At 44.6% G+C, this 72,089-nt stretch overlaps 1 protein-coding gene across 2 annotated transcripts; it reads left to right on the forward strand.

Moving 5' to 3' along the window:
* Positions 1-26,451: 26,451 nt before the first annotated feature.
* Positions 26,452-49,552, forward strand: CDC42EP3 (CDC42 effector protein 3). 2 transcript variants are annotated; one of them, XM_053201022.1, is made up of 2 exons: positions 26,452-26,476; positions 47,542-49,552. In XM_053201022.1, exon 2 carries the CDS (start codon positions 47,773-47,775, stop codon positions 48,535-48,537), a length of 765 nt encoding a protein of 254 aa, XP_053056997.1. In that variant the 5' UTR covers positions 26,452-26,476; positions 47,542-47,772; the 3' UTR covers positions 48,538-49,552. The 2 variants fall into 2 exon arrangements, with proteins under 2 accessions (XP_053056997.1, XP_026889373.1); XM_027033572.2 differs by lacking the exon at positions 26,452-26,476 and adding an exon at positions 27,035-27,173.
* Positions 49,553-72,089: the final 22,537 nt, after the last annotated feature.

A 72,089-nucleotide genomic window follows, 5' to 3' on the forward strand; every position in this document is an offset into this window, starting at 1 on the left:
TACCTTAGCAGGAATAAATCAGCAAACATACTTTTTCATGGATATAGAGTCATCATTAGCATCAGCCGAATGTGGGCTGTGTTTTTTGGTCAAGCAAGTGAAGGGGGTGGGGGGGTGGGGCGCAAGGAGTGGAGATTTCCCTGAGGTAACTAGCTAACATATGAAAGAATGCTAGAGGGATATAAAGATAGATGCGGATTTGTGTCTGAGAAAGGGGTTGTCTGAGGTAAAAGTCACTCCCTGAACTTGGAATGACCCAGAGAGACACTGGAGGCAGGGGGAGAGGGAGTCTCTTGTTCCTATCAGCTTGAGAGTTTCTTTAGAAAAAGCAAAGTGATCAAGGGAAGGGAAGAAGTAGAAGCAACCAACATTTGATAAGCTCACCTTGTTCCCGGAGGGTTTTAAAAATTCTTACAAAGATGCATATGATACGGTAAAATAAAATACATTCCAGGAAGCATTGGAAGTGAGAAAAGCAAGGTACGTGCATGAGATTTACAAGAGAGTCTCTGCAGTAAAGGTGTAAAGCCTTTTGCCAATACTTACTTACTTACTTACTTACTTTATTTATTTATTTATTTATTTATTTATTTATTTATTTATTTTTAATGTTTATTCATTTTTGAGAGACAAAGAGAGAGAGATACAGGGCACGAGGAGGGGAGGGGCAGAGAGAGGGAGACACAGAATCCAAAGCAGGTTCCAGGCTCTGAGCTGTCAGCACAGAGCCGGACGCGGGGCTCAAACCCAAAACCGTGAGACCATGACCTGAGCCGAAGTCGGATGCTCAACCGACTGAGCCACCCAGGTGCCCCTTGCCAATACTTTAGTTTGGATGTATGTAAAATATTTCATTGACTTCTGAAGAAGCCATCTACAAATTGTATGGAAAACCATCATAACTGATATCATTTATGTAAAAACTATGTATATCTGTTTATGGATTTTTTTAAGTGTGAAATGATCTAGAAGGTACATATCAAGTATGACTGTGGTTAGCTCTGAGGAGACAGGGGTGGGGTGAGAGTTGGCATGTGAAAAAAGAGGTGCTTGGCGTTTGTTTCTTTTTTTGCCTTATATGTGTCTGAACTTTTTACAGTTAGCCTACGTTCATGTATGACTTTTATAATTTAAAGAGATTAATAGTAATAAAGCCTCTAAAAAAATCCAACAATATTCACCTTAAATATTCACAGATAGTTTATTATATATGTATCCAGTCATTCACTGAGATCAAATAACAGCATGCAGAGCACTTCTCAGTATTCAGAACATTTACTTCTATTATTACACAGGAGCCACCCAAGCAGGCAGGACCAGGCAAGACAGACCCCACTTTATTATCCCCACTTGAAAAATAAAGAAACAGAGGCAGCGAGCAGGTGGGTTGAGCGGCCCTGGCCATGAACTAGTGACGAGCAGATCTTGCAGACGAACCCAGGCCTTCTGACTCCCTCCCCACGTGCTCAGTTCCTTTTCTCCTAGGTTCACAGTGTGGCTGGACGTCTTAGCATTTTAAAGCTGGAATAAGGAAAGCTCTTTTGACTGTTGCATGTGACTGCTCATAAAAATGCTTCCTTGTAAACTGTCCTGTAACTTCTGAATTATGCTACATAAATGGTTTGAGGGTTTCTCATTACTGCAGCAGAAGAAAATTTACTGCTTTCATTTAAAGCCCTAGCACCCTCAGAAGAAAAGCCGCAGTAGCCGAATATCTTTATTACATGCTTGCCCTCAGAGCTAATGTCCTGAAAAAACCCTATTGCGTGCAGACAATAGTGTTCGGGGTAAGGCATTTCTTGAATCAGAGACTTAAGATGATAAAACATACGTGGCAGCCTTATTGGTAATCTGAGCAAATCATATTTCAGTTTATTTGTCTCCTTAATACTCTTGAGGACTCACGTGCAGGAAAGTAAACCTTCTCACTCATAACTGTCGCTTCCCAGGGCGCCTGGGTGGCTGTCGGTTGAGCCTCCGACTTCGGCTCAGGTCGTGATCTTGGGGTTTGCGAGTTCTGGCCCCGCGTCGGGCTTTGTGCTGACAGCTCAGAGCCTGGAGCCTGCTTCAGATTCTGTGTCTCCCTCTCTCTCTGCCCCTCCCCCACTCACACTCTGTCTCTCTTTCTCTCTCAAAGATAAATAAACATCAAAAAATTTTTTAATAATAAAAAAAACTGTTGCCTTCCATCCTGTGACCCCACAATTCTACTATGGGGTAACTCTAAAGTCCGTTCTTGGACTCTCTGAGACTCACACAGATAGGCAGTCAAGAGCCTATAAGAACTATATTTGTTTAAGAGCATTCAAAAATGATACATTTTAGGTGCACCTGTGTGGCTCAGTCATTGAGTGCCTGACTCTTGATTTTGGCTTAGGTCATGATCCCAGGGTCGTGGGATTGAGCCCTGGGATCCATGCTCATGGGGGCTGCTTAAGATTCTCTCTCCCGGCACCCACTCACCCCACTTGGTGTATACACACACACACACACACACACACACACACACACACACACACTCCCCCCCCCCAAAAGATACATTTTATCTCTATCAGATATGAGGGTATCTTGTCATTAGGAATCTAATACATTAATTTGAAATCTTACAAAACAGACAAATGAAGAGATGATTATTCACTTCATAAAGCTGGATCTTGGGGCACCTGGGTGGCTCAATCGGTTAAGCATCTGATTTTTGCTCAGGTCATGATCTCACGGTTCATGGGTTCGAGCCCCGCTTTGGGCTCTGCGCTGACAGCTCAGAGCCTAGAGCCTGCTTCAGATTCTGTGACTCCCTCTCTCTCTGCTCCTCCCCTGCGTGTGCTCTCTCTCTGTCTCTCAAAAATAAACACTTAAAAAACATACAGAATAATTCAAATACATAACTTGTGTGGAAGTAGAATAAACCAGGCCAAAAGAGGCCAAAGGAGATCATTGGGTTTTTTGTTTATTTGTTTTTGTCTTTGTTTTTTGGGATTTTTGTTTTTTTTTGTTTTTGTTTTTTCTTTTTTTAGGAAGCTGGGGGACTTGTTATCTAGGTTTGGAAACAAGGGGAGAAGGTGGAAGGTAAGTCTGAAGTAGACAAACCAGTTCCTAAAGGCAAGGATAGGCTGGTCATTAAGAACCATTGTTTTGAAATCTAAGCTAGAAGGTAAATACTCAAGCAGAGTTATGCTGGTCATCAGTAGAAGTTGAGCAGGCCACGGGGCGGGGAGGGGGGGTTTAGAGAAATCTTGTTCCAGGTATCATGGAGCCTGCGGTTCAGGGACAGGAAATCCCCACACTGAAAGGGGACTAAAGCAAAAACACAGCCATAAAGGAACTACCTTCTAAACACATACAGCTTTTACAACTTTCAAATCACATTTGCCTGTATTGTTTCCTTTGTTTTGACCAAAAACCTCTGGGAGCTCTGATTATTTCCCATTTGATGGATGAGATTAAAGTCAGACTATTGCAGACTCTGAACGACTAGAAGAAATGATAAGATGGGAGGTCATTGTGAGAGGTTACGTGTGGGACAAAGCCACGGAGCGTTCCAGAAGATTCACCTCTTAAATTACTGATGCTGTGGTTCCTCCTACCACATTACTCCTGTGCTAAAATGTCTTTCTATTTTGGACCAGTTATCTGTTGTTGTATCTTCTAATTAGTCAAACGTGAATTGGCAATATCCGTATTAGAAACACACAGGCAAAAATCAGACGGCTTGAGAGGTCATTAGAAGTTGGAATGTATGAGGAAAATGCATGTCTGCTAGAAATTTGTTTTACTCTTGCAAATGACTGAAAACATTTCTTTTCTTTCTTTTTTTCTTTTTAATGTTTATTTATTTCGAGATAGCACCAGCGGGGGAGGTGCAGAGAGAGGTGGGGACAGAGGATCCGAAGGAGGCTTCTGGCTGACAGCGGCCAGTCTGATGCGGGGCTCGAACTCATGAACGGGAGATCACAACCTGAGCCCACAACCTGAACCAAAGTCTGACGCTCAACTGACTGAACCACCCAAGGTGCCCCTGACTGAAAACATTTCTGAGTAACAAAGCAAGAGTCGAGAGAGTTTAACTTCTGTGATTCTTAGCATTTATATGTTTTTTTAACCTCTTTATTTTTCCCCATTTTGTCTCCATTACCAATGTGGAAGAAAATTTGAAATATTCTGCTAATGAAATGAGTATCTTCTGGCTAAATTCCTGGGTGATGTATACTTTTAGATAAAATCGCATACAGAGATATAGATATATTGGAGCCATTTTTTTGCCAGTCTGGCTTCCACTCAGCACAGGGCTTATAAAGTTCATGAAGGCCATCCCCTGGAGGCCACCATCACAGACTCCACTGACACCACTGTCACATGAAGCTGAAATCACCACCACTACTAATCACCCCTGACTGGAACTCCCCAAGGCCAAACCCAAACCCTGCCCTGCCTTAAATCCCAAATTCCAGGGAGGATTTTCAAGGCCAGCTGACTCTACCAAGCCTGAAAGCTATGTCATCCTTGGTCACCAAACAAAATGCCGTGGATGCTCTCTTGACCCTCTCACACACTCATGGCACTCTAAGCCTCCTGTGTCTATCTAACCACTCTCTCTGCCTCTTGCCCTCTCTTTCAACCTTGCCCTCTGGGATTCCCAGATTCACAATAACCCAACCACCCCATGTCTTCAAACTCTTCATGGATGCTTCTCCACCTCCTGACCTTAACTGAAACTGGGCTCTCCCTTGAAGACATGGCTCTCTCAAGTAGCTTTCTCCAGTTGAAGGAGCCCCTATATCCTCTTGAATATCCCAGTGGGTATCTCCAATTCAACGAGGACAAAATTGAGCCAGTCGTCTTCCCTATATTTTCCGTTCTCTTCCCTGTGCCTCCATGACAGTGACACAAAACTTACCCAGTCACTCACGCCAGGAATCTGGGGGTCCACCTTGACTCACCTTTCTCTTTTACCTTCCACGTTCTATCACTCACCAAGCCCTGACCATTTTTCCTGCTAACCAGTTCTCTAACCCATTCTTTCTCTTGTGTTTTTATTAGTAAAATCTAGTTCAAGACCTCATCTCCTGCCTAGATGGTCATAGTCCTTTCCTGCTTTTATTTCACCCAACACCATCCTCCACCCAGCTGCCACGGGGATCTCTAACACAGAAATCACCATGTTATTCCTTTGCCTGGACTGGTCCAGTGACTCCCCGGAACCTGGTTGAGCTCCCTCTCAGGGAAAACAGGCCCTCCTTGATCTGTCCCTACTACCTCTTCGTTCTTATCTCCCCCAAATTGCTGCCTGCTGCTTTATGTATTAAGTGACTAGTCCTTCGCTGTACTCATCATGCTAAAATAATCCTGTGATTTTCTTCATGTGGTTCCCCTTGCTTCAAATGCCCTTCCTCACTCTACCCCATACTTTGCCTTGTTGTCTCTTACACACTAAGCTTTGACGGGTTTCATCTTACCCAGGAACCATTTCCTAAAGATCATGCCAGCAACCCTCCCTGTGCTCTCCCAGAATCCTCTGCCTGGTTTATATTAGCCATGTAAGTACACGTACATCTTTCCCCTGTATCTATTTTCTTGGAGGTCAAAGGCTCTGCATTTTTTACATTTTTTAATACATTTCACTTTTACATTTCCATCTGTGGGTCTAGCAAAGTGACAGGAACATATTAGGTGCTTAATAAATATTTGATGCACCAAAATAATTTCCGCTGAAAAAGGATTTGCCAAGTCCCAGTGGCCCTCGTGCATGCAGGCATTCACTTACTCATTAAACAATACAACACCTACTAAATATTTATATCCTATTTACCTAGCATTCTTGACCTCTGCTGTTTAGATATGCTATAACTTCTTGAAATGCCTCAAGTTCACTTTCACGTAGAAGCACTCTCTCATGTGAACACTCTGGCTTATGCAAAATAACTGGTCTAGGTGATCTGGGAAGAGGCAAAACTTAGATGGTCCACGTTCCCCTGAATTGACAATCGGTTCTGACTATATACATCTGCAATATTTGGCAATACATAGTTTTTAAAAAAACCTTTCAGCATATGTAAATCAACAAAACACAAACTGAATACTTACATGTCTAGAGAATCTGGAAAGAGAAAAAAACTATAAGGTCCGAACTGGGTGAATTTAATGAGAACTGGCTGCAGAAGGTAACATAGCGACAATGAATGAATTGCCAAATGGTACTATACAGAAAACACATAAACCAACATGCCTTCTGCATTATTCTCATATTATTCTTCTATTTACCAGTCATCTATAACATAATTTGCATTACAGAAACATGTTATTACAAGAAATCATATTTCTTTATTTCCAAGTGACTAGGCTGGCCTAAATAGGTAAACAATATGGGGGTGGGGGTGGGGGGAGACTGAATGAATAAATGAACAGTAGCCAAAGGTATGTGGATGAAACTGGAAAATCATGTTTCAAGATTCAGCTAGCCACTGATCATGAGATGTAATACATGAGGCCGAGACAGAAAACATAAAAAGTATCCAGGTCTTTGTTGAAGTCTACTTAAAGGCAATGAAGACCGCAAAGTGGCAAATCTGTAGGACTTTATGGAAAGAAGAATTAGCAAAATTGATAAGGGATTGGATGTTAGATGTCAACAAGATCCTATGTTTTTGTTTCGGGAACCAGGAAAAGCCAAGTGGTTCTTTTGACAGTAATGAAAACAAAGCATGGAAGGTGACTATCAGAACAAAACTATATGAGCTTCTTTAATAAACTAAATACATTGTGTAAAGACAATAAATAACATTGTCCTGCAGACAAATAAAGATGTTGGGTTCTAGAAGGGGTCTGAAATAAGAGCCATTTAAACAGTGGTGTTCATGGGGCACCTGGCTGGCTCAGTGGGTTAAGAAGCTGACTCTTGATTTCTGTTCAGGTCATGATCTCACAGTCATGAGATCAAGGTCCATGTCAGTCTCCGTGCTGGATGTGGAGCCTGCTGAAGATTCTCTCTCTCTCTCTCTCTCTCTCTCTCTCTCCACCCTATCCCTCCCCCACTGATGCTTTATCCCTCAAAAAAAAAATCTTTAAAAACAGTGGCCATTGTGGGTGCTAGAGGTGAGGGAAAGCCCCCCGAAGCAATGAATCAGCATCTCAGATACGGCATCTGGGACTGGATTAGGTCCAGGCCCCCTACCCAACAAGAAGCGGAGATTTTGACAGGGCTGAACTCCTGGGTGCAGATAAATGACTCCCTTTTCAAAGGCTAGGAATAGATGGAGCAAAATCCAAACAGAAATTTAAGTCAGTGTTTCAAATGTGATACAATTAAGGCAAAATTCCCAGCCTTCCCCCTCCCCAGGTCTCCTGCCTAATTATATGATATGGTTGGAAGCATTGCCAAAACCTCGTTCTAATTCTGCAGTGACAACACCAACTCAGGCTCTGTTTCCTCTTCCCACACCCCAAACTGTTAACTCTTACTTCTTCAGCTATCCTTTCTCTCTTTTTTTTTTTAATTTTTTTAACGTTTATTTTATTTTTGAGACAGAGAGAGGCAGACCATGAGCAGGGGAGGGGCAGAGAGAGAGGGAGACACAGAATCCGAAGCAGGCTCCAGGCTCTGAGCTGTCAGCACAGAGCCTGACACAGGGCTCGAACTAACAGACTGTGAGATCATGACCTGAGCTGAAGTCGGACACTCAACCGACTGAGCCACCCAGGAGCCCCACCACCAGATTATTTTAATGTAAGTTTAATTAATAGGAAGCAACACGACAAGTAGTATTCACAAATGGCAAATAGAAATGGCAATTCCTAGTCCTACCCAAATCCTACATCTTTATCGATGAGTTTTTCCATTTCACCTCAGGGACCAATGAGGTAGAACAATTTCCTGACGTGGCTTCTCCACTGGCTTCAGTTAGGGTTCCTCTGGTGGATCCCTCCTGGAACCCAGTTTCTCTATTCATCTTCAACTCTTCTAGAATACACGTACAGTATTTCTGAGAAATCCTCAGTTGCATATGCGCTCAGCTATCTGAAATCCTGAGAAATCTGCTCTTTCAACATCTTAATGGAAAGAGGTAGAAAAGCCTCCATTTTTTGGTTTGTGTAATCCCAGTGGACGCTGCCCCCATTAAAGGTCTCACCTGCTCTTGAAACAGTCCTGCATCATGGTTTCCAGCTACACCTTGAGTCTCCAGATACTCGTTGCCTGTTCACCACTTAAATCTCTGAACTCTCTAGAACTCTGATGCCATTACAGTGACCTCAGCAGAAGGTTACATTTCCCTCTACAATGACATTGCTTAATTCACCCCATTCCATTAACAACACAAGGCTGTTGGATTTGACCAAAGGGTTGGAGATGGAGATAATTATAATTTTTTATACTAAAAATGACCATAGGTGGGGTGCCTGGGTAGCTCAGTCAGTTACATGTCTGACTCCTGATTTCAGCTCAGGTCATGATCTCATGGTACCTTGAGTTCGAGCCTGGCATTGCTGGGCTGTCAGCACAGAGCCTACTAGGGATTCTTTCTCTCCTCTCTCTGTCCCTCCCCTGCTTGCTCTCTCTCTCTCTCAAAATAAATAAATAAACTTTTTTTTTAAATGACCATAGGGCAACTGGGTGGTTCAATTGGTTAAGCATCCAGCTCTTGATCTTGGGTTCCCTGATGCCTAGCCTTGGTCCCCTGTCCATCCCTAGAAATAGAGAAAGAATATTCTTAAATCCATCATGTTGCAAACCTTTATGTTCCTCTATGAAAATGTAACCCTCTACTTTAGAAGGCCAGTCTCATCCTAAGGGATGATCCTCCACCCCCAATAAGGGCAATCCAGGAGACATCATAGCCACAGCGGTATCTCCACCCAAAGGTTGAGTTGTTCATTGTGGAACAACACTTTAGACCTCCAGCCAAACAATGTACACACTCGTCTCTGGCAGAACAAATGTAGTCAAAATCAATTTTTAAGAGAGAAACATTGAGGCACCTGAGTGGCCCAGCTGGTTAAGCATTCGACTCTTGATCTTGGCTGGGGTCACGGTCTCACGATTCATGAGATCAATTTTCTCTGCCCCTCCCCCTCTCTTTCTTTTTCTCTCTTTCAAAATAAGTAAATAAACATTTTTTTTTAAAAGAGAAAGATGGAAAGAGAAACATTTCCCTAAAGGCAACATGATCTGAACAGCTTGGCCCAAGTCACAAAGGAGATGGCATTTTTACATTATTGACAAAGAGATATCAATCCCTTGTTCCCATTCTCCTGCTTCCAGATCTTTCCCAGGCTTTTCCCTTTGTAAACCAACCAACCAACCAACCAACCAACCAACCAAGGAGCCCATGACAGCATCTTTGAGAATAACAGGACCATCAACTTAATCGCTACTCCATAGATTTTCTTTACCTTGGACCAAACCCTATTCTAGTCAAGATTTCCTCTCATGCTGGTGTTGGAAATAGGGCAATGACTAACACAGAGGCGCGTAGTCCACCAAAGCCATCTGCTTTCTATCTACAGGATTGCTTTTTCCTATTTTACTGGTATGGAGTTAACATTTAGCTTCTCTGCAAGGCTCTTTGCCATCAGTCCTCAGACCTCATGTCCTTCCCGGGTTGTACCCAGTCCCCCGTCAGTGACAACTCATGGCTAATCTGGCAGCCCACTAATGATGCCTAGTTAGAGTTAAGTTACATGAGCTTTGTCAGTATAGCTTCTTCTTTAAAACATTTCTCTAAAACTGAGCTTGTGTTAACCAAAGCCATTCAAAACCATCTTCAGCCTGAGCACCTTCTGTTTCTCACATAAATCCCTAACCTTCTAAATCCACATTCTGAGTCCTTTTATTAGTTCCCATTTCTGGGTCAGATTTTACTTCTCATCCTCACATAACTCTGATTTCTTCCAGCTCCTCTGCTCACATCTTTTTTTTTTTTTTCCAGAATTTCTCTTTTCCTGCCCTTTCTCTCTTCCACATCTGCACATTTTTTTCAAGCTGCCTGACCGCTCTAGAATACCTTCTCACTTCTCACCAGCTCTCTCAGCTATTAAAATTCAGGAAATTTTCCAACCACGCCAGAGCCAATAGTGACAGAATTACTCCTGCTGTCAGTAGATAGTTCTACAGGGCTCAAAATAAACATGACTTGATTAATCCGGGCTTTGTTGATCATGTTGCAATGGCATAATATATGCATTACTTCAGCTACCTTATGAACTAGAAATGTACCCCAGCTGCATTACTAATGAAACAGACTTTGTGGGATAACCCAAGAATCTAACCACCATTTATAATATTATCTGTTTGGGGAAATGAGGCCTCCATTCTAAATAACCACAAATGAATTTTTGGAATGTGACTGGTCCGCACCTGACATTTGTAAACATTGTGGCAATTTCCCTTCCACATGCAAGCTTCATCTGATCCAGAGAGCAGCACCTTTTCTGTTTTAAAGACCTAGATAGGCCGAGAAACAAATGCATTGGTGCAACCAGAGGAAGCCCACTTGCTGAGAATAACAATAAAACATTTATTTGTGTATATTTTCACCTTCTTATCACATCTAATTTTCACAACAACTCATAAGATTTTAAGAGCAAATGGCATAGACTTGGGCAAAGAGCAAAGTATTTAGAAATGGGGATTACATTAAGGTCTGACCCTACTATGTATTAGACATCTCATTGGCCAAGTCACTTAATCTGTGTGAGCCTCAGTTTCCCTAACAATAAAGCAATAAAGGCGGGAACAACAACAATATCCCGCCTAACAAATTTCCTGGTTCCTCAGAAGGCATGGGGACTCGGGCGACCACAGAAATTCCAACAAGCAGGTAGGACACGGCAGCCAAGGGAATTAAGCAATGTCCAGACGTGATGTAGGCAGACATAAATAGCAGGATGTCCTCACTGGTGATCAAAGCCTGGTGAGCAAAATTGAGTGTGTGGTATTCACCATCCCAGTATTTCATGGAGGTCTTTACCAAAGCCAGGTTAAATCCCTTGGGAAGAGCACTCAGCATTCAAAATTATAGGAAGAGAGACTAGAAACCCAGAATAAGAATCCAAAGGAAACCCAGTTCTATGAAATGCGGGGGACAGAGGACACTTGGAAACAGGTGGCAGAGGATCGTGACACCCTCAAGTGGCTTAACCATGATTCAAGACAAATAAGGAATTCTTGTGATCATGTCTGAGACCCCCAGGCCCAGCAACAAAAACCTTGGCACATGGCATGGGAGCTCACACATTATCAGGGCAAGGTAGAGGTTATAGGAATGTGCATTGAGCTGGCAGAGGAAAAAACATTTTCCAGTAGAATTAAGGTTGACCGATCAGGTAGCTCAGTCAATTGAGGTTCTGTGTGCTCAGCTGGGCACTCAGTCCCAGAGCAGGTGAATCCACCTTAGTGGATTCTTGTGGCCACAGGCCTCTTCTCTGCTCCTGTCAGCTCTACCCTATAAACGCCGCGTTCCAGGACACCATGGTAGTGAGGTAGATTGGCACCACAGCAGATGCTCCACAGGTTTCAGGTGAGTGCATGGACAGAGGCTTGAAGACTGAATACAAGTTAAAGTCATGCACGACAAGTGGGGATTCAGACGCAGTAGCTTTTTGTGCAAAGAATAGCCTGTACTTTTTCTCTCATGCAAAGGAGTTTTAAGGACGGTGTCTCATCCCTCGTAATTAAGCCTACAGAGTCCTTAGTCCTCTGCTTTCAGAACTTTGGAAGAGAGAAGGCAGCCCTCTGACGGCACTTTAAGAGCTGTGTAGAAAAAGACAAGCAAGCATCAAAGACCTCACCAAAAGACGAGAAGTAAATTGTCAACAAATCTCAGAGTTTCTATTCGAGGCCAGTCAGAAGTAAGAAAGAAACAAACAAAAAATTTGTTAGGCAGAGAGAGTTAATCACTGAGTTAATACTTTAATGTCCATTTGAAAGTGTGATTTATCAGTCCTGATAGATCTCCTCTGCAATGCATTCAAGGAGGAGTGCAATATAGGATAGAATCCAAGGTGTCATGGTCTCAGCTTAGTGGCGATTATGTGAGGAATGTGGATGTCTGGTGAGGTCTGCCCTTGAGCCCTGCAGGATCAGAACCTGTGTGTGAGCCTCCAGGAGCCCCGTCTTGGGGAGAGGCATGTGGACCTGTGCTTCCCCGGCACTCATCCCCAGCAAAGGGACCTTCGCATTTCCTAATTAGGTTATATTCAGTGTTCATAGGCTGGTGATGGATGAGATACTGAAGTGTAATCACAACTGATATTATTCATGTCCCAGGAATGTGCAGCCGAGGCTGCTCTGGTAGCTCCAGCAGAAAACAATGCTACAGTCGACAAGTAGCCTTTTTTATAGTCCAGAGTCTGGTTTGCATGTGTTCCTCTGTTGGGTCATGACTGCAGAACAGGTATCGACAGAAGGCACACAAACATGTTGTAAGTTCCATTCCCAGGTTGTTTGAGCCTCATTAAGTCACATAAAGACTGGCATAGCCTGCCTTTAGAATGTCCAGAAATGGGGCCACTGGGGCAGCCTCTGCATCTGCCTTGAGACACTTGGTTGCCTAGAGGTCCAAGTAAGCACAGAAAGGGTAATTAACTTCATCAGTAGGTGCTGTGCCAGGCATTGTGCTAAAGTAAAAGAGGAAGATAAGCTGCCTGCTCTGAAATGGTTAGCGGTCAGGTGGAAAAGCCAGACATAACATGCCAGTAACTCCAGGAGCCCCACTCCCCCGTCCACAGTTTCACTTTCCGGTCTTAGTTACTCTCGGTTAACCCCACATCAGATATTGGGATGCATGTGGCTCAAGGTAGAAACAAGCTGACTTATCAGTGAAAGATGCTGATGGTACTCAAATCAAAGCCACATGCTTACAAATATTTAGTAGGCTTACACCAATCCACTCAAATGCACTCTTATAACTAACACTGCTTTGCTAATTACAACTGATCCGTTCTTTAATTCACAAATACATATTGAGCCTTACTGTGTGCCAGGTACTGTTCTTGCACATTCAATGCAACTCAGTAATATCAGAGAGGGATAAATCCTGAATGGCTCCCGGAAGCAGAGGAAGATTAATTATCACTAAAGGGAGGAGGGATACCAAAGACGAGTTTTGAAGAATGAGTAAGTGTATAAGGGGAGAGGAGGAATCATTCAAGAGATAAGAAACGAGACAGAGCCACAGGCAAGGAGCTATAATAACAGAGTCCAGCCAATAGGACCAGAAAGCATTTGACAGAGGCAGGGAGCCTTGAAGCTATGGTGTTGATAGTCAGATAGAGGGTAGAGGGAAGGGCATTCCCGAAAGAAACAGCAGCACTGCCCAGAGAGATGAAGGTCCATAGTGATTTTGAATACAAGTAACTCAGTGTGTTTAGAACCTGGGGATGGTTTAGAAGATGGGGTTGGAGAAGAAGGCAAGGACCAGGGCATGACGGAAGGGGTTTTTTTTAGCCATCTAAGTACTCTGTATTTTATCTTTATGGCTACTAGAAGCCACCTGAAGTGGTTCAATCTATTTGACTTGGTGACTAATTGGATGTGGAGAGAAGGTACAGATGAAAGATCCAGGTTAAACATGAATAAACCAGAAATATAACTTGAAACAGAAATAAAGAGCCTTACGTGATCCCACAGGTTTAACTAGGCAGGAGGAAAAAATGGAATAATTCTCCTCTCTATTCAATAATACTGTTTTCCGGTGATCAGTGTCTACCTTGTTTCATTATTTATGCAAAATTATCTCCTCTCTTGGATTATCTGTTCCTTCAGGGAAGACCAGAGAGATTCATGTCTAACTCACCTTGGTGTTATTCACACTTTCTGGCATGGGCCTTATACATACTAACCATTCTCTAAATGTGTGTCGAATGAACAGAAGACACAGAATTTGTGTCTGGGAAGGGCGGGGGAGAGGCGGTTCCAGGGTTAGTACTTAAAGAAGAGAAAGTCCTTCAACTACTTGCTGTGCAGAGAGGTTAATTTCTCTCATTCTGCACTTCTTTCAGACAGTTATGGCCACTGGAGACCTTCAAAGACTTCAGAGTGTCCCAGCTGCCCATCTTAGAAATGATGCGCACTAGAGTCACTCAAGTCTATATAATTTCTAGAAGATTCCAAAGACTGCCAAACATACACCTGCCAGTGCAAGGCAAAAGTGAGCAGGAGTTTCATGTCAAAATGTTAAGATATCTGTAGGGGCGCCTGGGTGGCTCAGTCAGTTAAACATCCGACCCTTGATTTCGGCTCAGGTCATGATCTCACAGGTTGTGAGATGGATCCCTGCCATCAGGCTCCATGCTGATTGTGGAGCTGCTTGCGATTCTGTCTCTCCCTCTCTCTCTCTCTCTCTCTCTCTCAAAATAAATAAACATTAAAAAAAAATTTTTTTAAAGATAGCCATTCACCTATTTATTGATACCTAAGCGTTCATGTTCACCAGGATTCTCTAAAGACATTCATTTCTAAGCTGTGTTTCAAAGCCAGCAGTATCTCGTATACTAAAGGTATATAGAGTATATAATATAGAGTATAGGTAAATGTGAAGTTTACTTTTGTCATGGAGCTTTTATATTTTCATTTCAGTAATGCAAATCAATCGTGCGATGATCAACTCTTATCAACAGTAAGGAAAATATAGAGTTCTATAAATCCCTGTTTTTCGGTGATCACTATCCACCTGGTTTCATTATTTATGCAAATGTTATCTCCTCTGTTGGATTATCTGTACCTTGAGGAAAGACCAATTTTTTCTGATTTCTTCCAAGTTTCTGAAAGACTTTCGGCTCTTTATAATGAGTTAAAATTTATTTATTTTATTATTTCAAAAGTTAAATTTCCAAACTCGAAGTTAAAGAACAATGAGCTAGAGATGGAAACCACCTTTAAGCAAAATGATTAAGTCCAGATCCTCCTACTAGAACTTTTTAAAAAATAAACCTTTTAATTTTTTTTAATTTTTTTAATGTTTATTTTTGAGACAGAGAGAGACAGAGCATGACTGGGGGAGGGTCAGAGAGAAGGAGACACAGAATCCAAAGCAGGCTCCAGGCTCTGAGCTGTCAGCACAGAGCCCAACATGGGGCTCGAACTCATGGAGTGTGAGATCATGATCTGAGCCAAAGTCGGACGCTTAACCGACTGAGCCACCCAGGTTCCCCAAACCTTTTAATTTTAAAATAGTTGTAGACTTACAGAGAAATTGCAAATACAGAGAATTCCCATATACCATTTCCCTGTTAATGTCTTACATAAATATGGTACATTTGGGACAGTTAATGAACCAATATTGATATGTTATCTTTAACTAAAGTCTGAATAATACACTTTATTCAGGTTTCTTTACTTTTTACCAATTTTCGTTTCTTTGTTTGTTCTAGGATGGCATCCCACAGAACATTGCCTTTAGTTGTTGTGTCTCCTTAAGCTCTTCGTACAATTGCTAAGTCTTTCCTTGCTTTTGACTTTGACATTTTTGAGAAACACTTACTGGTCAGGTATTTTGTAGAATATCCTTCAGTTAGGAATCGTCTGATGTTTTTCTCATAATTTGACTCTGGCTATGATTTTTGGGGAGGAAGACCACAGAGGAAAAGCACCCTCCTCATCCTGTAATGTCAAGGTTGCATACCATCAACTTGATATACGATTGTTGATGTTGACTTTGATCTCCCGGCTGACGCAGTGTTTTGTCAGATTTCTACGTTGTAAAGCCACTTCCGCCACCCCCAAACACACACCCTGGCATACTGTATTCTTTGAAAGGAAGTCACTATATACAGTCCACAATTAAGGAGTGGGGAATTACATTCTACCTCATTGACCGAAAAATATTTACAGAAATTATTTGGAATTCTTCTGCAGGGGAAATCTGTCTATTATCCCCCATTTATTTATCTATTCAATAATTCATTCATTTATTTTTTTAATAATTTTTTTAATGTTTACTTATTTTTGAGAGAGAAACAGAGACAGAGACAGAGAGACAGAGCGCCAACAGGGGAGGGGCAGAGAGAGAGGGAGACACAGAATCCGAAGCAGGCTCCAGGTTCCAAGCTGTCATCACAGAGCCCAACGCGGGGCTCAAACCCACGAACCATGAGATCATGACCTGAGCCGAAGTTGATGCTTACCAACTGAGCCACCCAGGCGCCCCTTCAATCATTTATTTCTATCAGTATGGATTCCTGGATATTTATTTGACTCTTTGGGCTAAAACCCAATACTACTTTATTTTATTGCCCAAATTGGCTTTGGCCGTTGAGATGAGAGCTCTTTCAGTTGGCTCCTGTGTCCCTTAAAACACTCAAGTCATTGTGGGTTCCACTGTATACTGCCTTACTTTCTAGAACTACTAGATGCCCCAGGCTTATCTTGTATGTTTCCTGCTTCTGTCCTAGAATCAGGCATGTCTCCAAGAAGCCCCGGTTCTTTCATTGGAGAATGGTGTTGGAGATCATGATCTGGGTGTGCTGGAAGCTACTGGGGTATTGTTGCTTCTAGACCCTCTTAGCTGACAGAATATGTGCGTGTGTGTGTTTAACACATGTATATACACATAACCTATAAGTATTTCTATAGGTAACTCTCTGTACCCATATTAAGCTAAATAATGGTCACACTGATATCTCCAACTGTAACCCAGTACCACATGGATCATTCTAGCCTTCTTCCCTCGCTCATCTACATCCTTTCCTACAATGAGAAACTTGGTTCCTACCATCAGCTATCCATTACCTAACTGTTCAATTCCAGTGTACTGTATTTACATCATTGTTAGCCCATAACTTCATAGGAAATAATTTTATAAACTAGAGTGTTTATGTACAATCCCTTTTGTCTTTTTTTACAAACTCCATTTATTTCCAAATTTACTTAGGTCAGCACTTTCCCCACACCCTCTTCAGTGATTGTTCATGCATTTATAACACAGTTACATTCTTTTGTCATATTTTACATTCCATCCTGGGATCCTATAACCTCCTAAATGATTTTTAAATTTGCATAATTAAGGTTCACCCTGTGTGCTGAAAAGTCTTGACATGAATAAAAAGGCATGCTTAATACACTCCATCTTGCGGTGTCTTTATTGTTGGTTCTATTTTCATCCGCACTGCCTGAGACTCTCCTCCCCCTCAACCTCCCTGGTTCCTGAGGACTGAGCAGTGTAAGCCTCTCCGGATGCTTGGGGCAACCTTTCCCTCTTCAAATCCTGGTAGACGAGGCTGCTTCTGGCACTGACGATCCCTGCACACCTGTTTTGTACTTCATGCTTTGCAAGGCATGTCAAGTGCACCTGTTGTGTGGTTCCATGTGACCCTGGAGGTGGGAGATTCCTCTTTCCCTTTCACTGCCATTTAACACGTCTCAAATCTTTCCATTTGCTCGAGAATCTAAACATTTACAGATCTCCCTTATCCATATGTTATCTTCTATGTCCCTCTTTCTTTTCCCAGATTTATGTGCTATTGTTTATCCTAGGCCACTCCCGGTGCTTTATTCACTCGACACATGTTTGTTGCACACAGACTTGGCGACAGGAATTGTGCCAGATCCCACAGATACAGGACAATCTTCCTACCCGTGGGGTAGGAAGAACAGATCCGAACGTATTTTTTGAGGTTTGAGAATGTGCCAGTCACATTCACGAGAGCTGTTTCACTTAATCTTCATACCCACTCTCAAGATGTATTCTAGGTAACCTCCCCGCCCACCCACCCTTCTTACGGATAAAGAACTAAGGCTTAGAGAGCATAAGCCTTGGCCCCAAGGTCACACAGCTAGCTAATGGACATCTGGGGTCTGCACCCAGGTGTCTGACTCCAGAGCATACACTTTTTACCTCGATGCCATGGCCCTCCCAGAGACATAATTTAGAGCCCATTCTAATTTGTGCAGGGATGAGCCTCTGTCTTCAAATAGAAGCAAAATTATTTAGAAACAACAAAACAAACAAACAAAAAACTTTTCTAAACTAGGAGTCTCTGCCAGTAACTGGACAACCTTGAGAAAATCACTCACTTTCTCTCAGCTTCCATTTCCTCTGCTGTAAAATGGGAGGGCAGGACTAGCGACTGTATAAGGTCCCATTATGCTCCGCTGTTCTTTTAATCGACTAGACGCGTCTACAGCGCCATGTTGGAGAGCCGTTTGCTTTGGGGTTGAAACAAACCAGAGAAGGAAAGCCAGGTAAGACAAAATGTTCACCCGGTGATAAGAAACATCTCAAAATCTTCTTGGCTGGTGTTTCTGTCCCAGTGTGTCTTTCAGTGTTGCTGACTCTGTATTGAAACCATGGTGTGCTGGCCCCAGGAGTAAACAGAAGCAAGCCATTGCATTTGTCCGCACCCATAGAATGACTAAGACTGCTCTAGAAAATAAAGGAAATAACTCAACAAATATATATATTTGTATTTAAAAAATTTTTTTTAATGTTTATTTATTTTTGAGAGAGAGAGAGACAGACAGAGCATGAGCAAGGGCAGGACAGAGACAGAGGGAGACACAGAATCTGAAGCAAGCTCCACGCTATGAGCTGTCCGCGCAAAGCCTGAGGCGGTGCTCGAACCCACAAGCTGTGAGATCATGACCTGAGCTGAAGTCAGACACTTGACCGACTGAGCCACCCAGGCGCCCCTCAACAAATATATTCTTTAATTAAATTGAATTTTCTGCACAACCCTCACACATTTGTAAATCTGTGTCTGACTTCCATCTTCGGGTTTTCCATAAACTCTGCTTTCTTTTACAACTAAATCTTTAGCCTGACAAGGAATAATAAAGCAATTAAGGAAGAGAATGGTGTCCCTGACTTGGTCTTTCCTCTATCTTAATCCTAATTTTTAGGTATTTCAAGACAGCGTGAAACTCAGTGTAGGCAGCTCACTTCCCGAGCAATGGCAGAAAACTTTGATTAGCCACAATGCTGTGCTAAAGGACTAGGATTCTAGTTCATTGGTTCTATGGCTCCTGAGAGTATCCTTCCCCCCAAGTCTGCCCTCCTTGGAAGAAAGCACAACACTCTCTAAGGATGGCAGTGCTCATCCATTGTTGCAGTGACCTGGGCATTAGCTTCTGGGGCCCATTGCTACAGGAATAAGTGTTAGAATCCACTGTAAGTGCTGCTGCTGGGAGAGGACAAATGTCCAGAGGAGCTGAGGCTCTAGGCCTCAGTCCCTTGTAGTTGGTTAGAAGGAAGGATGATAAGGAATGAGGAAGAGAGGGTCAGAGGAGGCCAGAGATAAACCTCAGATCCTTCACCATCATGGAACTCACAAACCAAGTTTGGATCCTCAACTGACATCCTCTGTGGAGGCCATTTACTGGGTCATAAAGATCTGGGCCTGGTACAGGTGCATTCAGTCCACATGAAAAGCCCAATGATCGCCCTATACGCTTGTTTTAGATACTCTCTCCTCCATCAGGCCATCCTAGTCGCCCTAACCAGAAGCAATCTCTTCACTGACTGATTATCTCGCCATGGTTTCACCTGTGCTTCTGGGAGCCCAGAAGAGTCAGGAGGAAGTTTCAAGAAACTCCTTGGGGCCCCCAGGTGGCTTGGTCGGTTAAGTGTCCTACTTGGACTCAGGTCATGATCTCATAGCTTATGAGTTTGAAACCTGCATCGGGCTCTGTGCTGACAGCTCAGAGCCTGGAGCCTGGTTCATATTCTGTGTCTCCCTCTCTCTCTGCCCCTCTCCCACTCATGCTCTGTCATTAAAAAAAATTTAAAAAGAAATAAAAAAAAGAAAGAAAGAAAAGGAACTCCTTGATGAGCGTGTGGAAAGCCCAGAGGGGAAGGGCTTCAGAATAGCTGCATTTTCATCTATCACAGACATCGGGGCCCTGCTTACAATGTCATTTTAAAAGTCCACAGATGTATAGTGAAATACCAATATTATATCAAATATCAAAACCACAAATGTATAGTGAAATTCCAATATTATATCAAATATCAAACCCACAAATGTATAGTGAAATATTACTGGGCCATCCATCCCAGATAACCCAGATGATCTCAACTGAGATGCATGTTGTCCTTGTCAGAGAACACATCAGGGTATGTGTCCTCACTTAGCATTTGGAGAATATCATGGGGTTGATGACATTTATCATATACTGCCTATATTAGAGTTACTTGTGCACTTGTGTTATCACCTCTATGAATTTTAAGCTGCTTAAGTGTAGGAAGCATTTTCTCCTTTGCATCCTTTAGACTACCTGTCCCAGTGCCTTACCCTCTGGTGGTCGACAAATATAAGTTGAATGAGAATAAGAATGTCAGATCACATTCACTAGCAAGCTGACTTATGGAATGAACGTGCTAAATTCTTATCTCTGCTTTCTAGACAGACACACGGACAGAAGCAACTTGAAGATAGGACTTGACAAACCAAAAAGGAAGTCTTAGACCCCTGTAGGAGAACAGAGATTTTAATATTGTGCCACAAAGGAGACACCTACCTTAGAGGAAGCTCAGCACTTGGTATTCGTTTGTGTGAATCTCAGTGTTTCTGGGCTAAGGGACAAAGCATGGCCTGGGGTCACCGAGTATTGACTCTTACATGGGTGCCTAATTTGCATCACATGTCCTTCCACTCAGACAAGTCACCTGACCACAGTCAGGGGCACCGAGATGTCCCTGGAGGATTAAGACGAAGTCCTTTGGAATACAGTTTCCACATTCAGTCAAGCAGGTTTGAAAGATGAGAGAAAATATAGGTCAGCCCGAGAGGAGCGCCAGCATTACTGGCCTGATTCCTTGGCACAGAGCGGGTGCCTAATAAGTATGTGTTGAATGTGTGAAATGGCCCTCCTCCCCTCCTGCTCCAACCTGTTCAGTCAGTAGACAGCTCAAAGCACTCTCAGGGCCACACGCGTGCCTATCTCTTATCTTTCTTGAGGAAAATACCACAACCATTGTTTCTGGAGACTTGATGACACAGGCTAAGGAGGGCATCCCCTGAGGAGAGGGGAGAGGTGTCCTGGGAGTCTGGTACACCAGCAGGGTGAGCTGCAGCACAAGACCTCAGTCCTGAGCCCAAGTGACCTTGGGGTCCTAAGAATAGGAGGCTATTGGCAGATCTGGTTTTCAAACAGCCCTGTGGAACATTCTCTGTGAAGCAAATGTAAGGACAGTTCCAGCGGTCCCCTCAATGCGCATTTCCTGGGCTTCTTTGTGAGAGTCCAAATTCAGTGACCTGTAGCCAACCCCTCGGAAGATGGTCTGTCCTTTGTGCACAGGGACTTCTAACCCCGGGCAACACAAGACAGGCAGAGGCTGAAGACAACATGTTCCTGTCAGGTAGGAGCGTGTTTTGTGCGTGTGTGGGGAAGAGTGCATGTCATTCCATGTGTGTGTGTGGGGATCGCGTCAGGGAGCAGGAGAAATGGGGGGTGCAATTGTGAACCTCTCTCCTCCCCTGTCTCTTTTCATCTTGTCTCTCACTAACCCAGAACATCAACTGAAATGATCAATTTCATTTCCTGCTCATCTTACAATCACTGAAATAAATAGCCCTGTAGTGTTCACTTTGGCAGGTAGAAATCGGACGAACAAAGAAACCTTGACAATACAGTAGTCTGGACTTGCCGGCAGATATACAAACGAAGAAGCTGCAGAGAAAGAATTAGTAGAGATTGAAATCTTTATGAATCCAGTTATCACTATCTGCATGACCTTGCATGAATCACAGACGTTCCTCTAACTCACTCACGAAGGTAGTGTTTTATTCAACAAATAGTCATTGTGTGCCATGTATCTGTATTAAGCACTGAGGAATCATTCATTCATTCATTCATTCATTCATTCAACAAATACCTAGTAAGTGCCTACTAGGAGCCAAGCACTAATCAGGTTGTTGGGATGCAGCAGTGAATAAAATGGGTAAACTTTCTCCTTTCTCGGAGGGGACGTTAGAGTGATTGATGCAGGGTGGAGGAGATAATCAACAAATAAATACACAATATGTTGAGTGATAAGCGCCATGAAGAATAAAGGCAGTAAAGACATTAAAAGGCCATGAGTGATGTTTTATATAGAGGGTCCCAGAAGGACTCTGGGGAGCTACATTTGAGCAGAGGCCAGAAAAAAGCTAAGGTGGGAGACATACAGGTATCTGGAGAAAGACAACATTACAAAGAGTACAATAGGAATGACTCATTACACACAAAAGACTTTTAAATTGCCCTAAATCCCTTCTGGAAGGAGAGGCAAAGTGTAAATCAATCATCAGGGCTTTACCTACCCAACATGGACCAACAACCTAAGAGGAGAAAGAAATGAAACGAATGCAAAGGGTTCTGCAAAGCAAAGAAGGCTATCTAAATATAAGGTAAGGCCATTTACTAGTCACTGGTTTCCAGGCAACAATCAAATATGCATCTGTACTTGAAGGCCTTATCCACAAATAAAACTGGTGCTGTCTGAGTTCAAAAACTAATTCAAATGCTAAGAGAGTCCCAGGATTTGGCAGTGTCTGTGACTGACTGTCTAACCTGCACAGAACTACATGCTAGGCCTGCAGTCTACATGAACTTGCAGTCTCACAGTATACCAGTTCCTGCTGCCTTTGATTAGGTGACATAGACGTGACCTGCAGGTCTTTATTTACAAGGAAATCGCTGGCTCGAAAATTCCTTAGCTTTCGCCAATTATTCGACCAAATTCATTAGCATGGGTTAGCTCTATTTCCAGGACTGCTGAAATTTTAATTGAGAAGCAAGGAGGGGAATCCGCAGCTACAAGGGCATTCACGTTCAGAATTTTCTAACCTTCCAGCTTCTCTTACATTTTGCCTTACATCTAACGTAGGGGGATAATCGGGAACATACATGCACAAATTCAATCTGAATGTGGCATTTTGGAGGAAAACCCCAGTTGGGTACACAAGAGTGTGTTTCGGCTTCGCTAGAAGAGAAGTAGTTATGCATTATACATGGGCTATAAAGACATTTTTTGGTAAGCCTTACTTTTAAATGTTTGAATTTTAGAACTTAAAATGTTCCATGTGTTTAGTAGTTCTTGTTCAGCTACACTAAAGAAAAGTGGTCAAAAATTCAGTCTCAGCATATGTGTGGTGTTATTTCAGGAATGTTTAATATATTATTATTTCTGGAGCTATGGAGTTTGTGAACACGGCTTTTACGTTCATTACTGGCTGTAGCCAAGGGGTCATTTATTGAGTACCTACTGTGCACGAGGTCCCGTTTTACGTAGGAAAGATACAAGAGCAAATAAAGCCCACACATCAGAGGGAACAGGCCACAGATGAATCTATAAATAAATATAATGTAATGTCAGGTAATGAAGAAATCCTTCTTGCTTTAAGCCCAGGATGGAGATGTGGGTGGGGCTACTGTTTTCGAGAAAACGCCTCTCCCCTGAAGTCCCATTTGAATAAAGACCTTAATGGATCCTTTGGTTATCTGGGGAAGAAGTGTCCAAGCAGATGGAGTGCCCCAGGCACTGCTGGAGTTCCTGGAAAAGCCTGAAGGCCATGTGCAGCGAGAGGGATAGCTAGTAATCGGAAATGAGGTCTTACAGGAAACCATATGTCATAGGGTTCCTGGTGTCCCCGAAGTGAAAGGGCCATCGAGCCCAGTTTCATTTTCTGGAGGTTCAAACAATGAGAATGCATTGCAACGGAGAGCCTGCTACCAAACTACAATCTCATGAAGTTTCACTTTACTCCAGATAAAAATGGGATATTTGGTGTTTTATCTCCTGGGCCCATTCACCTAGGCATTTCTCCTCCCTGAAATGTCCTTCTTGACTCCTCTCCCTATGTAATTTCTCCCATATTCCAAAGTGTAATTTAAGCTCTGCCTCCCATTAAGGATGTCCCCCTAACTGGGGATGCTCTGGCTGACCGAGAGTGGCTCTTCTGGCTCTGCGACTGGAGGCTTTTCCAGGACTTCCTCACCACCTGCAGACTGGTGTTCAGGGGAACTCTGGAGTGGCAAGTTGAAGCACTGGTGTGGATAGTTCTGTGTGTCTTTCAGGCAAGGGTATTCCTAAGTACCATGAGATTGTAAAATGAACCCCTGACTTTAAAAGATTGAGAACCACTGCCCTTGACCAGTGCTTCTCCAACATCGTATGTGCACACGAAGCATCTACATTGCATTGAAATGAAGATGACAGTTCAGTAGCCCTGGAGTGAGGCTTGGTGCTGCTGGTCCCACGGCCACGCTTGGCGGCACGATGCTAGAATAGTCCCCGCCAGCGCTGGCGTGCACACACTGGCATGTTGCTCTGCCCCTTAAGTACACTGCAGGTTTCTGGACAGCAAGGGTGCTGCTGACACTTCTTGGCTCTTTTCCTACAGTTGGGGCTCATAGAAAAATATGCACTGTCAGGCCGGCCAGATGCTTGCTCTACAGACATTAGTGTGTTCATTGAACCCGAAAGAATATCTTCTCTATGTCCACTTCCTTCGTGTCACTTAGGCTTCCAAGGTTACCACCAGGTTTTCAAGGCTCAACTTTTCCGTAATACGGAGCAGAATCCCAGAACCCCTAAAATCTTCCTCGGACAAACCTTTTCTTCCCCCATAAATGAAATAAAGATCCAACAAACCTCAGAGCCTTCAGAGTTAGTACATGAAATATTCTCACTTGGAAGGACAATTCACTGTATATATATATACATATATACACATATACATGTACATATACATATACATGTATACACACACACACACACACACACACACACACACACACAGACACACACGGGCATTCTCCCTGAGGACCTTCAGTATCAAGAAGATGGTCAGTACAGATAAATAATGTGGAGCATCAAAGAGACCAGGATAAATCAAATCAGCACCACTGGCTCTTGAAGGGGTAGGTTCTGGATAAACTGTTTACAGCCCAGAAGGGAAGTCTCACAAAGGGCAGAAAGGGAACATTTCTAGAAGGTGAGGAATGGTGTAGGAAAACAAAAATGGGTTTTTGGGATAAAATAGCTACCCGAAACAACCTGCCACCCTCCATTTGCACAAGCTGTAAAAGAGGTTATTTACTTAGTCATGTGGACAAAGTGTTTTTAACAGCAGCTAACTATAGAGCAAATGAAAAAAAAAAAACTTTTTTACACGTAAGACATGGGTGAAGAATGTCTTCGTGTGTGCAAAAGAAATTTTTCATGTGGTATTTAATAAATATATACACATATTATTTGTACTTATAAAAATACCACATGCAATGAAAGCTATGCATAAATATTTGTAAAAATCCCTTTATCTAAGTAGGCCAGTAACATTTAACATTTTTCAATAAATCCATACATAAAGTATATACATTAGTGCCAAATGGAACATATATTTTGAAATATGAACCCCAAGTAAAAGTCTTAGGAATCTGGAGTAAAATCCAGGTATCTGCCAAAGGAAACTTTGGAGGAGTTGTCATTTGAAGAAGAGAAACAACGCAGGGTCCCTTATCTCCCTGGACTGTTTTGCTGGTCAGATTTCTAACATCACTTCAGCTGAGCTTTGTATTTGACTTCCAGCCTCACGGCCATTTGACCTGTCAACTATTATTTTCTTTGAGGGTTTTACCACTCCACCCAAGACCTTTGCTTTCCAGAGCAGTTGCGTCCGTTTCCTTTTCACTTCACCTTAACGTCAGCCCTGGTTTACCACGCCGGCTTAAAGTGCATCCTCTAAGGTTTCAGACCCGGGGGGCTTCGCCGTGAGGACCTGAAGCTGACAGCGCTCTGGAAAGTCAAGGTCCTCTGCAGGGTATCTGCTTTGTGCCAGGATTTCCGTCCAACCTGAGCGTCCCAGGGCCCCGGCCAGGCCCGGAGCGCCCGATACGCCCCCCCTGCCCCGGGTTCCAGCCGCCTCCCCAGGCCGACCGTGCGGGCTGGGACCTCACAGCCGGAAAACGCCGCCCTTTCCTGTCGCCTACTCATTAACCCAGGCGGAGGACTCAAGAAGGAAGAGACGGAGACGGATTAAGAAAATTAATTAACCCGGTCCAAGCTGGGCCTCCGGGCGGAGGGGCGGGGCGTGCCGCGGCGGTCGTCGGAATGACCGGCGGGCGCAGGTGCCTCCAAGGGCGGAATTTTAGGCTCCCGGGCCGGCAGCTGCGCCACTTGCGCCTCGTCGCGCGTCGGGGGCAGCCGCCACCCGCCTGTTCCAGCCTCAGGCAAGTCTCTTTAGGGACCCCGCGGGAGAGGAAACACCTCCCCCTGGACTGGAAAAACCTGCAGCGTCGGCTGTTCGCGTGCCCACTTGCTCAGCCCGCAGCCCCGGGCGTCTCCAGTGCGCCAAATCCACTCTCCGGGTTTTGGCAGCAGCTCCAAAGGGAGCGAGCTGGAAACTGACAAAACAAGACCTTTCCCCCGAGCCAGGGCTACGAGTGGCTGGGGGACCCGCGGCCGGGGAGGGTCGGCGCGGTCAGGTGGCCCCGCTTTCCCGAGAGTCACCCGCCCGCTACACCCTAGCTTCGCCGGGCTAGATCGGCTTGTTGGGACGAGGAGAGGTGGGCGCAAGAGGTTTAGTGCAGGTGTCCAGGGTGCGGGCGGAGTCCCTTTGTCCTCGGGCACCCAGGCGCTAGCACCCGGGGGAGGGGGGGAGTCCCTCTTTGAGGGAGCTCGCGCTAGCTTCCCGCGACCTCTCTTTGTGCCGAGGGAGCCCTACGCAGCTCCTCGTAGGGACGCCGCATCCCTAAGGGTGGCGCCCGGGTGGTAACAATGGGCGCCCATTGTACTCCCGGGGCCCGCAGGCGCTGCCGCTGCTGACCCCCTCCCGCTCCTCCGGGCCCCGGCGCAGGTACAGCAGCGGCGTGGGTCTTTCGGGGCCGCGCGCACCCTCCGCCCCGCCCCGGCCCGCCCCCTGCGCCGCCGGCCCCGCCCCGCGCGGCCCCGCCCTTCACAGGTTCAGGCTCAGCGTCCGGCAGCCGCGGGCTTAGTCCGGCTCGCATCTTCCTACACCGCTGAGGCCGGAGTCTGTCGGGAGCGCAGCGGCGGGGCGGGGCGGGGCGGGAGCGGGGGCCGAGCCTGGAGACCCGCGGCCTCCGGCGCCTTTACGCCCACTCGGAGTGGATAGTGCTGTGAGGTGCCTCGCGGGCCGCCTCGGCTGGATCTGCGGGTAACGGGCTGGGACTGCGTGTGCCCTCGGGAGGCGTCTGTGCGGGGCGTCCCGCCCAGGGGCAGCGGCTGGGATCGTCTGGGTTGCCGGTGAGTTGCTGCCTGCCCAGGGCTCCTTCCTCTCTGCCTGTGAGTCTGTGGGACCCGCGGTCGTGGCCGCTTCCGGCGTGCGCGGGGTGCTAGGCTTGGAAACGCACAGGGAGCGGGGATACGGAGAGCATCGCCTTACCAGCTGGGGTCCAAGGGACCAAAGGGGACGTAAAGCAGACGGGGAGGGGTTCGGGTGGCACGATCGAGACGCAGAGCTCCACCATTTGTGCCCACCACTTTTCAGGGTGGGGCTGCACGGCTGCACTGCACCCTCCGAGCTATTTTGACAGCCATTCTGGGCGCGTATTCCATTTTTCCATCTCAGAACAAGCTGCACATGGCTACCGCCCCCCCTCCCATCGTGGAATGGCACCAGGGCCGCACAAGGGTTCCCCGTGCAGATCTTCGATGGCACTATCCGCCGGGTACCCTCTCACTTGACAGGGGGCATTGTGGCTGGAGCTCCAACCTGCAGATCTGGCAGTTTAATTATTGTTGTTGTTGTTGTTGTTATTATTATTATTATTACTATTATTTGACGGTGGTTCTGAATGGCTGAAGCGTTTTCAAGATTTTTTTTCCACCTTGGAACTGTCTTGACACAGACAAGTATCAGACACGTGAGGACGAATGGATCTGGCCAGTAATTTTTTTGTTATGAATTATTGTACTCCATCCCCCTCTCGACTTCGAGAGGCATGTGTTTCATCTTATAAATAGAAAGTAGCATATTTTTTGGCAGGACCTCCTTTATACTGTACAGTCTAGGAGAGGTCAGTTTAAAAATAAATATGCACTTGAATGTTGAATTGCCGAGAGCCAAGCTGTGGCTGGGACAAGCTGCGTGGACAGCAGCATCAAAGCCCGGAGCGCAGCTGTGTTGAAAAGAGTAAAAGCCCCAGAGCGCAGCCCAGGCTGACAGTCAAGTAATTACATTTTGTTTAAAAAAAAAAAAAAAAAAAAAAAAGTGAGTGAATTAAAATGAGGGCGGGAATAGGAATGTCAGGAGAGTACTGCAACATGAATCTTTGCAGCCCTGATGTATTTGGGGGAGTCGCTGCTTATGTGTGCTGAGGGTGTAGGGGGTTCTGGAGAGGGAGGTGCTTGGAAGGGGGAGGGAATTGATGAATGTGTTAGGGAGACAAAGATTTCCTCCCCACCCCCAACTTGTAGGCCTCACAATATTCCAGAGTTTCTTAGGGGTGCTGCTTTTTAAACAGAACAAGAAATTTGGAGTGCAGCAGATGTCCGTGTTTGAATAGCAAAGCCAGTCTTGCAGACTTCCCCTTAAGATCACAAGGAGACAAAAGGCTTACCATGAAGTCTGATGATGGGGTATCCCTAAGGCTATCTAAAAGGCTCCTATAACATTCTAACTTAGAAAAGATCGTTTTTGTATCTGAAAATCAAGAAATGCAACGTCTCTTCTTTTCTGGACAGTTCTAGAGGTCTTCTCTCTGATACCACCTGTAATTTGCGCGAGCCCTTCTGGGCAGTTAAATAAGCTAGACAGTACGTGTGTGCCACAAACCCTTTTCAGAATAGATTTAAACACTCAAGAGATACGTCGGGGCAGGTTTGAAGTGCCTCGCATGGTCACACCTGGCATAAATAACCGACTATTTGGATAGTCAAGGGATGGTTGAAAGTTCTTCATTAAGTCTCCCAAAGAATGTAGATTTCCCAATCATACTCACTGAACACAACGCTGAATACCAGCCTCTGGGCCCGAAGATAAGAACTTTACAGAAATTTGGAAGTGTTTCTGGATCCATGGCAGTTTCTGTTTTCCAGTGGTATCATCTGCAAGAGATTTACATTATGAATTCCATGATTGGAACGTGGTGCTGTGACAGCAGCTACAGACATGAAATAAGATGAGCCCCCCCCCTCCTTCCAAATCTGAGCAGTGAAATTCTGTTCTCTGTCTGAATGTAACATGTAAAGACCGCTAAAGTAAGGAGAGTTGCACTTTTTTTTAATTGTAAATTTAAATGTGCAAGAGGAATAAATACAAAGCCATGGGCTCACATGAGCTGGTTTGTGTCTCTCCAGCTTTTCCTTTAATGTGGTGTTTTGTTTTTTATGTCCAACGTGTTCACAAAAGCTGCCCTTTTTCTCTTCTGACGTTCATGGTATTCAACAGCAATGGGGATAAGGTAGTTTTAACCTATATCACCCACAGATTCTTACCAGCCTATAAATTTTTCACAAGCTCTGTGCCCAGTAGCCATTGCATGTATCCAGTGGGTGAAGTGCAATACCTAACCTGAAGAAACCCTCCAGAAAGACGGTTTTGATGTTTTCTTTTTAATTATTAAAATTCTTATTTGCAGTCTAATTTCGCTTAGGCCTGGCCTAATTTGTTTCTAACCAGACTCCTGTAGACCCGACTATTCATTGAATAAGAACCTCAATCTATTTTTAAATACAGTATGTTTGCCAGAGAACAAGGATAGTCATTTGAAACTAGTAGATTGAGCCAGCTACAAAATCTCCTTTACCAAGTGCTGGAGCCCAAGAATTCTGCTAAAACATCATGCTGTTCAGGACTTTGGATGATAAAGGCACTTCCTACATGGAGCCTGTCCGAAATGCCAAGCAGTCTTCTCAGCCCTTCACCCTGGTTAACTCATTTATTTCTAGTAATCATTCTATGAAGGAGGAACTGTTAATATCCCCATTTTATGGGTGTGGAAGCTGGGGACAGACCTGTTCTATACGTGCCCCAAATTACACCAAAAGGAACATACCTAAATATGCATATACAGTTTAACAACCCAGTGTGTGCATGTAGGAGTGGCTAATCTTGCTTGCATGTCAGCACCTCTTAAGGGCAAGGAGATGGGGGGGGAAACCCTGAGGTTAAGAAACCTCTCTGAGTCAGGCTGCCTGAGCTCATAGCCTAGCTCTGGCTCTTAATACTTGTGTAATTGGGCAAATTACTTAGCCTGTGTGCTTCAGCTTACCAATTATACAATGGGGATAATAATATTACTCAGAGGATGAAATGAATTTAAAAAAGAAAAAAACAGTAATTCACTCAGAACAGTGCCTGATCCAGAGTAAGTACAATAAAAGGTTGATGCTTCCTTGTTGCTTTTATTTTTTTCCCAGGTGCTTAATAAATACTCTCTTATTTAATATTCATAACTACTCTTTAACATAGAGAGTATTGTTTCAAGATGAGAACACGGCTTCAGAAAGGTTTAGTAACTTGGCCAAGGCCACACAGCTAAGTAGCGGAATCAGGTCTGGATTCAAGTCTATTTGACCTTGTACTAAATACCACACCCCCACCACCTGGGAGGAGTGGCAGTAAGGCTATTAAATCTGACTCTTCTGAGGGGTTTTGGCCTCCAGCAGAGAATTCATTTCATAGTACTCTATATTCAAAGGAAAATGGTAGTAATTGCCAGCCTTTGGGGATACCGGGTGAATTATTTCATTTTTGAAGATAGTTTAATCTCACAGGTATGGCCATAGTCTTCTCCTGTGGGGGATCCAGAATCAAACCGCTAGAGTTAACGTGAGCATTTAATTTATACCATAAATGAAGAGATTTGCTATTGCTATGTGAAAATGTAGGACTCAGGAAGGAGGAAAGAAAAAAAGGCCCTGCAACATCTAGGTGCCAGGAACTTCTGGGACCAAGGATGGAGTAGAGCTTAGAGAGGACCACAACTCTGCGTTGATGTTCAGGAGAACCAGGGGCTGCAGTGTTCCATAAGCAGTCTGGATGGTCCCGTCCTTCAGGCCAGTGTCCGCACCCAACGGTGCCTGGCCCTTCAGTCCCTGGCACCCAATGGACATTAATACCTATTTCATAATGACACTGCTTCGGGAGGAGCTAAGCAAGAGGCAGGAGCCGCCAATAAACTGGGCAGGAAGGTTCTGTCCTTGGTGGAAGGCGGGCCTCCTTATAGTTCTGCACCTGCCCCAGACCCTGCCAGATAAGCTTCTGGTGGGACAGACAGAGTAAGGAAGCCTTTGAAACCTAAGAGAGGTACCCTGGATCAGCCTGCCTGGCCTCTACTGCCTTGGACTTGTGGGATTGTGGTTAGGAGGGGACCCAGACCGAAGTAGGGGTTCTGGAAAGCATGGCCCAAAGTAACTTACATTGCCTCAAAACCAAGAGCAATAGCCTTCAAGCTGTCGGCTTCCATTTGGAATCTTCCCTTCTCCTGCCCCCACCCTTTAATGGTTACAAAACAAAACAGCACCCCACAAACCAAAATAATATAAGTAGCCAAATAGTTATGTAGCGATAGTAGGGTATTTTTCTTTCCTAAAAAAAAAAAAAAAGCCTTGCTTGGCCTTGATATATTTCCTCAGTGCCAAGTTCACCAGTGTCTCATGATGAGGGGCCGAGTTCGACAGTACCTCATTTCATTTTTAAAATGAAAACCCATAGTTTTAAAATATGAATCATGATACTGATATTTTAAAAGTTTACTGTTTCTGAATAGCCAGGCGAACTGAGGCATTTGAAAGCTGAAATTAGTAGTATTTGATTAATCCTTATTGCTGGCTAAAGTCATGAATGAATAGTAGAAGCCTTGAATCTCAAATATGAAATTGAAAGAACCTGATTTTCAGGGGCTTGGCTTTTGTTTGCATGTTTGAAAAAGTCACTATTCGTCTTCTAGCCTTTGATTCTTTGTTAAGCCATGTTGCAGTGATAACACATCTGCAGTTAGCTAGCATAACACCACCTAACTTGCACCCTGAGATGTGAATGGCATCAGAAAAGGATTCTTTGGGAAACTGGTTTGACTAAGGTCCCTTTCTGCAGGACTTCTCAGAGCATTTAATATGTCACTGTGTTCGTAGAGTCTCCACGGGGAGACAGTGTCCAGAGTCTCAAATCATTAGCCCACAGAGCAACCGGCAGGAGTGGTCTGGCAGGCAACCCACTCTGGGAAGCAGCAAGCCAGAGGCTGAAGCCATCCACTGCAGTCTGCCCTACAGAGCTGAAGGATCCCAAGGACATTTTAGAGAGTCAAAGGATTAGAGCCACAAGAACGCACCAGGAGATGTGAGCACACCTGTCATTCTGCTGTTTGATAAAATTAATACAAAACTAATGGAAACAGTCACAGAGGTGCTGGAGTCGAGAAAACAGATTCTGGTCTTGGCTCTGACCCAGGCGTAAACTGACTCCAGGGTCTCTGTCTCATAGATGAGGCGCTTGGTGCTAGGTGGTTTCAGATAACCTCTAGCCGTAGAACCCAGTGAGCTGGAATCAGTGAGACCTATCAGCCTACCAGTCTTACTACTAATAATGTGAAAACCCTGGGTTGAAAAACAGACCAGTGCAGCTCTGTGGCAAAGCAGTCTGAGCCACCATGGAAGGCAGAGAACTTCAAAGTCAGGCCTCTGTTTAGACAGCTTCCACATTTGGGAATCTGTCATGTTCTGGTGACAACTTGAAGGTCATATCTGTGGACACATCATTGCCAATGATAAATCACTGTGTGTTTAGTTGAAAAAGACCTGTTCCAATGCATTATAGGCCGCACCCATTTCCTCAACAAGGCATTTTTGGTTTAATGTGGCTTTGCCATTTCAGAATGCATTTGATTTCTTTTCCTTTTGTTTCTTTTTTTCACTTTATTTATTTATTTATTTATTTATTTATTTATTTTGCCAAGGGTCAGTTCAGACGTATAACATTGATTTTAACACAGCTGGAGACGAGGCTGTAAGCCCTTGGCTGGCCAGCTGTGTCACAAGGCAAACCCCTGCGCTTCTCTGGGTAGACTCTGCCCCCTCGTCTGTGAAGCAGTGGAAGGGGAGGGACGGGGGCACAGAAGAAGCAGACGTTTTCCAAGCTCTCTTCTGCCTGTAGACTGCTGTCATTCTATCACTCTTCCCTCGCTTGTACCTGAGGCATTTCCACAGTGTCTTGTACTTGGTGTTGTAACACTTACTGTTTGAATGATCATCTTTTGACCCTTGCGGCTACCTAGTTAGACTGCCGGCTCCTTGAAAGTAGGGACTGAATCTAGCTTATGTCATCTTTCGTCTCTTTTACAAACAGGACCTGATGGGAAAGCAGACGGTCTAGTCCTAGCCTGTTCTATGGTTCTGCCTGTGGCACAGTCTTCTCCCAGTGTTGTCAAGCCAGAAGTCATTTGCGCTTAACAGCTTATTCAAATCCTTCGGTAGTAGGGGTGCCTGGCTGGCTCAGCCTGCTTCAGATTCTCTCTCTCTGCCCCTCCCCACTTGTGCACGCTCATTCTCTTTCTCTCCTTCTCAAAAATAAATAAACATAAAAAAAAAAAGAAATCGAATCCTGCGGTAGTAAAGTTACTCCTTCCTGGGCTACAGAACCTTCACATTCAAAGGGAGGCGCCATCATCCTTCGATTCTGACAGTCATGATCACCCAGGATTCTCTGAGAAGGAAGCCGCCACCAGAACCTCCTCTGAGTCTCCTCTGGGGAGTTGCAGCCTGTTCTGAAGCTTCCTCCTGCCCGGGTGCCACTGCGGGGGCTCTGCCACCCGGGCAGTGCCCGTGTCAGCCTGGTACTGGGCAGAGTAAGGGTCATTGTGCTTCCTCCTGCTTGCCTGCATCTCTCCGGCCGTGACCGTGTGAACCGTGGACTTCCTGATCCTGGTGGACGTATTGATCATTGGCTTCTGTCTTGTTCCTTATCCAGCTCTAGTTTCTTGGAATATTTAATAACAATTGCCTCTTCTACTGATTTGTCAGCTCATTGCCTAACAGAACTCGGTCAAGCACGTTACACGTGTGTTGTCTCCTCCTAAGAAACACTATTCCTATCTCCACTCCGCAGAGGAGCAAAGTGAGGCACCCAGAGAAAATTACGGGCCTGCTTTGTACCCTCAATTTGGTACCGGGAAGGATGGGAAAAGATGATGAACATTTAATAGGCTGGTAACAAGTATTTTGGTTTTTTTTGTTTTTTTAAATTTTTTTTTAACGTTTATTTATTTTTGAGACAGAGACAGAGCATGAACGGGGGAGGGGCAGAAAGAGAGGGAGACAGAGAATCGGAAGCAGGCTCCAGGCTCTGAGCCATCAGCCCAGAGCCCAACGCGGGGCTCGAACTCGCGGACCGCGATATCGTGACCTGAGCTGAAGTCGGACGCTTAACCGACTGAGCCACCCAGGCGCCCCAAGTATTTTGATCTATTAACTTCATTAAAAAGTGTCGTTTTTTTCCCCTTAAAAATTCCCTGGAAACTAGATGTTTCTGCAGATGTAGAATCACAGACCCTAACATTTCACAGATGGAAGGGTCCTTAATTTTGGCCCTGCTCTCATTCTGACAGGATAAAACCAAGGCCCTAAGAGTTGGGTGACAGAAAGCATGAGTCCTCTTTCGGACTTTTTTTTTTTTTTTTTTCCTAGCTAAAGCAAAGAAAGAAAATCTTAATGTAAACCCAGTATATTAAATAACAGATTTTGGAAGAGGAGGAAGGAAATGGGTAGGGATGTTGGCCCTACTTTTCTGTCTCCCTTCCCTTCGCCAGTGACCCGCAGGTGCCTCCCTTGAACTCTGGGAGTTCCAGGGAACACAGTGTGAGGAATCTCTATCGTAAAATGCTTTGTCTGTAATACCTAGGATAAATCTTAACAACTCTGTGGTGATGTCATCTCTGTGCAGCTCACAGGCACCTGCCACAGACTGCTACTTTAAGTTAGCGTCGCCTAGAGGAGATCTACCCTAACTCCCTCCCTTCCCTGCTGGAATCCCGACAGCATCGCAGACTCAGCAGGAAAGCCTCTCCTCTTCTTCGGACTGATTAATTCAAGTTGTTCTAGACTTCTTCCTCAGACCCAGCCCCACCTGGCCTCACCATGAACTCTAATCACATGCCTCCTTCTTTCCTTGGGACTCTACAGATGCCCTCTCACCTGACAGCTCGCCAAATACTTAAAGAAAATAACTAGAGGCCCTGAAATTTTTCTTCATCTGACCAATAACGGTTGACGATAATTTTCCCAGCTCATGGAAGTCTCATTTGTCCTCAAGCCTGGGAGAATTGCACCTGGAGAGAAAGGGGGCCTGTACATTTGTAGGAGAAGCTAGCCCCGTGCCAGAGGAAGGAATTATCCTGAGTCAGCTGGAGGTGGCAGTTCCTTCCACTTGTGCAGACTGTTCACAGGGTGGACACGAACCATTTTTTTGATGACAACTACAGCATTTAAGGAGAAAATGAAAGTGGTTATTTTGGCAGTTAGAGTGGTTCCCCTCCTTCATGTTGAGTTTCAGCAGACGTTCTGGTTTTTCATTTGGTGTCAAGATGATACTTTGCGTTTGCATAGCACTCAGCTCTTATAATCACCTTTAAGAGAAGTGGGTTGGGGGTAATTATCTCCATTTACATGGAAGGTAACTGGCACATATGTGTGTGTCTGGAGTTCTCCAAGGAGCCTGCAAGCCTGGTTCAAAGTTTTAGCTTCTCCCCTAAGGCCTAGAACCTCAGTGAGGGCTCTATTGTTTTGTTTGCCAAAGGGTTCATTCATTTGATACGCGTTTTTCTCAAGTACCTGCTCTGTGCTAGTCCCACATTGATATTCAAAACAACCCTTTTCTGTAGAATGTCCATTATAGTTTCTTGAGGTTTCTTTGTACCTCTTGGGCCAAATAATCCAAATTTCCCCCTTAACTCACTTCCTTTTGAAAGGAAAGGTCAGGAGAGGGAGCTCATTGTTTCTCCCAGGGCCTCATTGTTTAAGATTGACTTAAATATAACTAGTGGGTCTGCATTCAGGGGAATGTATTGTCAATTTATTCTTGAGTCTTGCCTGTCTCTCTGAGATGCTATTTGCACATTGCAGTCAAGGATTGACATCCTTTCCCTTTCAAATAGCACGATAACAAATATTCTCTGCCTTAATCCCAAAGATCTGTAAGAGCCTATAGAATTACTGTGGCTTGCATTGATAGGCTGTAAAATTCTTACCCAGCATGGATAGAGAAAGGTTAAAATGCCTTACAGATGGAAAAATGAAAGAAAGCTTTTGCCACAAGAGGCCACAGCTCCTTTGTTAAAAGATTTCATTTATTTTTTCCTGTAGGAGTCATAGAAAGACTCTAAAGACTCTATCTTGGATTTTCAATAAGGAGGGCAGGATTGAAGGGGAAGCAAGACAAGCCAGTCTCTTTCAGACTTTCTCATTTGTCCCTTCATTCAACAAACATTTATTCAGTGCCAGCTGTGAATTAAATATAGTTGTCTCTCCCCAAAAGAAGGCAACCTAATGGGAGACACAAGCAGTGACTGCAGCATAGCGTGATAATTGGTGGCTTTGAAGTATAAACAAGGTACAATAGGGGCACCTGGGTGGCTCAGTTGGTTAAGCATCTGACTCTTGATTTCAGCTCAGGTCATGATCCTACAGTTGGTGAGTTCAAGCCCCATGTCAGGCTCTGCGCTGACAGCACAGAGCCTGCTTGGTATTCTCTGTCTCCCTCTCTCTCTCTGCCCCTCCCCTGCTCGTGCTCTCTTGCTCTCTCAAAATAAACATTTAGAAAAAAAAATAAACAAGGAACAGACGAGGCTCAGTTTAAGAGGCTTTGGGGGAGCTGGTGGGAACTATTAGCCACAGGGGTAGGCAGGACCCAAATGGCTTATTCTGTGTCCAGGTTACAAGGGTGGGCGTGCTATCGAAGACTGAGAGTGACCAGGTTACTCGGGCATTGTCGTCGGCTCACTCAAGATGAGGTTGGAGGCAGGGAGACCAATGGGGGGCAAATGCGCTTGTGCAGGAGAGAGATCTTGAGGGATTAAAAAAAAAAAAAAAAAAAAAAAAGGCTGAGGCAGTGGCATTGATGAGAGGAGACAGCTCTGGGCCTTGTTACGGAGAATGAGGCAGGGAGACTTTGTGGGGGACTCCCTGCCATTTACCGAGAGAGGAAAGTACAGAAGGCCTGTGCTAGGTCAGGGAAGGGGGAAAGAAAGATGGCACGTTTGTGTGGGGCGAGTTGAACAGGAAGTCCCTGGGGGAAGCCAAGTGAAGTCTCAAAGACAGGGGGAGAAAAGACCAATGCTGTCTGTGAAGGAGCAGTGTTTTTTTAGTGTGTTATTTGTTTTAATTTCCAATCCGTTGTATACTGATACTAGAGTGCAAAGTGAGTACCTTGGGCCCACACCTAGCTCCCATGCAAGCCAAACGACACAAACTTGTCACTGTCCTGTCCAAGAAGAAGCCACTCATCATGGGCTTGATTGTTATGGCAATGTCAAAAGGTTTCTAGTAGCTTCCTTTTGATTTTTTCACTTCTCTTGTCACTAGAGGAGACAGTTGAGGCCACGTGTGGGGGTGTGATTGCAGGGGGATTGTGAAAGGTTGGGGGAGGGACAATAACCATCCAACCCTGTGGAAATGCCATATCTAAGGCAGGGGCTCAAACTTTTTCTGTAAAGGGTCAGTTAGTATTTTAGACCGAGAGGCCCACATAGTCTGTTACAACTACTCAACTCTGACCTTGTCATGTGAAAGCATCTCTCCCAGGGTTTCCCAATGCCAACACTACTGAGAATTGGAGCCAGATAATTCATTGTTGTGGGGGGCTATCCTGTGCATTGCAGAATGTTCAGCATCATCCATGGCTCCTCTCACTAAATGCCAGTGACACCACCATCCCCAGTCCTGAGAATCAAAAACATCTACAGGCATTGCCAAATGTGGGGGTGTGAAGTCACCCTCAGTTAAGAACTACTGAGTTGTAGACAACATATAAGTGAATGGGCATAGATGTGTTCTAATAAAACTTTATTTACACAAACAGGCCAAGGTCTGGATCTGGCCCACTGACTATAATTTATCAATAATAGCTCTTACTCATAGCACCTTTGCCCACCTTATTTTTATGGAGCTTACCACCTATCTGGAGATATCAGGCATAACATCACAAAACAGAAAAATAACAAATGCAGGCTCTTCAGGAGTCCTAAGAAAGCCTCTGCCAATGCAGTACTGAGCCTGGATTATGTGAGGTGAGTTGGAGAATTTCTCTGGGAAGGAAGTGACTAAAGCAGGTCTTGGAGGATGTTATGAGTAAGGGTCGATGGTAAGCAGGTGGGAGGACAGTCCATGTAAGGAACACAGGGTTCTTCGTTTCAGAAAGTTAGGGGGGAAGTGAAGTGTCACTAGTGAGGGAAGGGAGCCATTGTCCCCGGTGAAAGCTGTGTGGTTGTTGTCAATGGCCCCATGCACGTGCTTCCTGTGGGAAACAATTAACAACAGTGAACACTCTTTTCTAAGAACAGGATGTTTGTTTTTCTCCTTGAGACTTGGGGGCTTTCTTACGGCAAAATTTTCATCTTTAGGCTTTTCTTTCGCATAAAGTCAAATTCCTTTTGAGATCCTCTTTGAGAAAATTCTTTTGGTTGTTGTCTAGGACCATTTTATTGATTCTTGCTTCCCAGCAAGGTTAAGTTATGATCTCTGCCTCTCATTGATGTTGAGACCACAGTGTATCACTTCTTCGTGCTGTCACAACTCAAGGCAGGTAGCCTGCAGAGGACATTCCATTCTGAACTCACTTACATGCAAGTCCTCACGTTAGCCAACCAGCAGCAATTAAAGAGCCCAGACTGTGAAGTCGAGCTGTGGCAGAAATCCTAGCTCCTCCATATTTTGGCTGGTTGACCTAAGAGTTGGGCTTAATCTAAGATCGCTTCCTGAGAGGTGTTTTCTAACACCTACCTGGCCCGCAGCAAACACTCAGATGTTTGCCATTAATATAAGTGTGAATTCCTTAGAGAAGCAGGCATTTCAAACTTGCTGCTTCCTTGAGGAGCCCCTGCAGACTTGGACTGGGGGGTGGAACCTGGGAGCAAACCAGTTCCTCTCTCATGATGGAAGGTGTAGCAGGGGTTATGGATTTAAACACTTCTTAACTTGATGTTCACTGTGTGCCACGTGTAGTGGGAGGCAAACAGGACCCAGTGCGTGTCCATAGAAGAGCTCTCGGCCCAGTCTGAGGGGACATTCATTCATTCACTGGATAAATATTTGTGTACAGATATTTACGTACAAATGACACGGGAGAGCCTGTCTTGGAAGTGGGTGGAGAATGGGATGGCCACTGCCAGCTTCTACATATACCCAGTGCTGGTATGATTGGAGATGCCATGATTCAGCCCATCCAGTGAGAATGAATGGTTATCGAGGACCCCAGCAGGTTGGGAGAATAACATGGAAGGCCCCCTATCTGTCTTTTCACCCCATTAGGGAAATAGAGCATTCAAGGGGCCTAACCTTTGGGGTCAAGTTCTCTTTCTGTATTGATACTGTCCCCACAACTTTACAGATCAGGTGGGATCCATTAGTTATGGAAGCATGCAAGCAGTTCACATATCCACCAAACTCTAGAGTGCCTGCCTTGGTCCTCCTGACTAGCCCTGAGTCTGTGCCCCATGTAAAACTAGTCACGATAGGGGCGCCTGGGTGGCTCAGGCGGTTGGGCGTCCGACTTCGGCTCAGGTCATGATCTCACAGGTCATGAGTTCGAGCCCCGCATGGGGCTTTGTGCTGATGGCTCAGTCTGGAGCCTGCTTCGGATTCTGTGTCTCCCTCTCTCTCTGCCCCTCCCCCACTCACGCTCTGTCTCTCTCTGCCTCTCAAAAATAAACATAAAAAAATTAAAAAAAAAAAAACTAGTCATGATAAATGAGTCGGCATTTCAAGAGAACCTGTCCTCGTCCTCTTCCTGCCTTGCTACAGCTGCTGGGGATCGATGTCCCTATTGAGTCCTCCCCAGTAACTGATTTTAAGAGGGAGAATAGGTGTGCCTTCAAAAGTGCAGACTCTCGAGGTGGATGTGCTGTCCTCCAGTTTTGCTTCTAAAAAAATCTTTCAACTGGCACAATTAGAGCCCATAAATGTGAGGTGTGTACACAAATGAGCAGTGAGTCCCCCATATGGTATTTGTGGGTTGCTACAAAGCAGGTCGTAAAAGAAAAATAAATGCAAGCTGTAGCTGAATCATAAACGGAGAAGTCCATTTATAGGTAAGTGAAGGTGAGATGTATCACCCTTTCTGAGTGGGTCCATAAAATGCAGTCTGTTCAGTCTGGCTGTAAGTTCATGTGCATGAAAGCTAGGCAGCTGGGGGCTGAGCGAATGGAGTTTCGCTGTCTTGTCACATATAGCTATGTCCTCAGTTTGGATGATGTAGGAGAGGTTAAGAATCTAAAAATAGAAAAGGCATCTTATCTTTTTAGGGGTAGAGTAAATAGACCAAAAATATGAAAAGCATCTCTTCAGGATGCTGTTTATCGGGTGTTCTCTGGTTACATTTTTTTTCCCTCTCAGATTTTGATTGAAGTTCAGTGTGGAATTTCAAATACTATGATTTTTTTTTTCCTGTGAATTTCAAATTCTTTGGAACTTGAGTAAAAACACAACCATCTTCAAATGGAAAGTCTTCTAGGTAAGGTCTGTGAGCGTTTTCATAGGCGAATGTGACAGGAGGCCATGGGGAAATTGGCAGCGATCATACTCCCCAGTAGGAGACTCAGAAGGAGCAGAGACAAAACACACATCATGCACCACTGAGGAGGCTTGGGACCAGGGCTGCTCCCTGTGACAGCCTCAGACCTTGATCACCGTCCCCATCCCACAGCCACCCTTTCCATCTTTGAGACACCCGGGGTCTCCCTTGGAGACCTTCTCCCTTGGAGAAGCCAGTGTCCCTGTAGCTGCTTCTCAGCTTCTCTAGGGCCTCAGAGAATCAGTTAATCCCTTTTCTATTAAAGTTTAAATGACTCCTTGAGATTCCTAAAGATTTGTTTTCCCTAGCTCTGAGTTTTCTTTCAGTCGCTCCCCTCTTTCAGCTTCTCACATGTCACGACCAAGTTCTTTGTCTCCCAGTTGGGACTCCTCAGAACATGTAGGAACATGTTCCAGGTAGCCTTTATCCCTTCCAAAGTGTGGAGTCCAGGATCAAATACAGTTTTTCAGGGCTTATCGCTGTGGAGAGAAATACCTCGAAGATGGCTGGGGGGGTGGAGAGGTTCTTGACTGAGTCAACATCCTCCTTCCCTGGGACTGATGGTTCAGATTTGAAGGAGGAACATGTCACATTTTTGCTTGGGGCCCAGGTGGTGCGGCAGTGCTGTGTCTGGATGTTAGGAAAAAGGGAGGCAAAGTGAAAAGTGATGAGAAGGTAGGATGTCCTTGGAGGATGTGACAACCAAGCAAGAAAGGGGAAGTCCGGTACATGCTCACTTCCCGAAAGTAGAAGAAAGGAAAAGCCTGGAGGTCCCTCAGGATGATGTCCCCACCCCCCACCTGCCCCTGTCTTTATACATGTGTGTTTTAAATTAACGTCGCAACCTATTTTGCAGGATGCAAGCACGTGTTTGCTCTCTTTCTCCACTAAGAATTACTCTAAAAATAATTAGTAGACCAACCAAACATTCCTTTCTTAAAATAAATGGAATTTAAAGAATCTAAACCTCTGTTCTTTTCGGATGAATTGCCAGTCCTGTCAGCTCTTAAGTGATTCAAGAACTGATTTTTTTGTGTGTCACTTCTTAAGAACCCCCTGTTCCCCGCCCTGCTGGCCACTGCCCTGCTTCGGTCTTTTTGGCATCATTCTGTTTACCAAAAGGATGGTAAGGAAATGAATCAAAGGGCTGCTTTAGTTTTTTCTTCATTGAATTATTATCGTAGCAGTGATGATTTCTCTTATTAACACTGTCACTCATGCTTCATTCAGTCACCAGAAAATGGAATTGGCCAGCTTGGTGCAGGAAGGATGGCCCCGATACTCTGCCATTCTTATCAAAACCATGACTTTAACTTCCCCTTGAGTCCTTCTGTGTCCTGGAACGCTTGAGCTTCTCCCAGATTCCTGTAAGTGGGGGCCTGTGCATTTGCAGCTGGACCCATGTCCCCGCATCTGCCAGACAGTCTCTCTCACCTTGATAGAGGGTGACAAGCAGCTGACTGGGATGTTGACCCCCTTTGTTGGCAAATCTAACCTCTCCTCAGTGCCCCAGGACTGGGACCTTTGTTTTCTAAGGGATCTAATTTCCCAGATAAATATGCTCTCCAGTGTCATCGAAGGGGGGAAAGAGCAGCAAACAGTGATCCAAGAAGAGAGAGAAAAGGATTAGCCCTCATGGAGAGTTCAGATTTCAGGGTCGAGAGGAGGGTTTCTGCGAAAAGGCCTATACATGGGAAGATTTCTGTCTGTCTTCCTCTCTTTTTCTTGTCTTCCTGCCTTCTTACTCTCTGACTTTCTGTCTTTGGATTTGAGGAAGATAGAACAGGGGAATCATGGCAACACAAGAAAGCAGGAAGGCCAGGAGAGCCGAGTGTGGGCGGGCAGCATCCTTTGGGTGGTTCAGTACTAAGTGTTTATGATGGATGGTAGAGTCTTGACTGATAGTAAAAGGCTAACAATTCTCTTCATTTGACCTGTCGAACACCCAGAGGGCTGCCACCGATTCTGGTTGTGTAGCTCATATCCTCTCCCCACTCCATCCTACGGCAAGTAATCCCACTTCCTTCTGGGCAGAGGGCAAAGCCTCTTGGGTGTTGCCTGATTCAGGCTCTCCCACTGGGATTCATCCTCCCTCTGCCTCCTGCCTCATCTGTCAGCTGCCAGCAGCCTCTTGGAGCCCAGGTCTCCTTTTCTGCAAGCAGTGAGCCAGGGACAGGATTTCGTGTTGAGTGTTAGGGACCATCCCGTTCTAGAGCATGGCCCGTGTCACTAGCCACCACCTGAACAGGAGCTGCACGCCCAAGCCCCAGTGCCTCCTCTTGTCTGTGCTTCCCTCCACGTGGACACTTATGCCTCTTGCCTTTTCTCATGTCTTTGTGACTAAAAACCCTTCTCTTAGGAGATCTTTTCCATTCTGCAAAGTAACACCCGTGCTGCCTCTTCCGTGAGTCCCTGCAGGAAGAGGCGATCTGTCCCTTGGCCATGCTCCGGTGAGACAAGGTCAGCCCTCTTCTGAGGTCTTCATATACCCACAGGCCACCACCCTACATTTTGGCTTTTGAACACAACCACCACAGACATGTTTACATTATGATCCAGTAACAGGTTGAGTAGACTTTTCAGGACCTTTGTATAAAATTCGCTCCGAGGTGCAGCCTGAAGCTTAAGCAGCCCTTTCTTTTCTTTTTTTTTTTTTTTAAATAGCTAATGGCTAATTCATTCAGGTGGTTCGAAAACCCAAAATCATGCAAGGATATACTGTGAGAAGTTTCTCTCCCACCCTTGCCCTATCCTGTCCATCCCTCCCTGTGGGCAGTCACCATGATTAGTTTCTTGTGTGTGCTCCCAGAGATATTTTACAGACACACAAGCCAATGTAAGTGTATCGATATACTTCTGCACCTGTCTTTTTTTCCCTGTAAAGATAGATATCTTTGAGCTCTTTCTGTATCAGCGAAGAACTGTTGAATCCTTCGTAAGACCTGTATGATATTCATTTGTAATTGATGATACCTTAATTTATTTAACCGGTCCTTTATCGGTGGACAATTAGGTTGTTTCCAACTCCAGACTGTTGTATCCTCCTGGATTTGATAATCTTGTACATGTATTATTTCCCCTGTGTGCAAGGTGGGTAAATCTCTGTAAGTGGAATTCTGGTGTCAAAGGCAACCAGCTTCCAATGAGGTGGGATCTGTTTCGTGCTTTCACCATCGGTATATGCAGGGCCTGACCCCACCCTTATCAGCCCAGTGTGTTATCACATATTTGTATCTTAAAGAGGCTTTGGGATGCACCTCCTTCATAATTTGGGAGCTAACTGAATTTCCAGCGAGTGTGATTATTAAGAGACAGGACCTTAAACTCTGGAGCCTGGCGACTTGGCTTAGTGCCTTCATAGCCACGTAGCCTTGGCAGAGGGGACTCAAGACTCATTGTCTGGACCTCAGTGCATCATTTATAAAATGGGGATATTAACAGTAGCAGCCTGATGGTTCTTGTGGGTGAGCTGGTACATATCCAAGGTTGGCACAGTGCCCAGAACATAGAGATGCTCTCAGTAATATTTAGTGTTGATGGTTCCCGGGAGCATGCACATACCCTCCCCGGGACCAGCTCTTTTGTTAACAGCTAAGAAACTGTGCCCATTAGATTTCTGCATTAGCAATGACAGAGAAGGTGCGGAAAGAATAGTCAGGCCAGGAAGGGAAAGGGACATTGATGTATGTTGGCTGATAAGCCAGGGAGCCCAGGATATCCAAAAAGGAGAGGAGGAAGCAGCCAGTGTAAGAAATCCTCATTATTAGATCAAGCATGGTTGCCCCTGAGCTGAAAAAGAAAGATAAGATAAAGGGATGGGATTAGAGCTCTGTTTCTCCAACATTACGTTGCAAATAGCAGCTCACCAAAAGTTAAAAAGACATTTTTGTCCAAAATTCCTTAAAAAAAAAAAAAAAAAAAAAAACTTCCAATGTATGGGAGCTCAGAGCACTGGTACATAGTAGAAATTCAATACAAATTGTTTGCAAAGCTCTAGAAGCCTACATCCCTGTCACACAATAAACACTATGTAAATATTTATAGAAAGAAAAATGTATCTTCTCTTCCGCTCCAGGCTCACTGCCTGCAGCTTATCTAACCTTCACTCACCAAGCCTTTTCTTCCTTTTTTTCTATTTTTTGTCCCTTCCTTCCCACCTTTGTGTCTGTGACTCTGATGTAAAACCCAGCTTCTACCAGTCTGAGCTGGCCTATGGCGAAGGGCCTGCAGTGCCTGTGGCCGTGGCTGTGGCCGTGGCCTGCAGGGACTGAGGGCAGAGCGTTCTTCCCCTGAGCCTTCCGGGTGCAAATGTTTCCTCTCCCTTCTCTCCCCAGCGCAGCCAGGCGCTGTTCAAGTGAAGGGCGATTGTGAGTGATCCGGTCAGCAGGGCAGGGAACTGTTCTCTGGCTGCATCCTTGTGGCATTTTTCCTTTTCTGCCTGATTTGAAGTGCCCTGCCCCTGTTTCTGGCCTCGCGTAAGCCTGGCTCCACCAGCTGACCACGGGCAGCCCTCACTTGCCCCTGAGTTGGCGGTGGACATGCTGTATCTTTCCCTGGCAGCTGTGCTCCTGGCCGTGTGTGCCATGGACACCGCTCCGGTGGGCAGCTGTCCCTCGGGGCTGCCTCCCACCTCCTGGGGGCCCGGTGCCCTGGCGGCTCCTGCAGGCCACCATCTGCCACGCTGTGCCCAGAGGTGCAGGAAGACAACGCCAGCTACCCCTGAGTGGCAGGGGCCCCAGGCTGTCGTGCACTTACGGAGGGAGGGAGTCCTGCCATTGGGATCCAAGGCTTTGGAGTTGTGACATTTGCTACTGCCCCCAGACCCAAATTAGCGTCAAAGCCGAGAGAACATCCGGACCCACCAGCCTGGCTTCTTAGGCGCATCTCCATTAGTAACAGTGTTTCCATGCGATCCTAACCTCAAGTGGGAAACAGAACCAGGGGGTGCCTCTGTGTGGCCACAGCAGCAGCACTTTGGGGAGGTTTGAACCAGGTCCTTACTTGGGACAAAAGGGAGAGATGCTGAGTGTGAGGTCCTAGGTGGCAGCTTCAAGGTCGGCTCACTTGAGGTGCAAACCCTCTTGTGCTGCGTGGACCACCTTCCCACGCACGAAGCCAGGGCGGGGGGGGGGCCTCTCCAGCTTATCATCGGTCCCTGCCTTGTCCAGTCTGGGTGCAAGCCACTTCCCAAATGGAGCCTGTTGGTGCCTTGCCACTGGGTGCCAGAGCACGGTTTTTTCCACCTGCCACGGGGAAATGAACTCAAAATGTTTATGCGTACAGCCTCCAGCTGCTACAAAGCAAATGTGGCTGGCTCTCTTCAAGCCACCATCCAACTCAGCTCTTGGATATTTATTTATTTATTTGCTCCTCTGCCAGTGGGGAGGAGAGCCCGATGGGAGAGGTCTCAGCAGAGCATTTCAGGAATTCCCGCAGTGGGAAAGGTTTTTAACTTCTTCATGTCAGCTGATGGGACCGAAGAGTCAGAGGATTTATTTTTAAGAGATGAAGAGTTTCTCATCTGTAAGATGAGAACCCAGAGCCCCACACCTCCTGGCTTAGCACTTCTCATTGTGTTAAGTTTCATGTGCAGGGAGGGTGTGTGCATTTTCTATGCTGGTAACACACTACCAGAAACTTAGTGGCTTACAACACCACCTAAGTTATTGTCCCACAGTTTCTGTCAGTTGGGAGCCCAGGCAGGGCTTAGCTCCAGGGTCTCATCAGGCTGGGAGACAGATGCCAGGGGGCTTTGCTCTCATCAGAGGCTCAACCGGGGTGGGGGGGATCTACTTCCGGTTCCCTCAGGTTGTTGGCAGAATTCATCTCCATGGGCCCTCCCTCAGCACAGCGGCTTACTTTTTCAAAGCCAGTGAAAGGCACCTTTCTCCAGTCAGCTAAGATGGACTCTTTTACCATGTAACCTAACCACGGGGTGACATCCCATCACCTTTGCCACATTCTGTAGTTTAGAAGCAAGTCCCAGGTTGTGCCCACACAGGTGTTAGTACCAGGAGGCACATCATGGGGGTTACCTTGGGGTGCCACCTACCACAGGGAGAGGACACAAACTGTATCAGGAAGTGTTCCAAAAGTATTTCTAAGACCCAGCCAGTTGTAGATGATCACACTGCTTTTGTTTGAAAAGAATCAGTTTTGTTCTTTTCCTTCTATCTCAGAATGTCTCCAAGACCTGAAAGCCTCGACAGCCCAGTTTTCTGTGCCACACCTCGATCCCAGCTTTGGCTCTGTCATGAGCTGACTGTATGTTCTTGACAAAGGGTGATTTATTTTGTGACTCCTGAATCCCTATTTTCTCATTTGTGTGACTGGATTTTGCTAAGATTTTGTTGGCCACTGGCACATAATAGCCGCTGTCACTTAGTAAATGGTATTTCCAACCCCTTTCCTTATAGGACTATTTGCTGCATTGCATGAGTTTTATTTAGATACAGAACTCAGCAACAAAATATTATCAAACAAAAGGGAAAACATTTTAAAGCAAATCTACTTTGTATCTAAGGAGCTGAAATCACTCTGGTCATGTGCTGACAGCAATTCTTATAATAGAGAAAAATCTAAAAATCTTAGGCATGTGCAGAAAATTGTGTCCATGACCATGTTTAGAAAGTACTGATGTCATAGGTATGAGTTTTTTTCATCTCTTTCTTTCCTCTTTTTTTTCCCCCCAGAAATAAGACCAAGATTAGTAGACCCTTAGTAAAAGACCCTAAGATTAAAGTTCTTATCCTACTTGATGGAGGGAAAAAATAGAGTTTGGCTTTAGATGGGAACTGGTCCTGCCCTTATTCACAGGCTCTTGAGAAAGAGGCAGGCCCAGTGAACCCTAAAGGGTCAGCTGACTATAACCTGCTTTGGTTTCCTTTCCAGGTTTCTCCCCGCTGTGGGATGGGTTGGATGATGTAACTGGCTCTCCAGGACGCCCCACTTGGCTGTGACTTCAGGAAGGCCTTTCAACCCAGTCTCATTTCAGAGCCACTCTAGAAGCTCCTTGAGAAAAATGATGTGACAGATCCTATCAGAAAGGATATTCGGAGCTTAACATCAGCGAAGAAAGTGGCCCTTTTCCCTTTTGCAAAGTAGACCTTCTCCAACTCCAAAATGCCCGCCAAGACCCCAATTTACCTGAAAGCTGCCAATAACAAGAAAGGAAAGAAATTTAAACTGAGGGACATCCTGTCCCCCGACATGATTAGTCCTCCTCTGGGAGACTTTCGCCACACCATTCACATCGGCAAAGAGGGCCAGCACGACGTCTTTGGAGATATTTCTTTCCTCCAGGGGAACTATGAGCTTTTGCCTGGAAACCAGGAGAAGGCCCGCATGGGCCAGCTGCCCGGGCATGGCGAGTTCTTCCGGGCCAACAGCACGTCCGACTCCATGTTCACAGAAACGCCCTCCCCGGTGCTCAAAAACGCCATCTCCCTCCCGACCATCGGAGGCTCCCAGGCGCTCATGCTGCCCTTACTGTCACCGGTGACGTTTAATTCCAAGCAGGAGTCCTTCGGGCCGGCCAAGCTGCCCCGGCTTAGCTGTGAGCCCGTCGTGGAGGAGAAGGCCCCGGAGAAGAGCAGTCTGTTGGAGAATGGGACAGGCCACCAGGGAGACGTGTCATGGGGCTCCAGTGGGTCCGCGTCGCAGTCCAGCCAGGGCAGGGACAGCCACTCCTCCAGCCTCTCCGAACAGTACCCCGACTGGCCGGCCGAGGACATGTATGACCAGCCTGCCCCGTGCGAGCTCGTCAAAGACAAGACTAAATCAGAGGAGTCCCTCTCCGATCTCACGGGGTCCCTCCTCTCCCTGCAGCTCGATCTGGGGCCCTCGTTTTTGGATGAGGTGCTGAATGTCATGGATAAAAATAAGTAACAGACACCACCAGCTCTTGTCCTCGGGGGTAAAAGGTATCTTCAAAAAATAAGAACTAAACCAACCACAGTCGGAGAGAAGAGCTTCACTGGCTATGTTTGCCACTGTGTGATAGGTTTTCTAAAATAATGTTCCTACAAAGTATTTTTTGTACCTGTTATGCCCTGTTTTCAAAAACAAAACAATAACAACAAAAACTGTCCTGGCGAAAAGGAAGTGAGTCAGTCAGAACCCATTTTTTTTCGGTGGGTATTGCTGACGTTCAGCTCACGTTTTTTTGTTTCCAGACACGTTAAGAAATCTGGCCCGGCCAAGATTGGCACTAGCTCGAAGGGCTGCACAAGTCACATTAAAGAACTTCACAGTACTCTAGCATTTCCTGGGCAAGAAGAAGTCAAAGTTTATTTAACACCTAAGCCTTTTTTCTAGACTCTTTTCTATATTACATCATTTGGGCTCGCCATAGCAAATTCTTCAGTGTTAAAACTATTCTCTGTTTTCACATTTGAACAACTTTATGGGTTTGGGGGATTTTCTTGTAGCTCTTATATATCCCTATATATTATATCTATATCGCGAAATTTTGACTGTCCGCTACATGTTGGTAAGACACAAGCAAAGTATTACTGTAACTAAGTTATTTTTAAAGTTAAAATATATTTTTATGTGCCTTTGGCTTTTTATTGCAGAGTCTACATTTTATAGATATCACATCAAATGTTGTCATTTGACTTGTTTCCATTTGGGGTCCCATTGTAAGCTGTGTATGTATATGTTTGGAAAAGTGTATTCATATTTAGCTTTATCTCTTTTTCTTCATCTGTTAATCATACTTTTCACAGCAACGAACAATGGATTGTAAAGTATAAAGGCACAGGTTACTCAAGATGCTTCTGCAGAGACTGTGGGCTACACCATATAATGTTATTTGGAAATATAGGTATTTTAGTACAGTACATACTTGCATTACATAGGTACTTCATGCAACACAATAAAGAATAAATGTTAAAATGAAGTTGCTTGTTTATAGTAATAAATAAAAACATAAGAGAATAATAATATTTTCCTTAAGTCCAGGACCAGAAAAATTGCTTCTCTGAAGTATATGTGAGCCTTTAAAATAAGGTATGAGGTGATTTCCATCCACTCTGCAATTTTGATTATTTCCCAAAGCTTTGAGATTCCAGAAACAGCACCCCTCAATTTTAGGAGAAATGAGCGAGATCAGAATTTTTAAAAATATTTTGGGGACAGTGTAAGTCGGGGAGGAGCAGAGTGGGACAGAGGATCCAAGGCAGGCTCTGCACTGACAGGCTGACAGCAGCAGGTCTCGCGGGGGGCTCGAACTCACAAACCACGAGATCATGACCTGAGCTGAAGTCAGACGCTCAACCCACGGAGCCACCCAGGGGCCCCTCAGAACTTTTTAGGTCAATCGATGCCAGCTTCTCAAAATTCATTTCTGTGCATCTCTTACTTTAACACACTATGGCAAACTCTTGTAACCCCAATCCCATCCTTGTTGGACAGATGTTTCCTTGCTGCAGGTGCCATATAAACAAGATTAAGGAGGCTAAAAAGAGGGCAGTAGAGAACACTCCTCTCTCTCCCCCCACCCCCACACCAAGGAGGAGAGATGCCTGAGGATGTCAGTTAAGGAACGGGAACAGGAAATGTACACAGCGATTCCTGCCCTGCTGTCAGCACCCTCCTCCCCCTTCAAAGTCAAACACTTGCACATCATAACTTTCATTTCTCCTTGAACTGTATCCTGAAATGACTTCCTCTCTCAGACATTTCAATGATTGTCCCACCTGGTTTGGAGCTGTTGCAATTCTATCATCCGATCATCTAAAATAACCTCTGAACTTCAGGTGAAACACGGGACAACTAACCACATAGAAGAGGAAACCAGTTTCCTTGGAGCACCGAGTCCCTGCCTTAATTTCCCAGCTGTATTTCTATCCCACGATTGTCCGGTGTTCTTCTTCGGTTCAACCAGACCCTTTTAACGCTTTCCCTGTCTTAATTATTGGTCACATTTATTCTCATGTTACTCTTCATCTGCAGCATGACCTCAAGGAAAAGGTTAAACTACTAGATAAAATGATAATGTTTGTGCATTCCCTCTGCTACAGTATTGTTTGCGAGAATCTAAGCAATGATGTGTCCTTGCAGGCATTTAACTATTATACTTTCTCTGGGTCTTTTCCCATACAGTCTCCCAGTAGATTAGGTATAATTGAGAGGGTACAAATGTGCCTCTATGGGAGAAGAAACAGCTACATCTGCCTTATGGTTTGATTAAGGCATTTCTCCCTTGGCAGCCCTTCTGATACCTGGTTCCTTCTCCAGAGAGCAGGTACAGAGCTGCTGGTGGCTTTTCTGCAAAAAGGCACTTTCCACTTGCTGAGAGCCGAATTGATGTTCTTGGTCTATGAACATTCTCCCACTTTTAACCTTATTTATCAAGATGCACTTTATTTGCAGACTCAGAATGGCGAGCAACCTGTGACCCAACAACCAGGAAAGAGACCATGTAGCTTGTCTAAGTTGAGACCCTTCGTGTGTAGGCAAGGTTCTCATAGGTAATCTTTTCCCTGGACGATGAGACCTAACAAAGGACATGGATATATTACTTCTGCCTCAAATTATTTGCTTAAAAAAAAATGGAAACATCAGGGTACTTAGCTCTTTGCAAATATAAACAGACAAAAGGAAAAGTATACATTACATGAGGGCTATTCCCCTCCTAGTATGAAGCCTGGTGAGACTGAATCATTTTACTGTGAAACCTAAAACAAGTCAACATGATGGTTTCTCTCCAATAAGAATTTCTCCTTTGGAAATCGTTACCAACCTAGTCCCTGATTTAGCAATTCTAATAAATAAAATCTTCAGACTTTAGAATTCGCTTACCAGACTAATATGAATGACTGACTAAAGTTTTTTTGGACAAGTCAATAAGCCATATATATAACTAGGTTATTGGCTGCAACCCTGTGTCTCCACCCATACTATTGGGCTAGATCCAGCAAGATAAAAGAAATTTCCAGATGCTAAATGATAAACTAGGATTGAGTCAGATGGGTAACCTTCTGGTTTACTTAGCCGTATGGTACACTTGGGAATGTCACAATACTCAAAACTATGTTCACACATTAACTTATGTGTGGTTAAGCAATACAATTATTTTCTTTTCAAAAAAATTTTTAATGTTTTTATTTATTTTTGAGACAGAGACAGAGCATGAGCAGAGGAGGGGCAGAGAGAGAGGGAGACACAGAACCTGAAGCAGGCTCCAGGCTCCGAGCTGTCAGCACAGAGCCTGACGCGGGGCTCCAACTCACAGACTGTGAGATCATGACCTGAGCTGAAGTTGGACGCTCAACCGACTGAGCCACCCAGGCGCCCCTACAATACAATTATTTTCTAAAGAAGAAGATGATCTCCCTGCTTGCTTGATTGATCGACATGTTGGTTTCATCTGATGATATCTGGAACGTTGCATGCTTCATTGGGATAACACACCATTTCATCCAGCCAGTCTTCCATCTGAGAATGTTTAATTCTTAACCTTATTCTTAGAGCAGATGATTATTCAGAAGTAGGCCTAACCATTTCTTACTTGAGTTGCCAGGGAGTCATCATTCTGTGGTAAAATGCTGCAAAGAAAGTCATGTGGAAGAACCTTGCTTGTTCTGTGAGGAGATGTATAGCACAATGAAGTCTGTTTTACTACAGTAGTCCTCCTTATCTGTGGTTTTGCTCTCCAAAGTTTCAGTTACCCATGGCCATTGGGTCTGGAAGCAGATTATCCTCCTAATGACCAATCACCAGAAGGTCAATAGTAGCCTAATGCTGTGTCACGATGTCTACTCACTTTACTTCATCTTACTATGCAGGTATTTCATCAACTCTCACAGGAAGGGGGAGTACAGTACAATAAGCTATTTTGAGAAACCATTTACATAATTTATTACAGTATATTATTATAATGGTTCTATTTTATTATTGTTAATCTTGCTGTGTCTAATTTAGAAACAAAACTTTAAGGACGTATGGGAAAACAGTATATATAGTGTTTGGTGCTATCTGTGGTTTTAGGCATCCACTGGGGGGACCGAAACATATCTCCTGTAGATAAGAAGGGACTATTGTACCATGCTGCCTTTAATTGTCTTTCATTTTTACTTAAAAGAAAAAATATCTGATAGTGAATTCACTTCCATTGGCTTCCACGGGAGGTCAATAATCTTTGTCCTTTGAAGGTCAGCCAAATTTCCCTCATGGAAAGCAGATTGACATTAGTGATAGATACATAAAAACATCTGCCCAAATCAAAGCCACTTTGCCAAATACATTTAATATTCCAGAGTGTTCGTGTGCAGACAGAGATGCCTGCCATATATCAAAGTCAGGAAGGCTGAATAGGTGAAGTGGGTATTATGCTTACCATAAAACAATTATTGGAGTAAGTCATAAGACATATGTGTGATTCATTGCCAAAAGATGGTTGGGAAAAATGAGCTCTGAGTTCTGGGGAGGGAAAGATGTGGACGGCTTTATGGGAGAGGAGGAGAACCCAAATAGATTTTTTTCAGGAGAGGGGGAATTCTCAGGAGGAAGATCATAAGCAAACAAAAGGATGCACTATAAGCTATAAGGGTTTCTCCTCAAAACAGTCCAGGAACAGGGATTGAACTAGAAAATGCTCAGTTCCAGGCCTGAAAGATTTGGGCCCATGCCTGAGAAGGTTCTCCCAGGGGAGTAAGAAGACTTCGGAATCTGGGTTGCTGAACAGGTGGCTCCCAGGGTTAGAAATGTATATACAATAAGCCACCATCTTGAGAAAGCTCATGTCCAGTTAACGGTGCCTGTGCTATAACCTGAAAGCCAGACTGGGGACACTTCAACTGTGGGACCATTGGGTGTTCAGGGAAAGTCATTTATGCTGATGGAAGAAGCAAGAGGGGCTAAGTATCTCCTGAAACAGCACCAGATGAAACAAGTTCTTATTACAGTCCCTGGACTGAACTTACTTGGGCAGCTGTCCCACCACAGAACCTCGAGGTTGCTTCTTCAAGCCCCCTCTCAACCATCTTTTCCTGGCTGGGTTACAATTTCTGATTGAACATCCCCAAGATTAAGGGATAAAGCTCCTCAGGAAATGGAGAGAGAAGTCCAAGTGTCATTAAAGAATCTTGGCTGGGAGGAAAAGCAGCTCAGTGGAGGAGAAGCAAACAGCCCCTGACGTTCTCTCAAATTCCTTGAAGTCCAAACTCACAAAAGTGAGACTCAGAAAGAGGCAGAAATTCTGGACTTCCATCCAGCCAGACTCAGGACCTGCCCGAGGGCTTGCCTCTTCCCACGGGTGACTTCTGGGCTGCCCACCCCTCAGGGAAGACCAAATTCACTCATTGGATTAGCCCTTTCCCTGCAAGGTACGTCAGGAAAACAGTCATGTCAGCACAGCACAAAGTCCCCAACGTTTACACCACAAATAACCACCAGTGAGAAGTGGGAAGATCCTTGCATTACGTTTGGGTTTTGAACAAAGACGCCCTTGAGGTACTGTTTCCATGGATAATTCCATCTTTAATTTGAGTCACAAGAAATGTGAATTAAAACCCCCAAAGGATGTTGTCCCCATACCCATGCCCAGAGTTGTTTGTAAATGAAATCGGCAGAAGTTGAGTGACCTCAGAAAGACAACCCTGCTCAAAACAATTTCTCCTTTATATAGCTGTCCCCAGGGCCAGAAAATCTGCCATTGGAAATGGGTTCTTTTGGATACGGCATTATGCTAGGCATGGAGTCCCCTTAGAATACTCCCTGGAGTATCAGCATCTTAAAGCCATCAACAAGGGGATGTGGACTAGCTTATCAGATGTCTACTCTAGAAACACAAGCCTCTAGCAAATGGACTAGGGTATGGGAGATACAGAGAGTCAGAGAAACTGGGAGAAGCATAAAAGAGTGAGTTCGCTTAATGTAGAATTTTGCCTGGAACCCAAAAAAGAAGGGGTGGGGAGACAGACTTTTCCAAGATCCTGTCACCAAATGTGGCCTTCACCAGAAGAGATCATAAAGGTTGGTTGGCTGGTTTCCCTGGTGCCAGAGGAGTAAATGCAAGCATTGCAAGTCAATCTAATTTTGAATCAACACAAATTAGGTAGTACAGGAAGAATTTAAAGGAAAGCTTTCAGTGATTAACATGGTTCATTAATGCCTTGATACCAAATGTTGATATTTCTGAATCACTGTCTGCTCTTCCCTTCTTTCCCCGAGACAAGGCATCTTAGTGACATGGCTTCCTTAAGGAGACTATGACTTTCTCCTAAAGTCTCCTTTGTAACTTTATAATAGTTTTTCTGCATTCTGAGGTAAACCATTAGCAGTGCTCCACAAACACATGAAACTTTGAAAAGCCTGAAACAACATTAAAATTACATATTGAATTTTTCGGAGTAAGCAGTAATGTTTAAACTTATCTTTGTAAAGCAAGCAGAGGCATTGTTAAAAACAGGATGAGAAAATCGCTAATTATCTTCTAACCCCTACTCCCACTGCATGAAAATGAAATTGGGATGGGACTGGACACAAGAAAGAAAACATTTACAGTGTCCTGGACTCAGATTTTTTTTTTTTACTATAAATGGCCAGAAGGAAGAGCAGACAAACACAAGCTTAGATATTAGATTAGCATCCAATAAAGTTCTCCCGTCTTCATAGCGGACCATGGGTCCTGTGACCAAATAAAGCACTGTTTGTGAAGATTCACTCTGCAGTAACCCCTTTCTTGGGGAAAAAAAAAAAAGTGGTGGCTTCACTATTGATTAAAATTGCTAATTTTCAACACAGTTGGCTCTCTGGACTTCATAAGCACATTGAAAATTGATCTGGTGTTTTAAGTAATTGAGAGGGAAAATTGTGTCATGATGGGAGAACAGAGAGGAGGGGCAGACCCTGTGGTCTAAGGCTGGGGGGGAAGCAGGGTCTCCCTCCTGAAGACCCCAGGTTCAGAGATGGCTCGAACCAGAGGTAACCAAAGTAATACAAGTTAAATAGCCCACCCTTCTAACTAGCCATGAAATAGGAATGCAGAGAAGGCTCCTACCTTCCGGCCCCTGATCATGTAAGCATTTCCTCTCCCAGGAGACTCCCAGCCCCCAGCTCTCAGCCCTCCCTTCAGATCCTATGAGAAAGCCATGGGAGAGGACAGAGCCACCTGTCTGGAAGATGATTTGCAGAGTGTGATCTCACCTGGAAATGCCCCAGAAAGACATGTTTGGGGCTCTTGCCCTTCCAACAAGGGATCCTCTCATAGATTGACTCCCCTATTAAAACACCAAATGATAGCATATGAACAATACACCTAGGGTGGGCTGAATAATGGCCAATGAAGATATCAGGTCCTAAACCCTGGAACCTGAAAATGTTACCTTATTTGGAAAAAGGATCTTTCCAGGCATGATTAAATCAAGGGTCTTGAGATGGGGAGTTCTCCTGGATGGTGAACTATCCAGGTGGTCCCTAACTGCAATCACAATTGTCCTTATAAGAAAGAGATGAAAATTTGACATGCAGAAGAGGAGAAAACAATGTAACTACAGAGACAGAGATTGGAGTGATGTGGCCACAAGTAAGAGAATGCTGTAGGCACCAAAATCTGGAAGAAGCAAGGAACAGATTTTCCCTCAGAGCTTGAAGCTTCTGGAGGGAGTGTGATCCTGTTGACAGCTTGATTTCAGCCCAGGGATACTAATTTCTGACTTCTGGCCTCTAGAACTGTGAGAGAATAAATTTCTGTTCTTTATGCCACCAAGTTTGTAGTAATTTGTTAAGGCAGCAGAGGAAACTGATGTAATACTCAAGCACTGGAATCAATGGAGAAAAATGGAGTAATGTTAAGGTCAAAGAATGCTATGGACTGAATTGTGTTCCCCTTAAATTCATATGTTGAAGCCTTGACCCCTGTGTGACTGTATTTGGATATAGGAGGTAATTAAGGTTAAATGAGGCCATAAGGGTGAACTCTAGCCTGCTAGGATTGGTGGATTTAGAAGAGGATGAGAGAAAGATCTCCCCACCCGCACTACACCCCTGTCTCCACACACATACCCAGGGCAAAGGCCATGCGAAGACACAGCGAGAAAGTGCCATCTGCAAACCAGAGAGAGGCTCAGGACAAAATAGCCCCACAGGCGCCCTGATCTTGGACTTCCAGCCTCCAGAATGGTGAGAAGATTAATTTCTGTTGTTTGCAGCACCCAGTCTGTGGCATTTTATTATGGTGGTCCAAGCAAGCCAATACAGAGAGTCAACAAAGAAGACCCCCTTTAAGAGTGTTCTTTAAGGAGACAAGGCCAGGGTGGCCCCATCTCCCTGGGCCTCAGTGTCTACTGTAAGATGGGGGATAAGAGCACTCTGCAGTGCTCTGGCTGGTGGCGAGCAAGGGGAGAATATTCCAGGCAGGAGATCAGCAGGAGTAAAGTCTAGCCCTGCATTACCATTTCCAGAAAGCATCCCCCTACAAATGCACGAGAGAAAGCTGCTTTCATGTGCCACATGTTCAGACAGGGTAGCACAGTGTCTAATCAGACGCAGGTGTGATGCCTTGGCCCATGGGGGCCAAGTCGGCTACCTTCAGGAGGGTCACTGTCACTCACAATTCATTGTTGCTGTGTAATATAAGTCAAGCGTGTGCTTGGTGGGCAGATTTGGGGGAGATGGAGAGAAATAAAGGATTTAAAACACGTTTTGAGGCTTGTTTCCAGCCCCAGACAGGATTTGATGTGGGCAGGGGTCAGATTATTCCTGTCATCCAGATAACAGCAAAAGGGAAGCAGAGAAGACCTCAGAGGGGCGCTAGGTTGTTGATAGGAACATATTCCTCAGTAGCTCTTTGCCTAAGAAGTGGTCCCACACAGATGCAGGCAAATTTAAATAGGCCTTCCAAGTCTGCAGAGATCAAATCTAGGAAGAAGCCAGAGAGCTCACTGAAACCCAGGCGTGATGTGAGGGGATCGCAAATATCCTCCAGGAAGCTGACTGGCAAAGCCACAGCTGGTGTGCTGGAGGTGGAGGAAATGGAGGCGGTTGAAGGATGCCCTGGGGAAATGAAAGAGCTGTTACAGCCGAGGCAAGCCCCGCCTACCACCACAGGTGCTGTGGGTTCAATGCCTCAGCACCCTGGTAACGCATGGACACCCCACAGTGGCACTGATGTTTGCCAATGACCAGAAGATTACAACTGCCAGAGCAGAAAAACCGATAGCAACTGAATGCCTAGAAGACCACACCCTACACGGCCCCTTGTCTTTCCATGGTCATGAGTTGAGCACTTACCCCAGACCATGAGCTCTCTGCCTGCTCCACTGCACATACCCCCCTGAACCTCTCCTGTAAAACTCTAGTGACCATCTTGTAGGTGGAGAGGTTGGTGGTTAAAGATTGCACCTGCCACCTCCCGGGGCTGCTGGCACCTGAAATAAATCTCTCCCTTTCTCTCTTCCAAACCCTCATCTCTTGAGTTATTGTCTTCTCTTGTGACAGAGTTTATCCAAGTTTGTTAGGCAACAGTGTTGGCGAGCCCAGACGGGAGCTGAGCTTCCTCTGTGTCCAGCCCTCTCAGAATTCCCCAGGAGGAGCAGGTGGCCCCGGCAGTCAGGGCTCACACGTTTGTTTCCTGAGTTAGTGTCTGGGATAGATCGGTCGTAACACTGTCACTACTGTGCACCCAGGGGTCATCCTCATCCTTATCTGTGTCCCTCTGCTTGTGGCAAAGCTTCAACTACCAGCTACTTATTGATGACTCCAGCTCTGTATTTCCTGCCCAGGCTCAACTCTTGGACTTCATACCTGAGCACCCAGCTGAACACTGCAAAGCTCTGCTTGTTTGTCCTGCAGGAACCCTGAATTTACCGTATTCCAAACTCAGCTCACCATCACCAACAATATGCTTCCCTCCCCTTTCCCCATCCTAGTGAATGACAATCACCAGCCCACCAGCTGCTCAAGACAAAAATGTGGGAGTTGACTCCTCCTTCCCTACAACCTTCTCCTTCACCCCCTTGATATTTCTTACATCCAACCTCTTTTCTCCATTCCCACCGGCACTAACTTTGATCAATTCCTCATCATCCCTTGCTTCTATTACAGCAACAACTTCCTAACTATTACCCTATCTTCACAATGACCCCTGCCCATGTTTTTGTATTATTTTGCTGGTGGCGAGTTTTTCAATATTTCAATATTTAAAAGTTATTTTAGGGGCGACTGGGTGGCTCATTTGGTTGAATGTCCCGACTTTGGCTCAGGTCTTGATCTTACAGTTTGTAAGTTTAAGCCCCACATCGGGCTGTCTGCTGTCAGTGCAGGGTCTGCTTTGGATCCTCTGTCCCCCCTATCTCTATCCCTCCCCCTGCTCATGCTCTCTCTCTCAAAAATAAATATTAAAAAAAAAAGATTAAAAATATTTTAGTTTTCTCCAAATGAATATCTAATCCTATAAAGTTCCAAGTTAACAACCTTCAGAGATTCTCTCTTACTGTAAAAGCCTAAACTCCTAAGCAGGCATGTAAGGCCCTCCATGAACTCATTGTGTTAGTGGCAGAACCTGGACATAAAACCCAAATTTCATGAATCAAGTCTAACGCTTACCCCCCTTCCCAACACCCTAGTCCATATCCAAGGAGGTAAAAATTGGATCTACACTGTTCAGGGTTACGTTTGGAAGGTAAACATCCTTGCTTCTGGGTGGGTACTTCATTTAGAACTTCTTCCTTTAAAGTTCAACTTTCTTAAAATTTAGATCATGTCTCTCTCCTCCCTTCCTAGCTGTTGTTGGGATAAATGGGTCTAGGGTCTCCTTACGACTATAGAGCATCATTGTATTTCTTCCCTCTCTTAAAAAGCCATGCAGGAACTAGGTCAAGTCCAGGAGAAAGGAGCCAGGTATGTCCTCTCACCTGCTTCTGGTCTTGAGCTTAGAGGAGGCAGGGGGTCCTTACATGTCACCCAAGGCTTATCCTAGGAGCGGGGGGCCAGGATAGGCACCCACATAAAGTGTGAGGGCTAAAGCCCTAGCTGGTAACAGCATGTCCCTTCCCTGGGGACTGGTAACAAGGAATAGGACAGGATTTGAGGTTTTAGGGCCTTGCCTACTTCTCTTTGTAGGTGTCACTAATGAACCTCATTTACACCCCTGGCTTCCGTCACATGGACTATTGCTGACCTCCCCACATACCCAACTTTTCAGCCTCTATGTCTTGGCAGGCACTCTTCTTCCATTCCCAAACCACTGACACCTTCTCTGGGATGCCCGCATGAGAAACTGATGGTCAGCTGCTCTCTCCTTTTTGGCCCATCACACTTTGCTCAAGCCTCTCTTCTGTGGGTCTTCCACGGCATTAGAGCTAGGTCTATCCTCATGATGAGATGACACCATTGTCAGACCTGACCCCGGCCAGGCACAGGAGCTGTTGTTCAATGAAGGAAACATTGAGGAAAAGAACAACTAAATGGATAAAAAGTAGACCCGAAAATTAATGCTCGCCAAAGAATTTTTTTTTATTAATCCACAAGATATACAGTCCACCAGAAGTTAAGACTCCTCAGGAGCCTTAACTACATGAGAGCCATGTCATAAATGCTGAAAAATAATTTTTGAGAAAAACAAAGGTATGAGACATGTCTCTAATGTATTCAAAGGAGAATCTAATAGGACTGAAATTTTTAAATATATATATATATATATATATATATATATATATATATATATATACACACACACACACACACACTTAAAAATGTTTCCATGGATCTGGTTGGTTTTTCCATATTTATACAGTATTGTTATCTACCTTATAAAAGAATATAGCCCTATAGAAATTTATTATTGCTTGCTATAATAAGAGAGAGCCATTACAGCAAGCTTTTAAAATGTTGTTGGTTTAAAGAAGGACAAGAATGTGATTCGGAGCCTGTGGGCACTTACAATCCTGAGCAAGCCTAAACAAACATTTTTAATCAGTGCTAGTGCTTTATGAAATTTTTAATCTGCCACTTAAGAGACACTAATGTGCAAGTTGGCAAAAAAGAAAAAAAAAAGCTGTCACCTTTCTCATACATTATCTAAATGTGCTAAAGCAAATGCATTTCAAGTGCCCTTCCCTGCTGATGCATGAACACATAATAGGACAGAAAGTCAGCAGCAACTGATTTTATGTCCTAATTGGTGGCATCGGCTGTTTCTAGGACAGCCAGACAGTGCCAGGAATAAAGACGTATAAATTATCTGTAATAACAAAGAGGAACAGCATGTAAAAATGGATTGTATTATCTCCTGGTAGAAAGCATGATTTGGATCTTAGGCTATCCAAATATTTTTAAATGCCATAAAATGTGATTTTAGTTCAATAGCTTTCTCTAGTGAAAATGTAGACGCACAGCCATGAATTACACAGAGCATCCCTTATCTCATCCAACACTGCAGCTGTCACAAGTCACAGGACACTTGATCCACAGGCAAGTAAAGATTTAAAGAGCCAAGTTCTAACCACAGACTGGAGCTCACAACAGGCCATCTAAAAGAATTCCCACTTGTGTGCCATCCTGGCATCTTGGCATTCTTCACATGCTATGTAAGACCTCACTGTCCTGATGCTAGATCTGAGAATGGGGGGGAGCAATCCTGGACTCTCTGACTGTACCAAATGCAAGCCCCTTGAATTCATGAGTCTCATAGTTCCTAAAGCAAGAACAAATCCCACGGAAATGTGCTGCCTACACATCAAAGCATTATGTTCATTAGTTGTGTGTGTGCCTGCGTGATGTGGCGTGTGTGGGTACAGTGTGTGTGTGCGTGCGCGGGCGTGGGACAGAGAGAAAGAAAATGGCTGACAGATGATCAAAGAGACAGAGAGAAAGGGTGGCAAATTGTCTGCTTGAAAAGAAGTCAAGGGGTACACAGTATTACAAAGCCTAGGTTGATTTTTGCAAAGGAGACAAGAAAGAGCAACCTAAATGAGCAGGAAACATGTGGGAAAGCACAAACCTGAAAAGATACAGGAGAAGCCACAAATGAAATCTAGAGTGACTCATTTGGAAACAAAAGGTCACCCCAAGCAGGATGGTCCCTAGAGTACATGCTCCAGGCAAATATTTTTTTTGCAGGACCTCTGTCTATACAAACAATTTGATTTTTTTTTAATGTTTATTTATTTATTTTGAGAGAAAGAGAGCATGTGCATGTAAGCAGGGGAGGCACAGAGAGGGAGAGAGAGAATCCCAACTGGGGGCTCGATTACACAAAGAGCCATGAGATCATGACCTCAGCAGAAATCAAGAATCGGATGACTGAGCCACCCAGGCACCCCTGATTTTTAAAATGTTTTACAAATTGGTGGACCCATGTGAGGTATAAGGATTTATCGATAGAGATTTAGAATCATGGGTAGATTAATATTGATATTTGTTTCTTATCCAGTCAGCATATGTGAAGATTATTCATATTGCCTTCCCTTCCTGTGCAGGTGCCAGAATCATCTATTTGTGTTTTTTATCGTTAGATGTGCTAATTTCACCTTTCCTACTGGGAGGAAAGGGTAATGACATTGTTATCATTCACGCTATGGTTCTTCAGAATACGTTTATATTGAAACTACATAGATCTTCTTGCCTCTGCATTTCCCTAATACCCTTTATTTCATGCTGATTTGTCATCATTCAGGATGCCACATCCATCCTGACACTCATAAATCCCAGTTTCCAGTGACTCTCAAAGGCTCTTACTGGCTTTGCGAATGATGACCACAAAGGCAGTCTTACCCAGAGTGTGGCGGTAAATGGGAATGCTAATTACTTTCTCAGCATGTGAAATTCACTGTTTGAAATTTTACAGAGTAAGCATGGAATGGCACATTTTTCTAACCTTATCTTCTCTTGAACTCCTCTGAGTAATCGCTGAACTCCGAGACTGTGATTTCTTTCAATGCTAACAACACTTCTGCCTTCTACCACCAGTTGTGGTGGTGGGGGGGGGGGGCTATGAGTAGTCAAAGAAAAGTGGTCCCATTTGTGCAAAGAATGTCTGTCTCTCACCAAAATGGCTTAAACTGGATGTCAGAGTCAACACATGATTGGTGCCTCGAGAGGGCATCAGTCACAAGGGTCTCCTGGCTTGAAAGCTGTTGGAAGAGAATGACATAGCCACCTCTGGAGGACCGCTCAGGGTGGGGACTTGACAATCCTGGCATCTATGATGAGAGATGAGCAGGATGAAGGACGCATGATGCCACAGTTAGTGTCCTGGAGTGCTACAGACCACAGGCTGCTCTATCTTGGAACATGGAGGGGTAAGAGCTGACACATGGACCCAACGTGTGCCAGCCCAAATGTTGGCAGTGTGCCATGGGTACCCAAGATTCCTGAACTTGTGTCTCCTACCTGAGAGTCATCAAAATCAGTATGTCTACACTTGTACGGTAGCTCAAGTTCATGAAGTCTCATCAAAGAGAGACGGGGTCGGGGGGGGGGGGCGCCTGGGTGGCTCAGTCAGTTGAGCGTCTGACTTCAGCTCAGGTTATGATCTCATGGTTCGTGGGTTCGAACTCCGTGTCAGACTCTATGCTGACAGCTCAGAGCCTGCAGCCTGCTTCAGATTCTGTGTCTCCCTCTCTCTCTGCCCACCCCCCTCAAGTAAATAAACATTAAAAAAAAATTAAAAAGAGAGAGAGAGAGACTAGGCTATCCTGGGAACACTCACTTGTCAGACCACCCTTCTGGAATCAGGGCTAGGCCAGGAGGCCCCAGAATGATCCCATATATATGAATCCTGAAGCACTTTGGGGGCATCTGGTTGGTTCCACATGGTGAATGGGGAATAGAGATCAAAGAATACCCCAAAGGGGAGAAATGGGGACCAGAATCCACAAAGATATTGATCCTAAGGTCCTGCCCAGATAACACAGCCATCCTAGTTGTTCCCAGGTACCTGAGAGGAACTTTGAAAATGTTGAGGAAGGCATCCAAAGCACGGAGGTCCTGAGGTACAGGGCCTAGAACAGACATATTGGGGTCCAAGGGCTATGCCGCTACCAAAGATGACCAGCGACATCTATTAACAATTGGAAGAGTTCTGGAGAAATCTAAGATACAGGGCGGTTAAGCAAAATGTCCAGTATGCAGCTTCTAAGTGGTGGAGTCTCAGTGGAACCCAGTCTGTCTCTAGGATCTGTGTTCTCTGCTACAGAAATATCTAAAAAGATTATAGACTTGATATTCAGACATACTTGGTTTTGACTCACTACGCTGACAATACCAGTGTGTGACTTTGGGGTCAAATAGGGATAATGGTATTTACTGCATAGGATTGTGTTGCAAGGGTCAGCTAACTTGTTCTATAAAGAACAAGATTATAAATTCCTTAGGCAGTCCATACACTCTCTGCTGAAACTGCTTGTTCTCTAGCACGAAAGTAGCCAGAGACAATGCATAAGTAAATGGCATTGCTCTGTCTCAGTAAAACTCCATACAAACAGACAGTGGGCTGGACTTAGCCCACAGGGCTTAGTCTGCCAACGACTTGCTCTGAGTATTAATTCAGATACTGCCAATAAAAGTTTTATAAAAGTTATCCACACTTAATAAACATTCAATAAATATTAACTGTTATTATTATACCAACAAAATGTCTACATTCGAAACTTGTTAGTGTAAGATTCTCGTTATGTCTGCCACCTTTTTTTTTTGGCTCATTATTTTACAGTTACATTATATATACTTGAGGGAAAATAATAGGTGACTTTATATTTAATTATCTGAATTCTTCCTCTACGATTATTTTTTAAAAGTTTTCAGACTTCTTTCACTCCTGAAAACTGCATTGTCTTTGAAATGTGTGAGTCAAAATGTGTGAGCCAAATGTGATTTCATTTATATGTGGAATCTAAAAAACAAAATAAACAAACAAACAAATTAAAAAACCAGACTTTTAAATGCAGAGAACAAATTGTTGGTTGCCAGAGGTGGGGGGGTTGGGTGAAATAGGTAAAGTGGATTAAAAGGCACAAAATTCCAGTTGTAAAATAAATGTCACAGAGATGAAAAGTACAACACAGGAAATATAGTCCATAATACTGTAATAACATTGCATGGTGACAGATGGTGACTACACCTATCATGTGAACACTGACTAATGTATAGAGTTGTCAAATTACTCTGTTGTATACATGAAACTAATATAACATTGTGTCCTAACTATACTCGACAATTATAAACAATGAGCTGGAATCTCTTGAGTGTGGCTTGATTACGTATTTAAAATAAAAATTTGTCATCCATTCATATTTTGATTTCAGTATATAAAATAATGAAAATTTTAGGTGCCACAAATCAAATTTTCCCTTGAAACCTACAACTCACAAACACATGTAATGTACAACAAAACAAAATGACAACCTACTAAGTGGAAGAAGATATTTGCACATGATATGTCAGATAAGGGGCTAATATCCAAAATATATAAAGAACTTCCACAACTGAACACCAAAAAACCCACAAAGAATCCAATTAAAAATAGGCAGAGGACCTGAGTAGACATTTTTTCAAAGACCTACAGTTGGCCAACAGATGCATGAAAAGATGCTCAACATCAAGAACCAGAGAAATGCAAATCAAAACCACAATGAGACATCACACTACACCTGTTAGAATGGCTAAAATCAAAAAGAGAAGAAATAACAAGTGTTGGAAAGGATGTGGAGAAAATTGAATCCCTGTGCACTGTTGTTGGAAATGTAAATTGGTCCAGCCACTGTGGAAAACAGTATAGAGGGTCCTCAAATAATTAAAAATAGAAATACCATGTGATCCAATAATGGTACTTTCTATCGGGTACTTACCCAAAGAAAACAAAACACTAATTCAAAAAGATATATGCACTCCTATGTTACTGCAGCATTATGTACAATAGCCAAGATATGGAAACAAACTAAGTGTCCATTGATAGACAAATGGATGAGGAAGATGCGGTATACACACACACACACACACACACACACACACACACACACACTGGAATATTATGCAGCCATTCAAAAGGGATGAGATCACGCCTTTCAGACAACATGGAGAGACATAGAGGGTATTATGCCTAACTAAAATAAGTCAGACGGAGAAAGACAAATACTGTATAATTTCACTCACAAGTGCAATCTAAACACCACCACCAAGAACAACAAATGTATGAACAGAAAGCAGAATCTGACCTATAAACTGTTGCCAGGGTGGGGGGTGGGGTGGGCAAAATGGGTGAAGGGGAGTGAGAGATACAGGCTTCTAGTTATTGAATGAATAAGTCACAGGAATAAAAACACAGCATAGGGAATATGGTCAATAATATTGTAATAGTGTTAAATGCTGACAGATGGTAGCTACATCAGGGTAAACATAGCATACTGTATAAACTCATTGAATGTTATGTTGTCCATTGAAAACTAACATAACTAATGTAACATTGTATGTCTATTATACTCAAATAATAATAATAAATTTCTTATATATTTGACCTTGTCCACAGTTCCTGGTTTCCAGCTCCTACACCCCTTAGAATTTCTTAAGGGGTGGGAGCAATAAAGATATCTGTTATTATGTTAATGAAGTTATTTGGGGAACCACACCTAAGGATGGAGGCTGGCAGTCTGAGAAGCAACCATTGACTAGAGGGTTGGAAATTTCAGCCCCACCCAGATCTCAAGGGAGAGGACAGGGGCTGGAGGGGAGATTGAGTTCAATCATTAATGGTCAGTGAGAGAGAGAGAGAAAGGAAGGAAGGAAGGAAGGAAGGAAGGGAGGAAGGGAGGAAGGAAGGAAGATTGAAGGAAGGAAGATTGAAGGGGGGAGGAAGGAAGGGAAGAAGGGAGGGAGGGAGGGAAGGAGAAAAAGAAGGAAGGAAGAGAGAGGAAGGAGGGAAAGAAGAAAGGGCAGGAGGAAGGGCACATGTAATGCATACATAATCTGCTTTATTATCATTTATTGTGATTTCCATGGCCATTCATAGGGTCATCTATTTGGAATCTACATAGCCCCCTCCTGCACTTCTTTTATGAACAGGATTTTTAACTTTGGGGGATGATCTCTTCCTCCATTCTCTTCATGTGGTTTGAAACAGCTACCATCAATGCCAGCTGGTTTTGGAGGTGAGCCCTGGATCCAAGCAGTAAGCAGCTTCTGCTGGTCTTATTTCCAGCTGCCAGGAGGACATTTGTCAGAAAGAATGGAATCACTGAGTAGCAAACAGCAGGGGGGCTGGGGTTGGGAGGGTGGAGGCTTACAATGGTCCAGTGTTCACCCAATCACCCCAAAGCCTTGCCACAATCCTGTCCTCTCCCGATTTGGTTATGAGAGACAAAAAATCCCCCTTTGCCTAAGCAAGTTTCAGCTGATCTTGGACTGTGATGACATCACCCTTGGGTGATGTGAATCACCCCCATTTGGCTCATCCCAAGGGAAATTCCCATCTGCCATTCACCAGATGTGTGGCTTTGGCATCACTGAAAGTAACTTCCAAAGAATAAAGCTCATTCGAAGGCACCACTTTCATCTAAAGGACCAGATGGAACCAACTAGGTCAAGAAGAGAATTACTTTAAATGACCAGACATGGTTTTTGCCTTTAGTTTTTATAACTAATACAATTGGGAATATTGTGCCCAATCAGGGAAAAGTTTTCTGAAGGAAAACTCCAAGCTGGTACCACTGGGCTAAGAGAAATTATGGATAATTTTATAGCAAGTGACCTGTACTCAGGGTTTTATAGCAAAACACAACTTTAAAAAAACCTAGTAAAGAAGGAGAATTCTCAGGCTTTTTTAGTTTTGTTTTTATTTTGTTTTGTTTTTTTGTTTTCTTCATAGTTCTTGCCTGGTTTCTTGGGCTTTGTCATGTGGACATTTGAGAAACAGCAGATAGGGGTACATGGCTACATGTTGGCACAGTGGTCCCCATGCCCTCTGGGTTCTCCTTTTTTGTCAGTTTGGGTTGCCTTAACAAAATACCATCGACTGGGTAACTTGAACAGCAGAAATTTATTTTTCCATAGTTCTGGAGGCTGGAAATCTGAGATCAGCGTGCCAGCAGCATTGGGTTCTGATGAGACTCTCTTCCTGGCCTGCCTTCTCGCTGTGCCTTCAGATGGCAGGGAGAGAGAAAGGGAGCAAGCTCTCAGATGGCGATTCCTAAAAGGGCACTAATCCTGCCATGAGGACCCCATCCTCACTACCTCCTCTAAAACTGGTTTTCTCTCAAAGGTTCCACCTCTAAGCACCAACAAGTTGGAGGTTAGGGCTTTAACATATGAATCTGAGGGGCGATTCAGCCCATTGCACCCCCCTTAGACTGCTTACCTTTAGAGATTAACCTATTAGTCATCCTGAAAGTTAAGAAGAATTAACTATCAACATATATTTTCATCTGTTGTTCAGGCAGCAGAGTATGAAGGAAGGAACAAAGGCTCCTCTTGGAGCCAGAGATCTGGGTTCAAGCCTTGCCTAGGTTATTTACTTAAGTAGGTGGAGTTTTTTGAGCTTCAGTATCCCCTTCTGTAAAATTGAGATAGTAAGATTATCTGCTCTACAGGGGTGAACAAGATATATATGTGAAAGGATAGATAGGAAATATTCTTAATCACTTGGCTTTAAAGGATCTCTTATAGCATGGGGGAGGGCTGAGTGGCTCAGTCAGTTAAGTGTCCAACTTCAGCTCAGGTCATGATCTTACAGTTCGTGAGTTCAAGCCCCACATTGGGCTCTCTGCTGTCAGCACAGAGCCCATTTCAGATCCCCTCCTCCTCTCTCTCTGCCCCCCTCCCCCACTCATTTTCTCTCTCTTTCTTTCTCTCTCTCTCAAAAAAAAAACAGATCATCTATAAGTGAATAAGCACCTTAATTTTCCAGCCCCCCAGAGCATCATCAATCATTCACACCTTAGTGTGAATTAATCAATCTGATTGCTTCTTCTGGGATCAGCCCCTAGGAAATGGACATTCTGAAGAGGTGGGGCTAGGGATCATTTTGAAATGGGGGTACATACAGTAAAAGAAAAGACTTTGATGGTGTTGCAAAAGAAGATTAAATTGGACATTTGGGGAGTAGGGCAAAGGTATCTGTTAACGGTGTGGATGGGCTGGTATGGAGGAAAGGGTCCCAGAAGAATACAGGAGAAATAGAAGTAGGAGGTCTTCAAAAGTCAGCTTTACGGTTTTCTAAAAATCAGGGACTGCTGTCACATCTTTTTTTTTTTAATTTTTTTTTTTAACATTTATTTATTTTTGAGACAGGGAGAGACAGAGCATGAACAGGGGTGGGGCAAAGAGAGGGAGACACAGAATCCGAAACAGGCTCCAGGCTCTGAGCTGTCAGCACAGAGCCCGACGTGGGGCTAGAACTCACGGACCGCGAGATCATGACCTGAGCCGAAGTCGGCCGCTTAACGGACTGAGCCACCCAGGCGCCCCTCCTGTCACATCTTCTAATAATTGGTGCATCTGGGCAGGAGACGGGGAGCAGAGGTTGGAGGGTCCTATTCAGCTGACGCCTATCGCCACCAGAGCAGCCGCTGACCCAGAAAATATGCAAGCCATGGTCAGGGCCAGCTGTAGTCTGCCGAGCTCCCTAGCGGATGCTGCCAGCCAGGGTTTTTCTGTGAGACGCCATCGTAACGCTCTGCCAGGAAGTGCCTCTGGAAGGCAAAGAAACAGAGACCAGACACCTAACTTCATAAAAACTAACAAGTGTCTAATCCTCCCAGAGGCTTGCTTATACAGCTTTACCCGTCGCTTGAGACATCTCCTTCACCCACACGCTCGCCAACCGAAACACTCAAGGAGAACACTCTTTCACAAAGGGTCAGAGGAAACCAAATACCACCAGGGATTCTTTCCAAAAGTGATTGGAGGGTGTCCTTCCTCTCAGGATTACTTGATCCAACTAACATTCGTCTTGCTAATATTCCTCTGTCAGACACTGTGAATTTCAAACGACAAAACTCTATTTTCTGGAATCTTCCACATTGTAACTGCCTATTAATTACCTCCCCTTGTCAGCTGGCCCCACACACAGGGCTTAAATGTTTAGTCTGCATTTTGTATAATCATTCTCCTGCTTCATAATTACTTTCCAGAATTACTTAACACTGAAGGCATCACCACAAAATCTATGCTTTTCATTGTCTTACAATAATGCATTATCAGCTCTGTGTTCATAAGCCTCCCTCAGAAACTGCCCTGAATTGTTATGCGATACCTGTCCTTCGAGCAAATTCCCAATTTTACACCTACTTCTCAGGATCTTGGGTCAGGGACCAGGTGAGCGGGTTCTGGGGGCAGTGAGTAGGAGAAGCCCTCTCTGTCTCCACTGTGCACACGGGAGTTTCCACACGATGCTGAGGCAAGAGGCCTTCACCGCTCTGTTTTCTAAACCAGGTCTGTTCAAGTTGGAATACTAATGAGTTTTCAGGAGCTCTCACATGGCCTTGTACACTCCCCTGCCATGCCTAGACTTGTGTCAGACTTGGACCATGGGAATGGACTCTTGACGTCAAGGGAAAAGCAGAAAGGGAAAGAAGGCCCTGAAGGCCTGAAGGAAAAGTGGATTCCAGACATGGTTACTATTTGTTTTTTGTTGGTTTTTTTTTTTTTTAATGTTCATTTATTTATTTTGAAAGAGAGAGCAAGAGAAAGCACGGGAGGGGCAGCAAGAGAGGGAGACAGAGAATCCCAAGCAGGCTCTGCACTGTCAGCCCATAATCCGACATGCGACTCGAACTCACGAACCGTGAGGTCATGACCTGAGCCGAAATCAAGAGTCGGACACTTAACCGGCTGGGCCACCCAAGCGCCCCCAGAGATGGTTACTGTTTCAGAGCAAGGCTTTCATGGTGCACGGTGGGTCTCCTACCCCAAAGGTCAAGGCCCTCTCTAGTCTAATACACAGGCTACTTCCAGTGCTATCTCTAATTATCCATCATCTGAAACTCCATTTCAGTCAGACTGGCTTATGTGTCCTGCTCTTTTGGACCCAGGTCTTTCCCCGCCTCTGTGATTTCTCCTTATGCCATCTGCGGCCTGGAACATCCCTTTTCAGTACTCAGCTCAAATCTACTTCTTCCAGAGAGGTTTCCTTTCCTGCCAACACCAAATAATCTCTTGTCCCTCGGAGACAACCCTATACATTCCACGTATATAGTAATCATCTCCACCTGTCTTGTGTCGTTACCTTCAAGTGTCATTCACGTCTTTCACGGTTGCCTAACTTCGCACTGTTGGTGTGCTTTCTTTACAAATATAATTTCCTTGGAGGTAAGGATCTCATCATATTGTCCTCACAGCTCTCCCACCATCAACAACAATCCTCAGTAAGCATCTTTACTGGACTTAGTTCATTGGCTGCAATACCTTCAGAGTTTACAGATTCTTTGCTTTCCTAGCGAAAGCCAAGTAAAGGTCAGTGGAGAGTGACTCAGACCCTGTAGCAACGGTATTCACTTAGGTCCTTCACTGATTGGTACTGTGGTCTCAAGTCTTTGTTCTCTGACTCCTGCATTCTGTGTGCCGGCTACCAGAATGTGAATAAATTGTTTGGGGTGTATGTGTGTGTTTTGCAAGGCTGAGGGCCAACTTACTCTCTACTCTCTGTGAGAAAAGGAATTAGTCACGGTTATTGAAAAGAGGAGAACACATTTAAAGTAAATATCAGTGCACAGGATTGCTTCTCACTAGGAATCTAAACACCCACATGAGCCTGAATTTGTAAATATTTACTGTAAGCTATGGTAAAAAATATTGGCTTCCCAAGCTCTATTGCTGCCAAAATATTTCTTTCGTGCATGCCTGCCCAGCGTTCTGGCCTGTGGCTGGCGACGTACCCTCTGTCTTAGGTTAACCTCATAGCAATGGTAAAGCTATAAGTGTACTTTTGTGTATTGTGGAGGAATAAGAGAGACAGAGAATAAAAGGAAAGAAACTTGAAAAAGAATTAAAATGACAACGTAACTAATGACAAAATTATCATTTCCATTGATGTCTGAAGTCTACCATATGAGTTAAGCAAAATATTTTACCTTCAAATGCAAAAATCTTATAAAGAGCCTGAGCAAAGATGATTAATCACCAAAACTGATAGATTCACCTGGGCTTCACTCACTCATAAATTCAGAGAGCGCCCACTAGTCCCCTACCGCCAAAATTCAGGGCCATATACACTCACTCTCGCCACCTCACCATGGCACAGCTGAAGTTCTCATTGAAGCCATGCCACCCAGAAGCCAGTTGCCCACTGTCTCTTTGTCTTCTGGTTCCTGAGCCCATGTGAACAGTATTTATTTTCATGTTGAATCAACGTGGCCCTTTTTTGGGGTTCCCCAAAGAAATCCAGTAACCCAAAACCATAAGGAGCAATGGCAGCTCTACTGAAAGATGTCATAAGAGTTGGAGAGAGCCTGAAGGCCCTTCCTTGGCCATTTGACCACCGCGAATTACCCTCTTTGTTCCTC

The sequence above is a fragment of the Acinonyx jubatus genome, chromosome A3, assembly GCF_027475565.1.
Source record: "Acinonyx jubatus isolate Ajub_Pintada_27869175 chromosome A3, VMU_Ajub_asm_v1.0, whole genome shotgun sequence".
NCBI lineage: Eukaryota > Metazoa > Chordata > Mammalia > Carnivora > Felidae > Acinonyx > Acinonyx jubatus.

What these genes read in the sequence shown, in the direction of transcription:
- CDC42EP3 (XM_053201022.1), top strand. Translation starts at nt 47,773, where the DNA reads ATGCCCGCCAAGACCCCAATTTACCTGAAAGCTGCCAATAACAAGAAA.